Source organism: Bubalus bubalis, chromosome 1 (genome assembly GCF_019923935.1).
Source record: "Bubalus bubalis isolate 160015118507 breed Murrah chromosome 1, NDDB_SH_1, whole genome shotgun sequence".
In the NCBI taxonomy this organism is placed as follows: Eukaryota; Metazoa; Chordata; class Mammalia; order Artiodactyla; family Bovidae; genus Bubalus; species Bubalus bubalis.
In genome coordinates, this window is record NC_059157.1 from 115,950,370 (window position 1) to 116,021,514 (window position 71,145).

At 50.3% G+C, this 71,145-nt stretch overlaps 1 protein-coding gene across 12 annotated transcripts; it reads right to left on the reverse strand.

The window, feature by feature from the left end:
• Window positions 1–31,137: 31,137 nt before the first annotated feature.
• On the reverse strand, window positions 31,138–56,291 carry TNK2 (tyrosine kinase non receptor 2). Of its 12 annotated transcripts, none has more exons than XM_044942872.2 (16): window positions 56,249–56,291; window positions 49,430–49,610; window positions 48,407–48,477; window positions 46,244–46,465; window positions 45,180–45,332; window positions 44,457–44,734; window positions 42,887–43,013; window positions 42,347–42,493; window positions 42,173–42,267; window positions 37,334–37,528; window positions 36,020–36,111; window positions 35,346–35,465; window positions 33,374–34,719; window positions 33,177–33,272; window positions 32,884–33,011; window positions 31,138–31,883 (listed from the first exon to the last, which is right to left on the reverse strand). In XM_044942872.2, exons 2-16 carry the CDS (start codon window positions 49,590–49,592, stop codon window positions 31,877–31,879), a joined length of 3,240 nt encoding a protein of 1,079 aa, XP_044798807.2. In that variant the 5' UTR covers window positions 49,593–49,610; window positions 56,249–56,291; the 3' UTR covers window positions 31,138–31,876. The 12 variants fall into 12 exon arrangements, with proteins under 12 accessions (XP_044798807.2, XP_025141332.3, XP_025141321.3 ...); XM_025285547.3 differs by lacking the exon at window positions 56,249–56,291 and adding an exon at window positions 52,964–53,351 and having other exon boundaries at window positions 46,244–46,414; XM_025285536.3 differs by lacking the exon at window positions 56,249–56,291 and adding an exon at window positions 52,964–53,351.
• Between the last annotated feature and the right edge of the window lie 14,854 nt (window positions 56,292–71,145).

Sequence of the window (71,145 nt, forward strand, 5' to 3'; positions counted from 1 at the left end):
CTTTATTTTTCTGGGCTCCAAAATCACTGCAGATGGTGACTGCAGCCATGAAATTAAAAGACGCTTACTCCTTGGAAGGAAAGTTATGACCAACCTAGATAGCATATTCAAAAGCAGAGACATTACTTTGCCAACAAAGGTTCGTCTAGTCAAGGCTATGGTTTTTCCTGTGGTCATGTATGGATGTGAGAGTTGGACTGGGGAGAAGGCTGAGCACCGAAGAATTGATGCTTTTGAAGTGTGGTGTTGGAGAAGACTCTTGAGAGTCCCTTGGACTGCAAGGAGATCCAACCAGTCCATTCTGAAGGAGCTCAGCCCTGGGGTTTCTTTGGAAGGAATGATGCTAAAGCTGAAACTCCAGTACTTTGGCCACCTCATGCGAAGAGTTGATTCATTGGAAAAGACTCTGATGCTGGGAGGGATTGGGGGCAGGGGGAGAATGGGACGACAGAGGATGAGATGGTTGGATGGCATCACTGACTCGATGGATGTGAGTCTGAGTGAACTCCCGGAGTTGGTGATGGACAGGGAGGCCTGGCATGCTGCAATTCATGGGGTCGCAAAGAGTCGGACACGACTGAGCGAGTGATCTTATTTGATCTGATCTGATAATTGAAAATAATCTGAAGAAAGTATGTATATATAACTGAATCACTTTTCTGCACACCTGAAACTAGCACAACATTGTAAATCAAACATAAGTGAAGTAAATGAAAGTCCATCAGTCATGTCTGACTCTTTGTGACCCCATGGACTATACAGTCCATGGAATTCTCCAGGCCAGAATAATGGAGTGGGTTGCCTTTCCCTTCTCCAGGGGATCTTCCCAACCCAGGGACCTAACCAGGTCTCCTGCATTGCAGGCAGATTCTTTACTAGCTGAGCCATAAGGGAAGCCCTGTAAATCAATCATACTTCAATTAAAATACTCAGAAGGTCTAATTTTATGTATTTAATTTATCCTTCTGAGGATTTCTCAAGTCCCACGGATCAAAGTTGAATTTAGGGCTATAGTAAAAGATTTTCCCAAGATAACTGAGGATTCTCATAGATTTGCTGAAGAATTCAGTATTTCAATTCAAATTTATTAGCTTAGCTTCTCTGATCTTTGTCAATTAGTCCACATCCTTGATGGAGAAGGTCAAGTCCAGAATTGCATGAAAATTGCTAATTGGGAAAGCCCTGAAAAAGCTTTAGAATTCCAGTTATGTCAACCACCAACTCTTCTATATGACCAAGCTTGTACCATAGCCAAAAGGTTACATCTTGACACTCTGAGGGCTTTTCTCTAATTTGAACAAAATTCAGGTATGCATCCAAAAGCCGGCTAAATATGTTCAGGATTACTACAGCAGACTCCAAATTGTTTTTAAACAATATCTGGACTCCCTATAGACACTGAATCCACCAAAGTGGCTTTTAATTTAATGCTTACAAATCATTTAAACATCTTAGTCAAAAGAACCCAATAGAATGGGAAGCAAGATTTACCTCTGACCTTGTCAATCTAAGCTGACTTGAACTTTGTTTATATGACTGTACTGGTTTTGTCTGCTCAGACAAATACAAATCGCTGCTCCAGTTTTCAAAGTTGGTCTCCATTTGTTTTTTAACAGATGCTAACCGAATTCTCCCATCTTTATGTTCTTGCCCATGAATGTCCTGAATTGAAATTCATCTGCTTGAAAAAACTCATGATTGAAAAAACTCACCTTTTTGATCATTTTTATCCTACCTCATTTTACCTTTTTATTTAGATTAACACCATTTACTCAGTGGCCTACGTTAAGTCAGTGCTACGGCCTGAGGAGGGAGCGTCGGGACTGGATCTGTCAATGAGCAGCCAGGGTCATCCTTGCACATACCAGAGGTTATGAGACAGTAGCAACCCCTGTTGTCATCAACGCCTTAGAGGCAGGAGGCTAGACAAAATTAGCCCTGGATTTCGATGACAGGAGCTCTCTGTGGGGGTGCTGCTTTGGTTTGGGGAGGTCGTGGAGATACCGAAACCTGGACAGTCTCACCACTGTGTCACCTTGGGCAGCTGCTACCACCTTGTACCTCAGGTTGCTGGCTGTGAAGCGAGGTTGGACTAGTCAGCTGCTATAGCTCCTTTCGGCTCGGATGCTGTGGGACTCCGCGTCTGCTCCCTGACCCCGGAGCGTGCTGGCATCACAGATGTTTGGAGCTCGGACAGCAGTGACCCCTGTGCCAAGAGGAACAAGGAAGTAAAGGAGTGTTTCCAATTCAGTTTTAATCTGGGCTATTTTGAGAACTGGGTGGGGAATGGGGTGCAGGGTGGGAATGTCACAAGCAGAGAGGAGGTGGCTGTGGGCACAGGCCCCTGGGCCTGGCAGAGGAAATGGAATTGGCAGCATGGTATCCTGGCAGCGGTGGGGGCAAAAGTGGGGGGTTCCCTGGAGAGGGGTCCTGCCAGTCTCCACAGGCCCATAAGAAGCTCCCTCTCCTCTGATAATCAGGTTGGGTCAGAAGAACAGGACCAGGGCCATGGCCTATGAAAGGGAAGATGGAGCGTGGGAGTCTTTGACTGCTCAGTTCTGTTTTTTGGCCATCTCTCAGCACTCCAGTCGGGCCCTCACATGCCCCTTCTCCCTGGTGAGGCTCAGAGCAGGTGCCTCCCTGCAAGAAGGGCCTCTGCACTCTATCCACCCCTGGAGAATGCCATGTGCCTGTGCAGACCCACAGCCATCCCTCAGCCTTCCTGGGCTAGGACACACGTCTCCTCCTGGCTTGTTCTCCTGGCTTGAAACTGAAACTGTTCTGAAGCCCAGTTCACAGCAGTCTGACTCTTCTGCCCTCCTGTTTCCCACACCTCTCCTCTCCCCACTGCCCTGCTGTGTTGAGCACCTACCAAATTTTCTGTGTCTGATCGTGCACCTCCCTGACTCATATCTCCTCTTCTTTGCCATCCTTCCCCTTTTTCTCACTTTTCTCCTTCATATGTCTCAAGTCACTAGCTGGCCTTTTGCCCACTGCTAAGATGGCCCACCCATGTTGATCCCTAGGTTCTCAGCAAATTTAACAGTTATGAAAGATCCACAGTTTCCAAAGTCCATAGCTCTAGAGTGGGAAGGTGCTCCATGGGAGGCTACAAGGAGCCTGCTGGTCACTTTGGCCCGGCCTATCCTCCCAGCCCAGTAGCCAAGGGTGAAGTCTTGTCAGTGTCCCAGCCTCTGGGGAAATGATTCCTGCTAACCACATCCGTTGGAGGACACCTGATATTTAAACCAAAATATCAGTTAGTTAACTGAAAATATAAAACTCCCAATGTGGCTAAATGCTTGATACCTATCGATTTATTCTCCCTGTTCTGATCTGCTCATCTTCAATGGGGGCCGTCCCTTTGCAAGGATTAGAACACTTGGGTCTTATGACAGGGTGTTTCCTTCATAACTTGTGGGTATCTGAAGACTCAAATTAAGTACCTTGGTGAGCCTAGAATCAGAATTAGGGGAGAGGGGAGTGTAAGGTTGCATTTCCCAAAGTAGAACACTCTCACAAAAAAGGACTTGTAAAGAAACTGCATTTGGAGAAAACTGAATACTTCACACCCTTCCTGGAAACTCACAGTGTGTGTTGGCCTATTCAAGGCTGTGAAAAGAACAAGTTTACAATAAATTTTCCAAATTTATTTGACCATGAAACTGTTTCCCCCATACTCCCTATTACTATTTGATGGCTAATGCTGGTGATGGTTTCTAGGAAGTAGAGAACTGTGTTCCTGCCCACAGGGCCTTTCCCTTCCCATCAGGCTGCCCCACCCCAATCAGCTTCTTGAGGTATTTATGGGGGTGCTTCCTTGTTCTCCTTATTGACCAGTTTCTGCTGGTAAATTCTTTCTTTATCTGTGTGGTTTGCATTGTCAAGGCTCTGACAGCCCTTTTATACCCTGATGACAGCTTGGGAAGCCTTTTTGTGTTTAAGGTGACTTCTATATCAGACACAAGGGGTGAAAGTGCTGTTTAGAAGAGCCAGATTGAAAGAATTCAAGAAAAAAAAAAAAAAGAACCATAAACGGCACTGAGTTAATAAGGGAGCAAATGTCCTCGAGGGATTTAGAAACACAGATATGGACCTGGGCTGAGTCTGAGGATGGGGATGCCAAAATCGCCCTGACTTACATAGTGAATAGAATCTGGAGTGTCAGGAGTGATCTTAGAGAGAGGGGTGAAGAGAAGCCTTGGAAAAGGAGAGGAAGCCAGATTTCACAAATAGAAATACAGAATGTCCAGTAAAATTTGAATTTCACATGAACAACAGATAAGTTTTGCTATACCCCACGCGGTACTGGGGACATACTTCTACTGCAGATTATTTGTCATTCATGTGAAATTCAAATTGAACTGAGCATCATGTATTTTATCTGACAACTCTGTGGAGCAAAAAGGGGAGACCTGGATGGTTGTGGGGGGCTGCAGGTCTGCAGCGGGTGACAGGAAGCTGCCTACCTCTCTGTGACAGGCAGCTGTCTGCTGCGCAGTGAGCCCAGCGGCCTGGAGACCACAGTCCGTGTTCCAGGGTCGGGGTGGGGGTGGCTCATGGAGAGTGGGGCACGAGGCCAGGATCAAGGAGAGGAAGGCTTTGTCTCACATTTGGGTTGGCACAGGAACAGAGGAAAAAGCAGAACTGCTTGGGCAGAGTAGAGCCCCAACAGCCACCAGGCAGGAAATTGGAGCAGGGGTCAGAGGGTGGCAGGGCTGGCACAAGAGCATATGCCCTGACCCCCCGCCGCTGAAGGGTTCTCAGTGTCTGGGTGGAACGCCGAACTCGATGCAGGAGGCGTATGTGACGTGATCCAACCTCATCTCTAGACTCCAAGGAGAGGATGGCTCTAGCTGACATTCGGGCACATTTATTCGTATATGTACACATATATTTGTAACTGTATGATCTTACCTATTACACGTACTTGTTATTAGTCTAACTCTCAGAATTCCAGAGATACCTTATTGTTATCCTTAAAAGGAACCTCAAAGACCAGGTATTTCTGCACCCTTGTGGTTGACATGAAGAAACTGAGGCCCAGAGTGTGACCTGGCTTGTCCAGAGTCACACAGCCGACCTAGAGCTAGTGGCCCCTGCAGTAACCACAGCTCTTTCTGCTCTTCTAGGTTCTCTCTCCACATTCATAAGAGTTAACGTCACAGTGCCTCGGTTTCCTCATCTATAAACTGGGGACAGTGATAGTATCTCATGGGATTGTTGTGAGGATTAACTAAAATGATACATAATTAGACGTATCCACCACTGTTACCTGCTTTTATTGTCAACAACACCTATGTTGCTTTAGTCCTGTGAAAAGCTAATGCCATGGCAGGATTAGACATGCAAAAGGCCAATTGGAGGAAACACCTCTGAAGGAAGGGGAGTTAGGGTTAGTGGGAGCCGTGGGAGCAGCTACAGGGCTTGGAGGATGTAGGCAGAGAATGGATGCCTCCTCGAAGGCCCCGAAGAGCACAAGAGGAAGCTGCCCTCAAGTCCTCCCTGGTGGTCCAGCGGTTAAGACTCCTACATCTCACATGCCCCAACTAAAGATCCAGCACAGCCAAATTTATAGATAAATATTTTTAAAAGAGAGAGAGAGAAAGCCTCCCTTAGTTAGGGGTCTGCTCTATGCTCTCCAGGAGAACCTGCTTAACCCTCCCTCATAACAATCCTTGGGAAGGGAATTACTGTCCTATGTCACCCAAGAGGAGACTCAGGCTCAGAGAGGTCTACATGGGCACTTCCCAAAATGGAGTCCACAAGCTCTTCCACCTCACCATGAGGTAAAAACAGGAATTGAGAGGAGGTGTTTGGGAACTTCTATAGGCTTCCCTGGTGGCTCAGATGGTAAAGAATCCGCCTGCAATGCGGGAGACTCAGATTCAGTCCCTAGGTCGGGAAGATCCCCTGGAGAAGGGAACGGCTACCCATCCAGTGTCCTTGCCTGGAGAACTCCATGGACAGAGGAGACTGGATGGCTACAGTCCATGAGGTTGCAAAGAGTCAGACACGACTCAGCGACTAGCATGTCCACTTTTTTCACATTTTGACAGAGAAGCAGTTTGTTTTTAGATTTTTGCTGAGGTATAGTTGATTTACAATGCTGTGTTAGTTTCAAATATACAGCAAAGTGATTCAGTTATACATACATATAATTTTTTTAACATTCTCTTCCATTATAGATTATTACAAGGTGGTGAGTATCTTGTAATTTGTTCCCTGTGCTATACAGTAGGTCCTTGTTGGTTGTCTATTTTATATATAGTAAATGGCTTCCCAGGTGGCACCAATGGTAAAGAACCCACCTGCCAATGCAGGAGACATAAGAGATGTGGGTTCAATCCCTGGGTCGGGAAGATCCTCTGGAGGAGGGCATGGCAACCCACTCCAGTATTCTTGCCTCGAGAATCCTCACAGACAGAGAAGCCTGGCAGACTGCAGTCCATAGGGTCGCAAAGAGTCAGACACAACTGAAGTGACTTAGCATGCATGCATACTATACCCCTAGTACTTATTTGTATTATAACTGGAAGTTTGTGTCTTTCGGCTACCTTCATTCAATTCCCCTTTTCTCCATCCCTACCCCCACCTCTGGTAAACATAAATCTGATCTTTTTTCTATGAGTTTGTTTCTGAAGTATAGTTGACCCACAACACTATGTCAGTTCCTGGTGCGCATGCAGCTCAATATTACCTTAAAATAATCATCACTGTAAATCTAGTTGCCATCTGTCAGCATACAAAGATGCTACATTATTATTGATTATAGTCCCCATACTTCACATTTTCATCCCTGTGACTCACTTATTTTGTAACTAGAAATGTGTGCCCCTTAATCTCCCACACCTATTTCTCTTATCCCCTCTCCACCACCCTCTCCTCTGGCAGCCACCAGTTTGTTCTCTGTATTTATGACTCTGATTCTGTTTAGTTAAGCTCATTTGTTTTGTTTTTAAGAGTCCACATATAAGTGAAATCATAAAATATTTGTCTTTCTCTTTCTGACTTATTTCACTTAGTATATGATACCTTCTAGGTCCATCCATGTTGTCACAAATGACAAGATTTCATTCTTTTTTATGGCAGAGTAACATTCCACCTTGTGTGTGTGTTTGTATTCACCACATCTTCTTTATTGATCCGTCTGTTGAGGGGCACTTCCTCACTTTCTGCATTTCTACAAGATGCTCTAGTTCATCTTTTGTATTTCTTCCCTGACTCCTAGAATTAGTCATTTCTCCAAAGAGCCCAAGCTCCTTTTTGTTGGAAAATGGCATTAGAAACCAAGATCTTGATGCTAGATTTGCCCATTGCTACCACAGCATTTCTCAGCTGAAAGAACAAGGAAATACAGGTATATACTGACCCACATACATACACATATACAAATATTTTGTATAGAATCATTTGTATCTATATGAAGCTAAACATGAACTCATGCTGACGTCTCCGATGCCAATCCATTTCCAGATCAATCTAGCTTCTCCCTCTGCTTACCTGTAACCTCCCATTCCTACCTCTCACCTGGTTGCTGTCATCACTGCTTACTTTATTGCTCAATGCCAGTATGCATCAGAGTTGTTAACCTGTACCCTCATGGGAAACAATTTGGTATACAATTTTTTTTTTTTTAATGTGCTAAACTCGTCTGCAGAGTTCCTCATGCCAGCACCGCTTCCTCCACCTCCTTTAGTGAGACTGTCTCACACATTTGTAATACAGTTAGATTGTTTTGTCACATTCTGCATTCTGCCCTGGGATTCCTAACCTCCTAAATGGCTACTTTTTCATTTGCACACATTACGGTTCACTCTTTGTGCTACAAAATGTGTTCCCATGTGCTGGTGTCATGTAACCAAACCATATCATATGAAACAGTCTCACTGCCCTAAAAAACACCAGGGTTTCAACTTCTCAACTCCTGTCCCTCCTTTCCATTCCCCTTAGCAGTCACTGATCTTTTCACCACCACTCTAATCGTGCCTTTTGCAGAAAGTATTGTATAAAAATATTGATGATGGGGACTTCCCTGGTGGCCCAGTGGTTAAGAATTCACCTCCCGATGCAGGGGATATATCATTTTGTGCGTGCACATGGCCTCGTGTGAAAATAAGAAATCTACATCAAAAGAAGACTAGTGATTAACATGAAAGGTAACCTGACCTTTGTCTCCGTGGGCATAGACTGAGGACCATGAGCGGGGTCCCTAGGATGGGCCAGAAGAAGAGCATCTTGAGGCTGAAATGGCTTCTCTATGGCTCTATGTGTGGGTAATTCCACCTGAGACCTCTTTCCTGAGTTGAACGCTGCAACTGTCTCCTGGGCATTTCCCCCGGATATCTTTCAGACACTCCAAATTCACCTCTCCCAAACCAAGCATTGTATCCCAAACCTGCTCTTTTTCTTTTTCTTATTGAGGTAAAATTAATCATTTTAACCATTTTAAAGTGTGCAATTTGGTGGTTTTAGTAGATTTACCATGTTGTGCAACCATCACCACTAATTCCAAAACATTTTATCAGCTCCCCAAACAACCCTGTACCCCTTAAGAACTTGCTCCCCATTCCTCTCTCCCCCAACCCCAAACAATCATTCATTTCTATGGATTTGCCTATTCTCTGGCCATCTCACATAAATGGAACCACTCAATATGTGGTCTTCTGTATCTGGCTTCTTTCACTTAGCATAAATTTTCAGGGTTCATTCACACTGTAGCATGTATCAGTGCTTCATTTCTTTCTATTGTTGTTCAGTCACTCAGTTGTATCTGACTCTTTGTGACCCCACGGACTGCAGCACGCCAGGCTTCCCTGTTCTTCACTATGTCCTGGTGTTTGCTCAAATGCATGTCTATTGAGTCGATGATGCCATCCAACTGTCTCATTCGCTGTTGTCCCCTTCTCCTCCTGCCCTCAGTCTTTCCCAGCATCAGAGTCTTTTACAATGAGTTGGCTCTTCACATCAGGTGGTTAAAGTATTGGAGCTTCAGCTCCAACATTAGTCCTTCCAATAAATATTCAGGGTTGATTTTCTTTAGGATTGACTGGTTTGAACTCCTTGGTGTCCAAGGGACTCTCAAGAGTCTTCTTCAGCACCACACGTCAAAAGCATCAGTTCTTCATCATTCAGCCTTCTTTATGGTCCAACTCTCACATCCGTACATGTTGTTCAGTCGTTCAGTCATGTCCTACTCTTTGTTACCTCATGGACTGCAGCAGGCCAGGTTTCCTCATTTTTCACCATTTCCCCGAGTTTGCTCAAACTCATACCCATTGAGTTGGTGATGCCATCCAACCATCTCATCCTCTGTCATCCCCTTCTCCTTCTGCCTTCAATCTTGCCTGGAATCAGGATCTTTTCTAATAAGTTCTTTGCATCAGGTGGCCAAAGAATTGGAGCTGCAGCATCAGTTCATCCAATGAATATTGAGGGTTGATTTCCTTTAGGATTTACTGGTTTGATCTCCTTGCAGTCCAAGGGACTCTCAAGAGTCTTCTCCAACACTACAGTTCAAAAGCATCAATTCTTCAGCACTCAGATTTCTTTATAGTCCAACTCTCACATCCATATATGACTACTGGAAAAACCATAGCCTTGACTAGATGGACCTTTATTGGCAAAGTAATGTCTCTGCTTTTTAAATCACTGTTTAGGTTTGTTATAGCTTTTCTTCCAAGGAGCAAGCATCTTTCAATTTCATGGCTGCAGTCATTAACTGCAGTGATTTTGGAGCCTAAGAAAATACAGTCTGTCACTGTTTCCATTGTTTCCCCATCTATTTGCCATGAAGTGATGGACCGGATGCCATGATCTTCATTTTTTGAATGTTGAGTTTTAAGCCAGCTCTTTCATTTTCCTCTTTTACTTTCATCAAGAGGCTCTTTAGTTCTTCTTCAATTTCTGCTGTAAGAGTGGTGTCGTCTGAATATCTGAGGTTATTGATATTTCTCCCAGCAATCTTGATTCCATCTTGTGCTTCATCCAGCCTGGCATTTCGCATGATGTACTCTGCATGTAAGTTAAATAAGCAGGGTAACAATGTACAGCCTTGATAGACTCCTTTCCCAATTTTAAACCAGTCTGTTGTTCCATGTCTGGTTCTAACTGTTCCTTCTTGATGTACAAACAGGTTTCTCAGGAGAAAGGTAAGGTGGTGAGGTATCCCCATCTCGTTGAGAATTTTCCACAGTTTGTTGTGATCCACATAGTCAAAGGCTTTAGCATAGTCAATGAAGCAAAAGAAGATGTTTTTCTGGAATTCTCTTGCTTTTTCTATGATCCAGTGGAATTTGGCAATTTGATGTCAGTTTCTCTGCCTTTTCTAAATCCAGCTTGTACATCTGGAAGTTCTCAATTCACATACTGCTGAAGCCTAGCTTGAAGAATTTTGAGTATTATCTTGCTAGCCTGTGAAATGAATGAGTGTAATTGTGTGGTAGTTTGAACACTCTTTAGCATTGCCCTTCTTTGGGATCGAAATGAAAATTGACCTTTTCCAGTGTGGCCACTGCTGCGTTTTCCAAATTTGCTGATCTATTTAGTGCAGCACTTTAATAGCATCCTCTTTTAGAAATTGAAATGGCTCAGCTGGAATTCCAATTCCATCACCTCAACTAACTTTGTTCATAGTAATGCTTCCTAAGGCCCACTTGACTTCACAATCCAGGATGTCTGACTCTAGATGAGTTACCACACCATTGTAGTTATCCAGGTCATTAAGACCTTTTTTGTATGGTTCTTCTGTGCATTCTTGCCACTTCTTCTTAATCTTTTCTGCTTCTGTTACGTCTTTGCTCTTCCTGCCCTTTATTGTGCCCATCTTTGTATGAAATGTTCCCTTGGTATCTCCAATTTTCTTGAAGAGATCTCTAGTCTTTCCCATTCTATTGTTTGCTCTATTTCTTTGCTTTGATCACTGAGGAAGGCTTTCTTATCTCTCCTTGCTATTCTTTGGAACTCTGCATTCAGTTGTATATGATGCAATTATATACGATGAGACCATTAGAAAGAATGAGATAGCTTCATATGTATTGACTTGGGACAATTTCCACAACGTGGGAAAAAAGTAAGATGTGAAGCAGTGTGCTGGGTGATGCTGTCCAGGAGAAATATAACACAAGCCACACACATAATTTTAATTTCTAATAGCCACATTAAAAGTAAAAAGAAACAGGTGAAATTAATTTTAACAACATAATTTATTTAACCCAATATATATCTAAAGTAATATCATTTCAACATAATGTGAAAAAGTATTAACCAGACAGTTAATGTTTTTTCTCAGACCACCACTCAGTGAAATTCAGGTGTGGGTGCATGCTTAGTCATTAAATCGTATCCAACTCTTTGTGACCCCATGAACTATAGCCTATCATGCTCCTCTGTCCATGGGATTCTCCAGGCAAGAATACTGGAGTGGGTTGCCATGCCCTCCTCCAGGGGCTCTTCCTGACCTAGGAACTTGCATCTATTTCTCCTGCATTGGCAGGCGAGTTCTTTACCACCAGAGCCACCTGGAAAGCCCAAAATCCAGGTGTACTTTATAGTTATTGTATTGATACCTCTCAGTTGTGTCCAGCCAGGCTTCAAGTCTAGTGGCTGCCATATTGGACCATGCGGTGTCCCCTGTGAAGAGTATGTGCATGGCAAGCACACAGCAGGAAATGACTACACAGCACATCCCAGAGAAGCATCCTTCACGTCCTGTCATCTTTCCTCCTTCACTGCTGTGTGGGACACTAGTGACTGATTGACTGGGTTGCCAGATTGGCTGGAGGTCCCTCCTGGCAGTGCCCACTCTAGATCCCTCCCACGCCACTGCTTAGATTTCTCAAAAGAACAGCCATTCTACAAAGATTCTCCTGTCATTTTCAACCAGAGACCATGTCTCTCCTGAGAAGAAAACTAGCTCTTCTCATTCCAACCTCATTCTCACCATCCTTTGCACAGCCCCTCTAGATGAACTTGTCCAAAAATCAATCAAGTGATTGATTGATCAATCAATCAACATTAAAGCAAGTGCTTTCTACATGCCAGCTGCTTGCCAGGGGGACATGAGGCAAAACTGGTTCCTGCCCTCCTGGATCTCCCAGTCTACTGAGAAATCTCTCCCCATCTCTCCTCACCCACTCCTTCCTGCTTCTCCCTGGACCTCAGCTCTCTCTCCTGGCACCCACGGGCAGTGACAAGGGGCCGCCCAAATTGCAAACCACATGCCTTTGGCTTAGCTTCCATTTCGGAGTCCACCTGGCCTTGCTCTTCCTGGGGAGGTTTCTGTGCATTAGTCACTGGGTTCAGAGAGCACAGGATGACAGAGAGGCTGAAGTCATGAGGAGGACAGGAGGAAGTTTGGCACAGCGAGGACTCAGCTCTGGGTCTCACAGTCCCTGGGCTGCTCTGGAATGATCAAGGCCAGGCTGTCCTAGGGTGAACACAGAGGCCCCAGCAGGCCTAGTTGAGGCCAGAGCTGCATATGGGGTCCCATCGTGCACACAGCCAGAGGAGAGAAGGGCTGGCTGCCCTGGGGGGTTCCATCCTGGCTGATGCTCTCCTCCCCTTCAAATCTGTCACAAATCAGCACACTTCCTGCTCAGCAAGATGGCTAAGCCCTCAGACCTGCTTCCTGGGGCCATGCAGGGGCCTCCTCCCTAATCACTTCCCCGCCCCTCTGGCTCCCTAACTCCAGTTTGCCCACCACCAGGCACCCAGTTCTGCTGAGCAGCCCTGCACAGCACACTACCCCAGCCTCCGGAGTGACCACAGTCACACCTGCCCAGACGTTTCTCCTAAACCCACAAACAGTGGGCAAGACCACCATTCTCACTGCACGCCGAACTCAAAGTACACCAAAGTGGGAGGCCGCCAACGCTAACAAGGGAAAGGGTTGCTGGTTTGTGGATGTGCTTTTCTTGCTGGACAGGGGGGCTGTTTCCCTTCATTTCTTCCTCCTCCTCATATGCATTCCTGTCATCTCCTTACCAACACCGGGAAAAGGAAAATCTGCCAGAGTCATGACACTGAGTTGATGGAAACTGAAACTGTTAGTCATGTCCAATTCCTTGCCACCCCATGGGCTGTAGCCCGCCAGCCCCACTGTGAGATTCTCCAGGCAAGAATACTGGAGTGGATTGCCATGCCCTTCTTCAAAAGGATCTTCCCAACCCAGGGATTGAACCCAGGTCTCCTGCATTGCAGGCAGTTTCTTTACCATCTGAGGCTTGATGGAAGAGCCTAGAAAACCCAATGGATTATGTGTGTGTGTGTGTGTGTGTGTGTGTGTGTGTTGTAGGAGGGGTCCTTGGGGGTCAGAGCAGAAAGCCCCCAATGCCCCCAACTCCCAAACAATGACTGAATGTGGTAGGGATGTTAACCCACTCCTGAGAGACACAGGCTGCAGGATTCCTCAATGGCTTTGTCGAACTTTCCAAGGACAAATTGACAGGTGGTAGGTGGGACGGGGTGGGGGGTTGTCCAGGACACCCCATTTCACACTCTCCCTCTCTCCTTCACTCAGGTTCAGACTTGCACGGTGCCCTGGAGACACTCTCAGAGTCTCCAGCTCCTTCATTATTTTCTCTCACACGATCACTTCCCCAAATAAAGACCTTGGGCATTTGATCCCAACCCTTGGTGATGGCTTCTTGGGGGATCTGGGACTAACGCAACGGGGCTGTGCATTTTCTCATACAACCCCAGGTGCAGCTGAACCCAACTCCCTGAAGAAGTCCACCGCGATTCCACCAGCAGGGGGCATAGGCGCACACAGAGCCAGTGTCCCTCCGCCCTCCTCTTCCACCAAGCCCAGGGAGCTCCTGGTTGAGAACTTGATCCCATGCTGGCCCCTCCGTGACTTGTCAGCTCCCACTTGTACCTGCCGAATGGTTGTTCTTCAAAGTCTCACTCAAGGTCAAGTGAAGGGCATGGCATCCCAGCTGGATACTGCAGCGCTCTCTGCTCCTCTGGGACGAAGGCATGGAGGGAGGAGGGACCGGCAGAGACGCTCTGGCACCTCCTGGATCTGGACCTGCTGGTGTCTCTGGGGGTCTGTTTGTGGTGTGTGGGGCAGACAGCCTCATGGGGTGTTACTTGAGGAAGAGGGTCTGGGTCGTGGTTCTGTCTGCACACCCAAGCTTTGAAGGTGTAGAGCAGTTCAAGGGGTCCCCTGGGGAACATGGGCTTTGGCGACAAGCAGACTTGGGTTCAATCTTGCCTTCTCCCCCAGTTACCAGTTGTGTAAACATGGACAAACTGCTTAACGTCTCTGAGCTTGATTTTCTTAGTTTAGGAGAGGGAATAACAACACTGACTTCCTAAGCTTACTGGGAGGGGTGGATGAGTAACACATACATGGCCAAGTCGGGGTTTTCTCTAGGGGACCAGGGGTTCTCAGTAGGGATCGTAATGACCCCTACAGGACAGTTTGGGAAGTGCTGAGGTGTTTTCAGTGGTCACTGTACCAGAGGCCCCTGACGTAGAAGGTAAGGGCCAGGGATCTACCCTACATGGGGCAGTAACACACAGTGAGGAAATGCCCCTGTTTTGTATGTGGTGAAAGAGGGGTTTTTGCATGATATTAAGACATACTGAATTTTCCAGGAATGCAACCACTGGATGAATTGGGGGAATATTATTTCTTTTGTTTGACACTTTACCAAGAATTGCTCACTGATTTAGAAAACCTCACCACTGACAGCACTGCCAATTGGGGTTTTGGGCAGGCATGAGATATTAATACCCATGTGTTAGTGCCCGTTTGTAATCACATCACATGTCTCAATGAGGTATTCTGACTCTGTGCACATACATGCCCTGTGGACCGTGCTCAGCTACAGATTGGGATTCCAGCGGGTCTGAGGCCAGCGTGTCTCATAAGCCCCCAAGAGAGGCCAGCGCTGCAAGGTCCTGGTGCAGTCATGCCTGAACAGTGACATGCTTCATTATAAATCATAAATTCCACTTCCTCCTTTGTATGATGGTCAGGGCATTCATTGTCTTAGGTTAAGGTCCACAGGAAACACCCTGAAAGGAATAGTTCCATGCAGGTGGTTACCTGAGACGTGTTCTTGGAACCCCTGTGAGGGGTGGGAAAGGCAGGCTTGGGAGGAGGGACCTGAGCTGGGAAGACGATCATAGCAGAGGGCTCAGTTGGTCCCTCGGGAAGTTCAAGGTCTGGATGGCCCTTCAGAGAGGTCTCAAATTGACGGAGGGAGCCCAGCTTTCACTCTGACTCTGAAGGATTTGAGCCATTGTCTGTGCATCCTTGCATTCATTCACCCATTCAGGTAGTCATTAAATTCTGAAGTCCCTGAATTCACTCTGGGTAGGGTTCTTTCCCTCTGAGACACCGCCTCTACCAGATCTCCCAGCATCCAGACCCTCACTGACTCGTTCTTGGAAGAGATGGGTAGAGACTGTGTCCAAGGAATCTGCGGGTCAAGGAGGGGAGGGGAGGGGTGGGTCTCAAGCAGGAGGCCCTATGGTCCCTCCACAGTAGCTTTGTCCTAGCCTCCAAGTAGGAGAGAGCGTCCCTCCCAATCCAGCAATCTCTTTTGCACCTGATTCTCCAGTTTATCCAGCCTGAAAAATGAGACACAGCCATTTGCGCCAAAGTGCTTTACATTCTTTTTCTCATCAAGTCCTTACAACCACCTTAACCTTTATGTTTTATGATGCCCATTTTATAGATGAAGAAACAGAGGTTCAGACAGTCTAAATATTTCACCGGAGGTGGCCAGTAGAGGACGGGACTCCGGGTTCCAGAGCTCGTGCCCTTTGCACAGCAGCATGCAGCCTGCCAGAAGCCCCCTAGGAGAGCCAGAAGGACTCTCCAGACTGGAGAAGAAGAGCTCAAGAGAAGACATAGGAAATATCTTCTGGCCCACGTGGAGATTTATCGGAGGATCTAGTACCTGTCCTGTTCTGAGAACAAAGGTGAGCAGACTCAGAGGCATGGCTGAGCATCCCCCAGTGGCAGGGTGACGCTACTGTAATCTAGGGTCCGCACTGGCACACCTCTGAGAGGAAAAAGGTATGCCACTAGCAATACACAGAGGCAATGGGTATAAACGGGGATGTGCCAGAGACCCTGGGATGGCCACCCTGCTCAGTGCAGGCGGAGGGTGGCAGAAGTACTCTCTGAGAGGATTGCCCAGAGTGGCCAGGATGTACAGACTCTCCCCATCAGGTGGGCTGTGGACATCAGGCAAATTTCTGAGCAGTCACATGGTTTATTCAGGTGACTCTGACTCTCATCTTGGCTGCATTCTCAGGACCCAGGTTGGCAGCCAAGGCGGGTATTTATGTAACAGGAAGCTATGTGGGTGCTGGGATCACCAGATCTGAACCTGGATTCCAGTGCCCTTGCTTTCCTGTGGCTTTAGGAAAATTACCTAACCTTTCTGAGACTCAGTTTCCTTGTCTGTAAAATGGGACTAAGAAATTCCAGTTTATGGGGTAACTGTATTATATAAGCTAAGGCCGATGAAAGTGCTTAGTAGGTGCTCGATAAAGATAGTGTTTGCCTTTGAGGTGGGGTTGATATGTGGTGGGACTGGGGTCATCAAGGTCACATTAATTAAGTGTCAGAGCCAAGTTTTCTTGGCCGGGGTAAATGCCTGATTGGCTGGTGGCTTTCTCCTGTGAGCATACACCCAGGAACACTAGCTTGGGAGGCAGATCCCCGCCCTAGGCTGAGGTCTGCTTTTGGAGACTCTGGGAAACAAAGGGTGGCAGGTGGATGGGAAGAAAGCCAGAACCTGAAGTTCCATCAAACCAGCACGGAATTTTTCTTTGGTTTCCCTTTGGCATCTCCAGGCTTGGAGTATGACAGCTGACCGGGAGCTGTGATCAGAAAGAGCTCCCAAGAAGCTCTCTACTACTGGTCGAAGGAGAAGGGGACTCCTGTGGGTTAGAGTGAGTGGAGGACGTGTACGTTTTCTGTGGTTTTTTCACTCTCTTCCACCCCAGTTCCCCAGCAAACCTATAGCAGCAGTGGCAACAGCTGGATAGGTACCTAAAGCTCCAGGGGAGAGAACGCTTCTCTCTGACCAGAGACTCTGGCCTCCAGAGTATGGGGGAACCACACTGCTTTCTCCAGTCCTTCTATATTCTCTGTTTGCATGGTCAGAGGTGGTTGCCATCATGTGAAGTGTTGGGTAGGGCAGGGAAATTAAAGCCCTGGCTTTCTAGCCAGAGAACCTGGAAGGAAGGCCCCTGGGAACCAGAAAGTGCTGAGGAGTTGATGAGGAGGGGAGGCTCCAGAAATCAACCCTATAAAATTGTAGAGGAACTCCTGGGCTCATATTCAAACTACATATGCCTGGATCTTTCCCTAAACAGCACACCAAAGGAAATAAACAGCCTGCCACCCAGGTCCCAAATTGCCCCCGAGGTGATGCTCACATGGTCAGATCTGAGTAGCATTACAAAGCATGAGCAAAGTCTTGAAAATTGAAGTGATGTCGGAACTGCAGCTCACAAGGCAAGTAGGAATTTGTTATTGTATATCAGTTGCCTGCTCAAACAAAACCAACATCCTCCATAAGCATTAAACAAAACTAGAGTCTCACAACATAATATTCAATCAAAACAAAAAGTTCACTGGATGGCCCCAACATGATGAATGGGCTACAGGCAGCCCAAGGGCTCCTTGGTTTAAGAGACTAGGGATGGGTGGAGCAGTAAGGCCAGCACCAAACAAGTGACTTTGGCCCCAGAGCCCTCAGTTCTGTTGCCCTGAGGTCTACATGTGTCTAAATCTGCCCAGTTCTTCCTAGACCAGCCACCCTAGCTCCCCACTCAGAACCTGGCTCTGCTTGCCCTCCCCCTCACTATCATATTTGCTTAACCAACTCCTCAATGAGCCCCCTCCAGTATAAGCTGCCTGTGGGAAGGGACTGGTGGTTTCTCTCTCTCTTTGCAGTGTTCTGCACGCGGCAGGAGGCACAGAAGGAGGACTCACCTCCAACTAAGGCTGGAGAGATGGGGAAGCAAAAGTGGACAAGTAATCAGATCGCACAGCTCGAAGCCCTGAGGTGTGACTCCCTCACAGTAGCTCACTTCCATTTCAAGAGGGGGAAATGGATGCTCTTGAGAGATTAAAAGACAGGGATGAGGCTGCGTGTGAGAAGCAGAGCTGGGATTCAAATTAGGGCTTCTGCTTATAACCTGGGGCCCTTTAGATGGAGAAGATAAGACAGACAAGGGAGAGGAGCACAGACGGCAGCTGTTGGCAGAATTAAAGCATCTGTCTTCTCCTCCCAGGATTGGAACACTGTCTTAACAGAGGCAGGGATAAGGACCCTCTTCCAACCCCTCCTCTACAGACTGTGAAACTCAGGACCAGGGAAGGACTGGGACTTGCCTACGATCATACAACCAGTGGCAGAAACACTTGCTGTCCTGAACTCTCTATATTTCTGGAGAATTCAGTACTATAAGGTTTCTATAAATTTCATTAATGAGTACAGGCCAAGAAAAGAAAGGTGCCTATATTTAGAAAGCGGAGAGTGAAAAAGTTGGCTTAAAGCTCAACATTCAGAAAACGAAGATCATGGCATCTGGTCCCATCACTTCATGGGAAATAGATGGGGAAACAGTGGAAACAGTGTCAGACTTTATTTTTGGGGGCTCCAAAATCACTGCAGATGGTGATTGCAGCCATGAAATTAAAAGACGCTTACTCCTTGGAAGGAAAGTTATGACCAACCTAGACAGCATATTCAAAAGCAGAGACATTACTTTGCCAACAAAGGTCCGTCTAGTCAAGGCTATGGTTTTTCCTGTGGTCGTGTATGGATGTGAGAGTTGGACTGGGAAGAAGGCTGAATGCCGAAGAATTGATGCTTTTGAACTGTGGTGTTGGAGAAGTCCCTTGGACTGCAAGGAGATCCAACCAGTCCATTCTGAAGGAGCTCAGCCCTGGGATTTCTTTGGAAGGAATGATGCTAAAGCTGAAAGTCCAGTACTTTGGCCACCTCATGCAAAGAGTTGACTCATTGGAAAAGACTCTGATGCTGGGAGGGATTGGGGGCAGGAGGAGAAGGGGAGGACAGAGGATGAGATGGCTGGATGGCATCACTGACTCGATGGACATGAGTTTGAGCAAACTCCGGGAGTTGGTGATGGACAGGGAGGCCTGGCGTGCTGCGATTCATGGTGTCGCAGAGTCGGACACGACTGAGCGACTGAACTGAACTGAATAAATAATTTGCTGAAATAACATAATAGGTAATTATTACTTTTTTCCTCATTTTAACTTTATTTTATTTTTAAACTTCACAATATTGTATTGGTTCTGCCATATATCGAAATGAATCTGCCACAGGCATACATGTGTTCCCCATCCTGAACCCTTCTCCCTCCTCCCTCCCCATACCATCTCTCTGGGTTGTCCCAGTGCACCAGCCCCAAGCATCCAGTATCGTGCATCGAATCTGGACTGGCAACTCGTTTTATATATGATATTATACATATTTCAATGCCATTCTCCCAAATCTTCCCACCCTCTCCCTCTCGCACAGAATCCAAAAGACTGTTCTATACATCAGTGTCTCTTTTGCTGTCTCATATACAGGGTTATCGTTACCATCTTTCTAAATTCCATATATATGCGTTAGTATACTGTATTGGTGTTTTTCTTTCTGGCTTACTTCACTCTGTATAATAGGCTCCAGTTTCATCCACCTCATTAGAACTGATTCAAATGTATTCTTTTTAATGGCTGAGTAATACTCCATTGTGTATATGTACCACAGTTTCTTACCCATTCATCTGCTGATGGACATCTAGGTTGCTTCCATGTCCTGGCTATTATAAACAGTGCTGCGATGAACATTGGGGTACATGTGTCTCTTTCCCTTCTGGTTTCCTCAGTGTATATGCCCAGCAGTGGGATTGCTGGATCATAAGGCAGTTCTATTTCCAGTTTTTTAAGGAATCTCCACACTGTTCTCCATAGTGGCTGTACTAGTTTGCATTCCCACCAACAGTGTAAGAGGGTTCCCTTTTCTCCACATCCTCTCCAGCATTTATTACTTGTAGACTTTTGGATCGCAGCCATTCTGACTGGCAATTATTACTTTTTAAAGGAAGGCATCAGATGAAATGCAAAGCACTGGGAGGAGTTGGTTAAATAGTAATAGATTTAGCACAATTAGCTTTGACAGTAATAATTATAGAAGAAAAGTGGGAATTACTTCTATACTCAACCAAAGGGAAATGATTTAAAATATTTGGCACATGTACTCAGTGAAATATGTTTATGAATCTATGATGAAGTGAAGTGAATACAGTAAAAGCCAAAAAAACAAAAACAACACCAAGATGTTTAGTACTGGTTGTATTCAAGTGTCAGGCTACAAATGAGCAGAAGATTCTATTTTCCTAGGTTACAGAAATTCTGTAAAGAAAGCATTCTTTTAGCAAAGGAAGAAAATGTTTTATTTAGGTGAGGAGGAAGCCATTGTTTTGTTTTAGCAGGAGGACAATAGCTGGAACAATAGCTTATCTGACTTTGAGCAACTTCCATGCCTGGTAATCCATTTCTGCTTTGCTCATAATCAGTATCTCTAGCTCCTAGTACAGTGCCTGTTACACAAGAGGAATGCAGGAAATATTAGTTGGTGAGGAAATGACTGGATGGATGGATAGATGGATGAAGGACGTATTTGGAAATATTTAACACTTGAAATTTAACACAATGAAAGCAAATAGGAAATCCAGTTGACAAGCTCTCCTGGAGCACAGAAGGAAGAACAAGATACAGGTCTGCTCTCTGGAACTTAAAACCAAATCACTGAGGGACTTCCCTGGTTGTCCCATGGCTAAGACTATACACTCCCATCACAGGTAGCCTGGTCAGGGAACAATCCTGCAGGCCATAACTAAAGATCATCCAACAGCTAAGACCTGGCACAGTCAAATAAAAATATCAATGATAATAATTTTTTTTAATTTAAAACCTAATCACAGAGACAAAACCATCCCTTGAGGCCCCTTGTCCAGAGTTTCCTCTGGTCTCTCCCCTGCCTCCCCACACCCCTGTCCAGCCACCATTTTCTACCACGAGTGCTTCTGTGATTTCACGTCTTTATTTCTCCTAACTTTCCTCTCCTGTGCTTGGCAACTGCTCATCCTTCAAGGTCCACACATTTCTTCAATTGTTCGATTGTGGTACTAGGGCTCCTGGTCTCTGCCACATCAGAACTCTGGGCTCCATCTCCCCTCATTTACTGTGAGCCCTTAAGAGCCTGGTAACCATTCCAGAGGGCAGCTCACACAGGTGGGACCCCTGCGAATGAACCATAGGGGTGGGGCTGCAGCCATGGGCGTGCAGAAGAGGCAGCCTGGGCTGGAGGAGCGTGGAAGGACTTGGGGGAGGCAGCACGTCTGGAGGGGTGGCTGCCGTCAGCCGGACTACAAGACGTCTGCACACAGGGGCAGTGCCAGCCTTGCAGGGATGGCAAGAGTAACAGGCAAGGGGCTGGCTGCTCCTCCAGAAAGGGAGGATAAAGACCCCCGAGAACAGGAACTGTCAGGACAGAAGGTGCTGGTGTGTGTGTGTGTGTGTAGGGAGAGCCAGGCCCACCTCATATGCTTGGAGACAGGAGAAAGGCAGAAGGCAGGATTCCTAAGGCCAGTGAAACTAAACGGTGGGAGAGGAAGTCAAGCAACAGGGCAGGTCAGACAGCAGAAAACCAACAAACCAGTTAAAAAATGGATCAGCAAGAAGCACATGAAAAGATGCTCAGTGTCACTGATGCAAATCAAAATCACCTAGTCCTCATCAATATGGCTACTATTTTAATAAATAAATAAATTTTGTTATGTGTATTTTACTGCAGTAAAAAAATTGGGGGGCATTCCTTGGCTGTCCAGTGGTTAGGACTCTGCTTTCACTGCCAAGGGCCGGGTTCAATCCCTGGTCAGGGAACTAAGATCCCACAGCCTTGTGGCATGGACAAAAAAAAAAAAAAACCTGGGAAAAACAGTATAACAGAAAGCCATTTTCCAATAGAACAGAAGAAAAAAAAAAAAAAAAGAAAGCCAGCTACAATCCTATCCCTAAGAAATAATCAATTTTAATATTAATTGAATATCAATTGCACATTCTTTTAAGGATGGTTTGATATGCTGTGTTGTATCCTATTCTTTGGAGGAAATAAAATATGATCAACCAATCCCTTATTATTGAATATTTTGATGGTTTCCAATTGTTAACTATTATAAATGATGTTATGATTAAATTCCTTGTATATATTTTTTAAATGAATGGTTTATTCAGAGAAGGGAGGCATTCGAATGGGTGATGGGTCATGCGGAGAGCAGGGCAGGGAGCACAGTCTATGCTGGGAGAGGACCAAGGGCTGGGGAGCCAGCAGGGCCACCCAGCTCTTTGGAGTGAGAGTGGAGCTTGCCTTACTTCAAGCCTTCACACAGCTGAGCATGTCCAAGGATCCCTTGGAAACGTTGCTAGAATGGAGATTTCAATTTAGTAGGTCAGGGTGGGCCCAGGCTCTGCGTTTCTCGCAGGCTCCCAGGTGATGCTGACACTGCTGGACCTCCCTTGTCCCACCCTTGAAGTAGCAAGGATAAGGATACCCTTAGGATAAAGGGCGAACACACAGGGTACAGCCTGTAGTAATGGAGATATTTCCCTCAGCATTCAGTCCAGCAGTTTGTAAAAACACCTGATCTCCATTTCATAAAGACCTGCAAGAGAAGAGGATTCTGGGCACCTGATGCCAGAGCCCAAAAGGGGGAAGCCATGCATCCCAGCGGAGAAGGCAATGGCACCCCACTCCAGTACTCTTGCTCAGAAAATCCCATGGACGGAGGAGACTGTTAGGCTGCAGTCCATGGGGTCGCTAAGAGTTGGACACGACTGAGCGACTTCACTTTCACTTTTCACTTTCACTTTTCACTTTCATGCATTGGAGAAGGAAATGGCAGCCCACTCCAGTGTTCTTGCCTGGAGAATCCCAGGGATGGGGAGCCCGGTGGGCTGCCGTCTATGGGGTCGCACAGAGTTGGACACGACTGAAGTGACTTAGCATAGCATAGCATGCATCCCAGAGGTGGCTGCAGGGACAAAGTCAGAAACCTCCAAGGGGCAGCTGCAGAAAGCTGGACCCATGGGACTGTCCCCACCTGGAAAGTGCATGGATTTCTGTTTAGCTTTTAATCGTGGAACGGTTCATTCACTCTCTTAAGTAGACGAGCCCTCTTATTCCAACACTAAGTTATACAATTATCAAGTCATGGCCCATTTCCTCCAACCATCTGGACCATTCTCAACAGATTACCTCATTCAGAAGTATTTTAAAACAAAGTTCCAAAATAGAAATCCTTTCTTTTAAAGCATATAGGCTTCATTTCTATAATTCAAAAAGATATATGCACTCCTCTGTTCATAGCAGCACTAATAGCCATAGCTAAGACATGGAAACAAACTAAATGTCCATCTACAGATGAATGGATAAAGATGTGATATATATATACACAGTGGAATAAGAAAAGACACACAAAAAAGAGTGAAAATGCCATTTGTAGGAACGTGGAGGCAAGTAGAGGCTATCATACTTAAGTAAGTCAGAAAAAGAAAGACAACCATATGATATCACTTATATGTGGAATCTAAAATCGGACACAAATGAACCTCTCTATGAAACAGAAATAGACTCACAGACTCACAGACTCAGAGAACAGACTTGAGGAGAGGGTCGGGGGAGGAATCAAATGGGAGTTTGAGGTTAGCAGATGCAAACTATTATGTATAAAATGGATAAACAGCAAGGTTCTACTAAACAGCGCAGGAAACTATGTTCAATATCCTGGGATAAACCATACTGAAAAGAATAGGAAAAAGAACGTATATATATATATATATACATATATATATATATATATATATACACACACACACACACACACACACATACATATAGCTGAATCACTTTGCTGTACAGCAGAAATTAAGACAACACTGTAAATCAACTATACTTCAATTTAATAAGAAATGAAAAAACATACATTTTGTTTTAATAAGGGGAACAAATCTTTCTGAAAAGCCATTTAACAATGTCTGTTAAAATAATTTGTTACAAAATAAAAATGTTAGCAAAATAATGTGTTAATAGAGAACTTCTATTTTCCACTTCCACAGAATGCAAAACATGCAGTGTTTAAATATCCTGTGAGAAGATGCATTTAAAGATACAGAAAACTGGTGGTGTCAAATGGCAGGTAAAAAACGTCAGGTACATAAGAATATAAGCCAAATAACCTTATTTTTATAAAACCACAATGCAGACATATATGTGCACAGGAAAAAATATATCAAAATTTCAAGTGGTTCTGGGTAATTTTAATTTTCTCATTGTGCTTTTCGGAATGTTTCAATTCAACCGTAAGTACATATGGCAATCATAAAAACAGTGTTAGAAAATACAATGATGGAAGAGATCATAGGCAAAATATTCTCTGATATAAATCATACCAGTGTTTTCTTAGATCATTCTTCCAGGGCAATAGAAGTAAAACAAAAATAAACAAATGGGACCTAATCAAATCTTCAAGCTTTTGCAAAGGAAAAAGGAAATCATAAACAAACAAAAGGACAACCTACAGAATGGAAGAAAACATTTGCTATCTAACAAGAGCTTAATTTCCAAAATATACAAGCAACTCATTTAACTCAACAACAACAAAAAAACCCAGTTGAAAAATGGGCAGTAGATCTAAATAGACTTTCTCCAAAGGCACATGAAAAGATGCTCATAATCACTATTATTAGGGAAATGCAAATCAAAACTACAGTGAGGTATCACCTCACATCCATAGGAATGGTCATCATTAAGAAGTTTACATATAACTAAATGCAAGAGAGGGTGTAAAGAAAAGCGAACCGTCTTACATGGTTGGTGGGAATTTAAGTTGGTATAGTCACTATGGAGAACAGAATGGCGGTTTCTTAGAAAACTAAAAATAGAATTACCATATGATCCAACAGTACCACTTCTGGGCATATATCTGAGCAAAACTATAATTCAAAAAGATACTTGTACCCTTGTGTTCATAGCAACACTATTCTCAATAGCCAAGACATGGAAACAAGCTAATGTCCATCAACAGAAGATTGGATAATGAAGATGTGGTACATATATACAATGGAATACTGCTCGGCCACAAAAATAGAATGAAATAATGCCATTTGCAGCAACATGGATGCAACTAGAGATTATTATACTAAATGAAATATGTCAGAAAGAGAAAGACAGATACCATATGATATCACTTATATGTGGAATCTAAAATATGACACAAATGAACCTTTCTACAAAACAGAAACAGATTCACAGACATAGAGAAGAGACTTGTGGCTGCCAAGGTGGGGTGGAGGATGGGGGAAGGATGAACTGGGAGTTTGGGGTTAGCAGGTACACACTATTATGATAAACAACAAGGTCCTACTTAACACAGGGAACTCTATTCAATATCCTGCTGCTGCTGCTGCTGCTAAGTCGCTTCAGTCGTGTCCGATTCTGTGCGACCCCATAGATGGCAGCCCACCAGGCTCCCCCATCCCTGGGATTCCCCAGGCAAGAACACTGGAGTGGGTTGCCATTTCCTTCTCCAATGCATGAAAGTAAAAAGTGAAAGTGAAGTCGCTCAGTCATGTCCGACTCCTAGCAACCCCATGGACTGCAGCCCACCAGGTTCTTCCACCCATGGGATTTTCCAGGCAAGAGTACTGGAGTGGGGTGCCATTGCCTTCTCCTATTCAATATCCTGGGATAAATAATAATGGAAAAAATATTTTAAAATATAAATAAAAAAGAATGGATGTACGTGTAAAACTAAGACACTTTGCTGTACAGCAGAAATTAATACAACATTGTAAATCAACTATACTTCAATAAAAAATAAACACAGTGGTGTTGTGGGCTTCCCAAAGGGCACCTGTGTCCTCCCAGGACTTTTTCCTCAGCCCACAGCTTCCTTCCAGTTAGTCCAGAGTTTCCTAGGTTAGGGGTGGGCTCCTTCAAAGCCTCCCACTCAGTTCCTCTGCTTGGCATTAAATCCTAGCCGGCCCCCATTTGGCTCCAGATGATTGGCGAACCTGTTTCTTCCCCAGTATCTTCCCTAGAATGTCCCTTTAAGCACCCATGGGCCTGGGCCTGGAGGTTCTGGACTTGATTTATTGGGCAATGACTTCACACAATCTTATCCCTTCATCTGACATTGGGCCCAAGAGACTGCAGTGTCACATGTTGCCAATAGGTGGTGCTGCCTAACACAAAAGCACTCGTCCAGGCGTTCTGAAGGCGGATTTCAGAGATCATGATGTAAAACTAATAACTGCTTGCGAGGTTGTGCAGACACAGCATTGCTATGTAAAGGCACGAGGACAAATCTACCACTTACCACGACCACTACCATCACTGCACAAGAACAGCCACTTCAATACCAATGCAGGAAGACAAAAATCTCAGGATAAAGACAATCATTGTAATGGAGTACATTTTGAGAAAAAGTTGTTTGGTTCTTATTCTTAACATTGCACCTCAGGCCAGTGAAAACTTGACCCTAGACCAGCACAGGCCCTGCACTGGCCTTCAGAACCCCTGTTCTAGCCAAGGATTTAAGGAATTGGTGGCCTCTTCATTTTCCAGGTTCAATTTTCTGTAAAAATCCATTTGCTTCAAGAACACTTTTGTTCTCCCAGTGTGCATGGTGTCTCACTGCACACTGTGCTCACATGTGCTCCACCCATGGCCGCAGTGAAGCGGCAAGTCACTTTAAAGCAGAGCCATCTCTCTCTTTTTAAAAAATTGTATTGAAATAAAGTACATTTACAATGCTGTATTTAATTTCTGCTGTAGAGCAAAATGACTCAATTATACATACATATATATATAATTTTTAAGCATTTTTGACATGGACTATTTTTAAAGTTTTTATTGAATTTGTTGCAATATTTTTTCTATTGTCTGTTTTGGTTTTATTTCATTTTATTTTTTGGCTTTGAGGCATGTGGGATCTTAGTTCCCCAGACAGGGATCAAGTCCATACCCCCTGCATGGGAAGGTGACATCCTAACCACTGAACCAACAGAGAAGTCCCCATATACATATTCTTTTTCATATTCTTTTCCATTATGGTTTATCATAGGTTATTACAGTTCCCTATAATAACAGGGAACATATACAGTAGGACCTTGTTGGTTATCCCATCTCTCTTAAAGACACAGGCCTGACCGCATTATTCCTCTATGCTATGCTAAGTCACTTCAGTCGTGTCCAACTCTGTGTGACCCCATAGACAGCAGCCCACCAGGCTCCCCCGTCCCTGGGATTCTCCAGGCAAGAACACTGGAGTGGGTTGCCATTTCCTTCTCCAATGCATGAAAGTGAAAAGTGAAAGTGAGGTCGCTCAGTTGTGTCCGACTCTTAGCGACCCCATGGATTGCAGCCTAACAGGCTCCTCCGTTCATGGGATTTTCCAAGCAAGAGTAGTGGAGTGGGGTGCCATTGCCTTCTCCGCATTATTCCTCTGCCACCTCCCTTTGTCTGTTAAGTTAGAGGACTCAGCATTTCACACCAGTGTCTTCATGTTCCAGCCCTAGGATCCACTCACTAGGATCACATAATGAAAGTCACTTCCAACCCACCCCAGAAACTTAACAAAAGGAGGAGTGCTAGCCTTGCCACCTGTTGTCCTCAGGACAAGCCAGTTTGCATCCCCATAGGGTATGAGTGCAGTTTCCCACACCTACAATGCTGTCATGTCCCCTCGCCTATCTGGCATTTATCTATTCTTCCCCATCAAGTCAGCACAATGTCTCTTCCTCCAGGGAGCCACCTCCTCTCTCATTCCAAGGCATCAAGCATGTAAGAGTACGCATCATCTTGCTGCAATGTCACAGGCCCCCTGGGCACAGACTATGTCTCTTCAACTTGTATCCCCTCTTCAAGGCTTGACACAAAGAAGGTGTCCAGTGAATCCTCACTGATTTACTGATGCTCAGTATTGGCAAAAAAAACTTGGGTCAGCTCTTTCAGTATCTTTCCTTAAGATCTTTTCAATAAACCCAAGAGATGCTGGCAGAAGCTGGCAGCCTGACCAGAAACAAGAAAAATGGCAGGAAAACCTAGAATTCAGGGAGCTGTGTCTCTGGCAAGACAAGTACATTGGTTCTCCTGACCCCCTGAGGAAACTCCAGATGCTTTGGTATCCCCCTTATAAAATATAATTCTGAAATGTATTAGCTCTGCCATCATTCACCAAAAAACATTTTTTTTTTAGAAGTTGCTCAGTTGCGTGTAACTCTTTGCAATCCCATGGACTGTAGTTTACCAGGCTCCTCCGTCCATGGAATTTTCCAGGGAAGAGTTACTGGAGTGGGTTGCCATTTCCTTCTCCAAAAAATGACATTTTTTAATGGAGCTAAAAGTGCCCATGATCTGTAACTAGAAGTGACTTGCTAGCAAAAAACAAATTGTTTCCAAATAAGAGGGTAGGTGAAAGAAGAGATTTGTACACTTAAGAGTTGTTCAGTGTATAATGCAAGCTATCAATAGGCAGGAACATGAAGAAACAAAATGTGTTATGATTATAGTTTACTGGGTACTTCTCATGGCCAGTCACCTAGCAAAATGTTTCACCTACATGACCTCATTTAATCCTCACAACTGTTCTATAAAGTGGGAATTACACTCTTCCCCAGTTTACAGACTCAGAAAAGTTGTCATTTTTCCAAGATTCAACAACTGAGAATGAAACCCAGGTCTAGCAGCAAGGCCCAAATACTTTTTCCTTTCCTATGACAACATGCTTTTTCCTGGTGTGCTGCAGTCCGTGGGGTCACAGAGTCGGACATGACTGAGCAACTGAACTGACCTGATAATATATTTGATTAATTTCTTTAAATTGCAGCTAAATATAATTTAATTCCTGCCTTTGTGAATCGCATACTCAGAATATATTTGCATCCGAAGGCTACAGATCTCCTAGGGGGCCTACCCCACAGCCAACCTGGAGCCCCAGACACTAAGGAGAACAACTCAGGCACATCTTGAATTGCCTTTGTTTTTAATAAACCCAAGCCATCAACTTACTTTATGACTTACCTCTTTTCCTTAAGTTCAGATGATAATATGATAAAGCTCAAAAGGCTAAATTTCTTCTTTCACCAAATTCCTTAAAACCAGTAAGAAAGAGATTAATAATCTAATTTTTAATGGGTCAAAGCCATTACTAAGTAGCTCATAGAAAAGAGATATAAATGGCCCAACTTAGAGGAGTGCATTGTAAAACACCATTTTCCATGTGTCAGACTGTCTAAATGTCAGAAAGCTCTGCAGCACAAGGAAAGCTCTCACACGCTGGTGACGGTGGCGCTGGGAGACCCTCCTCTGTGGGAGAAGCTGGCAGGGTCCCTCAGGAGCTGCGCACACGCTGGCTCAGGAACACCACTTCTGGGAACTCATCCTTCAGATTGCCTTGCAAGTGACGAATACCCCACACTCGCCATTTATTGCTGCAATGGCTGTAACTGAAGAGGACTGGGAACGACCAAATAACTCACCATCCAAAGGGGCCTGGTTAAACAGAGAAGGGTTCAGCCATATCCACGCAACTCTAGACAAGACTGGGGAAGCTCTCTCAGTATGGCTAAGGAGCTCTTCACAACACTTTAAGCGAAAAAAAACAAGAAACACACAGAAAACTGAGGATAAACGCAGCCTCTGAAGAGGGGAGGTGGAAGCTGGGGTGGGAAATCTCACTGTATACTCCTTAGTAGCTTCTGCATTTTGAACCAAGTGATTATTAGCTATCCAGAAAAAGAAAATTAAAATGCTTATACATATTGAGGCCTTCCATGTTAAAACAAACAAACAAAAGGGCTTCCCAGATAGTGCTGGTGGTAAAGAACCCGCCTGCCAATGTAGGAGATACAAGAGACATGAGTTTGATCCCTGGCTCAGGAAGATCCCCTGGAGAAAAGGACATGGCAACCCACTCCAATATTCTTTTTTTTTTTCAGTATTCTTGTCCAGAGAATCCCACGGATAGAGGAGCTTGGTGGGCTATAGTCCATAGGATTGCAAAGAGTCAGACATGACTGAAGTGACTTCAGTCAGTTCAGTCGCTCAGTTGTGTCCGACTCTTTGCAACCCCATGAATCGCAGCACACCAGGCCTCCCTGTCCATCACCATCTCCCGGAGTTCACTCAAACTCATGTCCATCGACTCAGAGATGCCATCCAGCCATCTCATCCTCTGTCGTCCCCTTCTCCTCCTACCCCCAATCCCTCCCAGCATCAGAGTCTTTTCCAATGAGTCAACTCTTCGCGTGAGGTGGCCAAAGTACTGGAGTTTCAGCTTTAGCATCAGTCCTTCCAAAGAACACCCAGGGCTGATCTCCTTTAGAATGGACTGGTTAGATCTCCTTGCAGTCCAAGGGACTCTCAAGAGTCTTCTCCAACACCACACTTCAAAAGCATCAATTCTTCAGCACTCAGCTTTCTTCACAGTCCAACTCTCACATCCATACATGACCACTGGAAAAACCATAGCCTTGACTAGACGGAACTTTGTTGGCAAAGTAATGTCTCTGTTTTTCAATATGCTGTCTAGGTTGGTCATAACTTTTCTTCCAAGGAGTAAGCGTCTTTTAATTTCATGGCTGCAGTCACCATCTGCAGTGATTTTGGAGACCCCAAAAATAAAGTCTGACACTGTTTCCACTGTTTCCCCATCTATTTGCCATGAAGTGATGGGACCAGATGCCATGATCTTAGTTTTCTGAATGTTGAGCTTAGCACGTGCTAAAAAAATTTCTGGCTTGGGTCCAGCTAATTGAGTTACTGTACTCTGTCCTACTGTCCTACAGTATATCCTGCCTCACAGAACTCCAGAGATAAAACTTAAGGGACACTGAATTAGGTGGGTTCTGTCCTCAGCCAGCCTAGGAAAGGGAGAGACTCCTTAGGGTCAAAGAGGCCTGTACTTCCTCTTCATCATCAACAGATGGCGCTACAGGGCCTGCTGCCTGGGAGAGATGGCAGTAGCTTGGGGAGCCCTGGAACCTCAGGCAGCTGACAAAAGAAACAGGCAGACACAAATAAGTAACATAAAATAGAAACTAACTTTATTTCTCTGGAAGAAGCAGATATTCATAGCTGGGGCAGCAACTTTGGCGACAGAGACTGGTGGGAAAACACGGAACAGCACAGGGGAAGAGCTGGGTCAAAGAGGAAGCACTGGTGTCCCTCCAGGGCAGCTGCCCCCTTGGTCTCCTTCCAATCCTGGGCCCTGGGGCCCTGGTCCCTGCCAGAGAACGAACTGGCACCCTAGCTCTGCTACCTGAGCCACCTCAGGCTATTTTCAGGCACAAGATCCTAAGACCGGCCAAGTCCCATAATACGTCCATGGTGAGGCCACATTCTGTTCGACAGGGCTCCCTGGAAAGGGCCTAGCCCTGTGAAGGGCCCCCACCCACTCCCTGGTCCACCTCTCTGTATGGCCAACACATCCTCCCTGCCCAAGGTCAAGTCTGGCTTTCCCGCCGGCAAGGCCTGGCCTCACCCTTTAGCCACAGGCTCCACCAGGGACTAAAGCCCAGAGGCAGGTCCCTCCTGCACCTTGGCTGGGGCACCACAGGCTCTGGAGCTGCAGGGTCAGCACTGGGGGAGCGAGGGACAGGCAGGGCGGGGGTCCCAGCTTCCTGCTGCCGTGGCCTCGCTCTGCCACTGGGAGCTGTGGATGCAGCAGGTCCTCCAGGCCTGGCAGGGAGTCTCCCCGCCCTCCTCAGATGGACAAGCTTAAGTGATTCCTTCAGGGCAGATCCTCTGGCTTTTCAGGCATCTCAACGCCTAAAGGATGGGAAACAATCAGAAAGCCCTCCCGTCAGAAGGGGTCAGTCCAAGAGGATGGAAGGTCCAGGGTGAGCAGGTACGAGAAGGCCTCTTGGTGCCGGCCAAAGGGGTTGAAAATGGGTGGTTCTAGGCAATAATTTTGGAATTTATCATCCTGGATGCCTTCTTTAACTGTGTATCAATAACTGATGCAAATGAGTAAGAATGACCACAAGGTAACGGTTAACATTCAGGGACAGCCTCCTGTGGGCCAGACACTTGCTGTGTGGTATGACAGAGGCATCCCTCATTAATTCTTCTAACCATTTCTATGAGGTTGGAACTAACACTGATACACATGTTACAGATGAGCACCCTGAGAGATCAGGAAAGGAGCATAAGCTGACACCATATGTGAGCAGGGCGTTGGGCTCCAATCAATCAGGCTGTCCTGCCAGGGGACTCTTGACACCCCACACCCTGCCAGCACCTCCCAGGGAAGTTCACTTTTGACTCAGTAAAACTTTCATTGGTATTTACACTTTACATCAAGTTTGCTATTAATATACATCTATATATTTTGTCAGATTACATATAAAGTTTTTACAGAAAAAGTAATGGATTTTTTTTTATTAGACATTCCTTTAAAAAGGCATTAAAACTTTAGGTGTTATTTTAAACACAAATAGGAAATGAGGAGGTGAGAAGTATTTGTTTAAATTATTGGATCCTAAACTGCTGCTCGCTAGAGCCTGCTTAGGAAGCAAGCTCCCTGCAACCAGAGTGGCTCCGATTCCTCTTACGCATTAGTTCATCTGAACAAAGAAGCTATGAAGTCAAGACAAACATGCTTAGGAGAAACTGTTTTCCTCGAGAACTGCCTGTCTTGTGGGATTGGGACCCCCTCCCTCCTCCTGGCCTGGAGCCCTGTGTCTGGCCGTGCAATGTTGGCTACTCCCAGGGAGGCTGCTCCAGGAAGCCCGGGGACAGGAAGACGGCAGATGCAGGGTTTGCTCACTTGTGGTGGGCAGGGCCGCAGGAGCCCAGTAGGTGGCAGCCGGCCTGTTCCAGGTTCCAGTCGAACATCTCCAGCACGTTGTGGCACTCGCCTCGTGGCCGCAGACCCAGACCAAAGAGCTGCTCCACCTGGGGAGCAGAGGGTGGTGCCATGGGACACACTGGGGTGGAGGGGCGCGGGACCAGGGCGGGGCAGAGGAAGGGGGTGGGGGTAGGGAGGGAGAGAGTGGGAGCAGAGCCGCAGAACAGTCTTCAGGGTCCCTGAAAGCCAGAGTGGGCAGGCGGTGGTGGTACCTTCAGATACTGGGCAGCCCTCTGCACGCTCCAGCTGTGGCTCTGCAGGGCCGCCTGGCACTCCTCTGTGGTCACCCCATGCACCATGGCCTGCAGCTGGGCACACCACCCCCACCCGTCAGCACCACTCAGGCCCCTTCCTCTGGGTCCCTTGGGCCCCCGCCCCTTCTCACCCTGCAGCCAGGCCCACTACTCACCATCTGGATCTTGTCTGCAGGCCGCCCAGCCTCTGGCCCGTCCCCGGGGTAGCCCCTCTGTGGCAGCCGAGCAGTGGCCCTCAGGGCGGATGGCCGGGCCCCTGGGTTGCTGTTGTTGCTGGAGAAGTTGGCCTTGGGGTCTGGGGCAGCCTGGGGCATTGGTCGAACAGTGGCAGTGGGGGCGGCTGGGGCTGGGGTGCTGGGAGGGGGCAGCAGCAGGGGCACGGGCATGGGGTCTGGCTCTTTGGGGCTCTGGGCCTCATGCAGGAAGCGCTGGTAGCGCTCCAGGTAGGGCGGGCGCTCGGGCAGCAGGTAGTAGTGGGTGCTGCTGACCTTCTTCCCATCTCGGACGATGGGCAAGATACAGGGGCCGGCCCGCGGGCCAGGCGCCTGGATCACCTGGGGTGTGGCATACTTGGGGTCTGAGGCAAAGCTCTGGGTGGTGGGCATGGTCTTCCCAGGTGAGCTGGAGAGCCGGGGAGGCAGTGGGGAGCTGCCAGGTGGCACCAGGGGGCTGGGAGTCCTGGAGCCTTGTGGAGACAGGGGCTCCCGGGGAGGCACCCGGGGAGGGGAGGCAGGTCCGGGCCACCGGCCCATCTCCTCCTCACCTGGGGGGGCCGGAGACAGCTCACCACGCGAGCGCGTGGGCCTCGGGGGGATGGGCACCCGGGGGGGCACCTGGGGCTTGTCATCACCCCCAGGGCTGGGTGAGGGGACCAGAGAGCCAGGCGGGACCTGCAGCTGCCGCATGCATTCCTGCTGCAGCGCCTGGAAGATCTCTGCGGTTTGGGCCGAGTTGGGTGGCTTGCCCCCACCCTGGGGTGGGAGGAACAGGTTGTCTTCCAGCGGGGGGAGGAGCCTCGCCGGCTCAGGCACAAAGGCGTAGTTGGTCTCGCCCTGGCTGGGCTCAGCAGAGACCCCGGCGCCCACGAGGGTGCTGTTGATGGAGCAGACCTCGAAGTCATCCTCATCCTGGGCCACGTCATCGTAGGCGGGAGGCGGGGGCAGCGGGCGCGCATCCCAGTCCACCACAGGCGTGGGATGCAGGGGCCGGGGCAGGGCCCGTGTAGGGCTCTGTGGCGGGGTCTTGTCCAGCAAGGAACAGGCGTCCATGGCCAGCTGTGCCAGTGATGGGGCACAGGGCCTTGGGGCCGGCACAACAGGCTCTTCGCCGAAATCGATGAGCGTGACCTCGCCACCACCGCGGCCGGCCTTGGTGCCTGGCACCCGGGCTGAGGGCTTCGCGAGCCACAGCCCACGGGGCAGTCCTGGCTTTCGCAGGCCCAGCCTCTTGAAGTCGCTGGACAGGGGGTCTTGGTCCTCACTCACGGGGTCGTAGGTTGGTTCTGTGATGGAAGGGAGAACCCCAACAGGGAGGCAGCGTCAGGCAGGTGGATGGGGAAGACAGTCAAGTATCTCTACCAGCTCCCAATTCCCCAGAAGGGCAGCCCTCAGCCACCAGACCCTTTCCAAACAGGAGGGGAGAACCTGCTCTGGGGGCTAGCAGCCCTCCACAGGGGCCAGTGAGCCCCTGCCTCCATTGCAGCTAGAGCAAGCAATACCCCACATCCGCCCACTTCTGATACCCTCTCCATTGACACAAGACCCCAAATCCCTGTGGGCCCTGGTTAGCAATCCCTACTCCGGTACCGCACACCATTAGTGCAGGCAGGGGCTATGGGCCATCTCCCACCGTCAAGGGCAACAGGGGCCATCCTTAGAGAGGACAGGGCTCCCGACAAACTGGCACAAAAGCCCAGACACAGCTTCTGCAGGTCCCGCAGGAAGTGAGGCAGGGCTGCACAACGGTGGGCAGAGGTGGGGTGGGCACCAGGATCACACTCTTATTCCAGAAGCCCGGGCTTTGGGGGGTTAGGGGGAAAGGCAGGCATGCTGGGCCAGGTCAGCCGCAGAAGCTCACAGCACACGCCCACCTCCCCTCCACCCCAGCCAGCCGGCCAGGGCTCTGTACCTTCCAGAAGGAGAGGAGTGAGAGGAGAGAGGGGGCGGGGGCGGGGGCCAAGGCACCGGGAGCAGCCCCACTTACTCTGAGTGAAGATGGCAGGCTGAGGAGGGCGAGGTGGAGGCTCCCCTGCAAGAAAGGCCATGCGGAGAGTAGAGGGGCAGAGCAGGAGAGGACAAGGGAGGGGAGACAGAGCGGGAGGGGAGGGCAGAGTGCGGGGGGAGAGAGAGAGAGAGAGAAAGTGAATAGGGGGAGTGAACACACACACCCAGCAGCGATGGGAAGCAATGGGGCGGCAGGATGGGAAAACTGTGTTCCGGGCCCACGGGCCCAGGATCCGGGAGATGGATGAGGCTCCCAGCCAAGATGGAGCCTGGGGGGTGGCTTTGGCTCAGGAGAGGAGAGCAGGATTAGGGGGCAGTGAGGAGAGCCAGGATCTGAGCATGGCGGGGAGGAGGAGGGGGAGGAGGAAAGCAGAGAGGGCAGGCCAGCACTGGCCAGACTGACAATGCCCACCTCGGCGGATACCACTGCCTCTCACTGCCCGCCCCGCACCCCGCCGGAGCCAGGGACACAGCTGTCCCCTGTGGCCCTGACCCAACTGGCTCAGGGTGGCCCGAGGAGGCAGCACCTCTTGCTCGGTAGCTGATGAGCTAGGGGACTGAGGGTTTGGGGACCCTTACTTTTCACCCTGCCCAGATGCTGGGTGGGCCTGGATGTGCTTAGTTCCACGCTCAGCAGGTCAGGAGGGTCCATGGGGTTTCCCAGATACAGTCTGTGGGGAGAAAAGTGGGTCAGAGATGGGTGCAGGTAGGGTGGTGGCAGAGAGGGCACCCTGGGGGAGTTGCTGGGCCTGTGCCTAGGCCTCAGGCAGAGGACAGAAGAGTCCTGTCCAAGCCCCTGACGGACGTGGGTCTGGAGCACAGGACTTCTGGCTCCCAGGCGCTCCCTTCCAAAGATCCAGCAGTGACCAGGGGAGGGTGCCATGGAGAGGGGGCAGAGGAAGAACTCCTGAGTATAGGCTGAAAAGCCTAGGCTTGTATGGGCTCCAAGTACTCCCTGAAAGGGTAGAGCTGGCCCTCTGCAACCCCCGCGGCACCCCCACCCCCGCTCAGCAGCCACCTGCTGCCACTCTCTTCTCTGCTGCCAGGCCACACGGCCATGGCCGCCTCCTGCAGGGGTCTGCAACTCCAGCTCTCTCAGGCCCTCCCCAGCTCTGGTGAGGCGAGAGCCCTGGCACCCTCCCAGGGCTCAGTGTCCTGGTGTGCAGAGCAGGGGGTGAAGGGCAGGCTGAACCTCGCCCCTTGGGACAAGGCCTGTCAGAAGGTGGAGAAGAAAGCACTGCTCAGAAGCCCAGTGGGGCTGGCACAGAGGCTTGGAGGCCCAGCAGGAGGAGCTCCAGGTGGCTCCCTGGGGCAGGGCCCTCAGGAAGTGACTAATCCTCCTGTGTGTCTTCCCCAGATGCCCCTAGATGACCTCAGCCTTTCACTTCAAGGAAGCTGAACCCCCTCCCAGGTACAGAGTAAGCAGGGTGGGGTGGGGTGGGGAGGGGCAGAGGGCTCCGAGCTGCTGCCTAAATGCCCTCTGGAGTGTCCCTGCAGGGAGTTTTTCTGCACCTTGCCTCTCAGGCCTGAGCCAGCAGCTCCCATCTCTAGGACATGGGTGCTTCCAGCAGAAGAAGGGAAACTGCCACCAAGTACTGGGGATCAGGAGATGCTTCCTACTAACTGCTTCCAAAGGCTACTTCCAAGTCCATTTTCCTAAGGTCAGTTTTCAGGGAGAACTTAAGAGGTGCAGGCCCTAGAGGCCCTTCCACCAAAGGAAGACTTGGTCCAACCTTTGAAGCTGCAACCTCAGTCCTGCCGGCAAGGAAAGGCCTAGGACAGGAGACCCTTGCCCAGGGCTGTAATGGGGACCTTGGAGGCCTGGAGAGCCTGAGTGCCCAGAGAAGGGCTGCTGGCCCTGGAGCCCCCATGTGGGGCCCCACCAGTACTCACTCGTCAATCTTGTCAGGGAAGCCCCAGCAGTGGCGGGGGTCGCTGTCGCCATGCCCTGTGTGGATGAAGCTATTCTGCAGCGGCTGGCTGATGTCCTGGGCCGACAGGCCAGCCACGGAGGTCACCACGTTGCGAGGGAAGGGCCCCACGCACAGCGTCCGTGTGTTCTGCCCACGCCACCAGTAATTCTCAGCCCTGCCCAACAGAGGTGATGTGGTAAACACCAGGGTGTGGTGGAAGGTCCCAAGGACGGGACCCTTTTCATACCAAGCTCTCTGCACCGTGGTATCTGACCACCTCAGCGGAAAAGAGCACCAGGGCGAGGGCCCCAGGATCAGAGCAGCCCACCAGCAGCCCCCCAGGATCCGCCACTCACCCAGTACAGGGCCTGGCGTTAGCACAGAGCCTTACCCTAAGCGACTCAGATGGGTCAGACAGCTTTTCCTCCAGTTTAGAAATAAAGAAACGTTCAAACAAGTGACACAACTTGCCTACAGTTACCAAACAGAGTGCAGCAGATCCAGGATTCAAACCCAGTTGTCAGTCTGTGAAGCCAGCACTCTTTTCACCATACCACCTCACCTCCCTTCTCCCCTGGCAAGGCCTAAGCCCCTGTCCTCCCCTGGCCACCCAATTTCACTCTTCAACCTGGTTCCAGGAGCTCTAAGCTGCAGGGGCCCAAAGGAGCACCACAGCCTTAGCGCTGGGCTTGGGGCCAAGCCCTCCAACCACATCCCTCTTGCAGGCAGGTAGTCCTTCAGAAGTTTGGAAGCACCTGGGGCAACCCAAGGTTTACGTATCTCCAGCGCCTTCCACCACCTCCTGCCAGGACCGTGGGACCCCCGCTCTCGCCCCCACCCACCTCCTTGCCTTAAACAAGGGGTCCAGGAGGGACTCCAGCCTCCCATTGTGGCTGGACTGTGGGACCACCAGCCCCTCACTCTGACCTCAGACAGACTGTTGGCACAGCCTAGGTCTGGGCCTGGGGTCGGGGGTGGAAGCCGGGCCAGGTGGGCAGGAAAGAACAAAGTGCCCTCTTGGATGCTTCGAAAGCCAAAGAGTCAACAGCCCTGAGGCTCCTGCACCTGCTGCTGAGATCGCTCACACTGGGAACAGGCCCAGATTTTGGGCAATGGCAGAGGTGGTGAGGGCCTCCTGCAGCTGTAGGGGGGTCCATATGGCACCAAGCTGCGTCCCTTCACTGTCAGCCCCCCACCCATACAATACCTGTCCACACCAGGGGCATAGAGCAAGGTTTCCTCCCATCTGCAGCCAGATCGGAGGGTTGGGGGAGGTGGAAGCAGGAAGGAGGCAGTGAGGCCCATGAGCACAGCGATCCTGGGGGAGCTAGGAGGTGCAAGGGGAGGGCTGAGGGCCCAGCCTCCTTGCCAACAAGGCTGCTTGCCCAGCCACCACAGACACAGCAACCCTGTGATTACCGCCCTGCCTCTCGGGGGTGAGGGCAGGAAGGGAAGGAAGAAGAGAGGACAACACCCGGGAAGGGACAAAGCCCATCCAAAAATAGCAGGGCCATTCCAAGGAGAGGAGCACATCCCCTCCCCACCCCACCTCCAGGCTGGCTGAGGCCAAAGAGTTATAGAAGGGACGGCCTGGCACCCAGCCCCCAATGCTGCCCTCCCCCCAGCACCCACAGGCCCCCAGGTCTCATGGGCCCCTCCGCGGAACAGCAGCTGGATGCTGGATTCTGCTCTGCACACCTCTCCAGAGATGCTCACTAACTGAGCTGGAGAAGCAGTGCAGAGTGGAACAGACTCACACCAGAATCACGACCACCCAGGGGGGCAGGTGGTCACTCCCTCCACTCCTTTCCTTTTGCTAACACAGCCCCTCACCTGGAAGCCTCCTCTGGACCCACTTCTGAGAGGGGAGAGCAGAACTAAGCCTACCTTCCTTTTTACCTGTATGGCCAAGGCAAGAGCCAGGCCTAGAAGAAAGGGATCCTTTGTCACTGCTGGGAGTCCTGACACCAAGTCTCAAAAAAGGCTTTGCTACAGGTGGGGGCTGTGGGGAGTGCAGAGTATGTGTAGGAAACATACTTGGGAACCACATCCTAAGCACGGAAGCAGCATCCTCCCAGGGAGAGTCAAATATAACTCCCGAGGTGGCCAATGCTACGTCCCACTGCCCCCAGTCCCCTCCCCCGCCCTCCAAGGCTCAGTGGGATGGAGACACCATCAGCCCAGGAGAACCAGGTCAGCCTTTCCCACCCAGATTGCTCTGGCCACACCTCCCTTCAGCCCAGAGTCTCCATGGCAACGGGAGGGCACAGTCCCTGAAGCAAACCAGCATCTCCAGCAGGATGGCCTCACAGCATCCTGGGACAGGCGAGATGTGAAACAGCAGCCAGGAACCGGGGTCTGGGTTAGGAACCACTGAAGGCTGCCCCAGTCCTACTGGGGACCAGTCCCTGGAAACCTCAGTCCCAGCCTAGGTAGCCTAGAAATGGCTGACAAACGTGGCTTAAACAGTGCTCCAAACACCACCTGAGTGCTTCTCTCCGGGTGTCCCCAGCAGCCCCTGGCCTTGAGGGACAACACAGCCTTCGCTTCCTCCTCCCTCGCCTACCAGAGGAAGCAGAGGCTCCAGGCACCAGCCAGGCCAAGGACCAGCACAATGGATTTCAAAACCTCTGTTCCCCCACATCTCTGTTTCCCTTCTCTGGCTGGCGGAGACAGAACATCAGAGTTCTGTCAGCCATCCTAGCCTCCAAAGACCCACTGGAGAAGAGCGGTCTTCACTCGTTCCTCTCGGTCTAGACAGAGCCTCATGAACTGGGCTCACAGAACACCTGGTGTCCTCTCTCTGTCCATTGCCTGATACCTCAAGAAGCACTGAGTCTAAAGAACTTGTCAGAGTCAGGGGCAAGGGTGCTCCCAGACTGTGGCTAGGAGACAGTTTCGGCAAGAAGGAATCCAAGTCTAACAGAAGAGCACAGATGTGAGAATGCTGAGAGCCAGGCTGCTGGAGGAGGAGGACGGAGAAACAGACTGAGACCCACACGCACAAACCCAGACCCAAAGGGACACCCACAGACAGCCCATACACCCGGAGACATGGAGACAGAGCCAGGCAAGCCAACGCACTCAGGACCCGAGGACCCAAAGGGACACGCACAAACAGGCAGCCCATCCACCCAGAGACATGGAGACAGAGCCAGGCAAACACACGCACTCGGGACCCAAAGAAAGCTCAAGCCCTGGCGCTGCCGACACAAGGCCCACTCCCCAGGCCTCGCCGGCTGCCGTGCCTCCTGCCCTCACCTCCCACCTCCTGAGCGGCTCCAGGGACCAACGGCAGGCGCTGTGGTCCAAGTCGGACTGCTGGCCCCGGAGGAAGAGCCCAATGAGTCCACACTGGCAGGCGGCGGCAGCGGAGCCAGCAGCCCGGGACGGAAGGGCGGGGTGGGGGCGGGGCCTGCCCACTGGGGCCTCCCAGGAGGAGCGGCTCCCCTGAGCCTCCTGTCCCCCGCCTCGCTCCGGGGGTGACCCTGGGTGCCAGCTCCAGAGACACACGCCCCAGAGACACACCAAGCCCCTGAGTCACCTCCTGGGGAACACTGGGCCCTGGCACATGGGCCCTCACTGAGAGCAAGGGCCTGGGGGAAGTAAAGGCCTGGGGTCTACAGGGCAGAGGAGAGTGCGGGCCCAGAGTTCTGGCATCTGGAGGAAGGAAGGGCTGCAGGCTCAGGCTCTGGCCCAAGGTCCTGCCTGCACCTCCAGGAGGGCCCTCACCCTCATCTTCCTATTTCCAGAACCTTCCCCAGACGGCCAAGCCGGAATGCTGGCCTGGAGGGAAGATGCTGGGGGCCACAGGGGTGCAGGTCACACTCCTCCACAGACAGCCTGGGCTCTGGGGCCTGTGTCATCAGTCTGACTCAGACCCAGAAGCTCTCCCTTCTCAACACCCATGAGGAACAAAATTTCTCCAAAGGCCCCAAACCCCAAACCTGAAGTCCAGGTAGAAAGGGCTCTGTGGGAAGCCCCTGCCCCCATCCCTGCCCAGCTCTGAGTCAGAGGAGCTGGGGCGTGGGGTGTGGGGTCCAGGGGATTTCCTCGCCTGCTCCTCCGCACTCAGCCCCCACCCCAAAGGCACCTCTAGCCGGCCCCACCTCTATCAGTTCCTCAGACATCCCAGGGATCAGATAACAGAGGGTGGGGTGAGTGGTGGGTGGGGCCTCCTCCAAGGCAGGCCCACTTGAACTGCGGGGGCTGCAAGTAGAAGACGTGACTCAGGGGATGCTGCCTGCGGGCAGACATGTGCTGCCAGGTGTGTGTGTGGGGGGGGGGGGGAGGAAAGAGACCCTGCGAGGGCACCTAGGGACAAAAGGCCCAGCAGAGGATGGAGAGGAGCCCTCGGAGGGAGCTATGGGTTCAGTGGAGGGCAGAGGCTGCCAGGAAAAGGCGGGGCTGCTCTGGGCTACTGCAGGGTGCCCAGGTGAGAGTCCAGAGTCCTTATCCTGGCAGAAGGGGAAGAGGAGGTGGGGGAGGGTAAAAGGAGCCCCCAAGTCCCCAGTTGGGCCCTAGGCCCTGATGCTCCTTCCTACCCACAGTGGCAGCATGGCCCTGACTCACAGAGCCGCAGCTGAAGCCTAGTGGGCAAAGGGTGAAGGAGACTCCAGGACGGGAAAGCCCTTTGTATGCCTCGGCACCTGCATCCTTCACTCCTCACACTCAGGAGGGGACCCAAGCCTGCCCTCCATCTCGCTGCAGGAGCCGGGGTGTTGCCACAAGAGCCTGAGGGGCAGAGGAGCTCTCGGGCCCCAGACGCCTCCTGGCTGAGTCCTTCAAGGCAGTGGGATGCAGACCCCACGCTCCCTACCTCCCCTCGATGACGGTGATGACATCGTTCATCTGGATGTGCAGCTTGTCAGGTTCTTCGAAGTCCTGAAGGGCCCGCATGTCGGTGGGCTGAGCCTGGGGGAGACACCGGTCACTGCCCGCCCCTGGCTGACCTCTGCTTAGATACCCCCGCGCTCGTGGGCACCTGCCTCACCTCCAGCAGGAAGTCCCGCAGGGCCACAAAGGTGGGTCTGTCCTCAGGCTTGTGAGCCCAGCACTGGACCATGACATTGTAGATGTCCTGGGGGCAGTCCTCGGGCCTGGGTAGACGCTCCCCCTCCTTGTCAATCTTATGCAGGATCTGGGGGTGGCGGGGCAGTTTAAGGACAAGCAGAGCACCTGGCTCTTCACCCCCATCTTCCCTGTCCCCCAGTCATGGAACCACTGGAACCACAGTCTGCCATGCCTACACCATGAAGAAGACCTGCCTGATCCCCAGGCCTCAGACCCTGACCCCCAGGTCTGCGGCCTCCAAAGAGAGGGCCGTGGCACAGGAGGACCGCGAGCAAGCCAGGCTGGTCCATTCCTCACCACTGGGGCCATGCTCCCCGCTCAGCTCTCTGAGGGGAGACACAGGGCACTGGACACATTGATTCCAACAGGTGAGAGCCAGTTCCAACTGGGCCAGGCAGAGAGCCAAGGATCAAATCAACCCCCGGCCACCCGGTGGGGAGCACCACCCCAGCCCCCTCACCTGACTGCCATTGAGGCCAATCCAGGGCTCCTGGCCATAGGTGAACATCTCCCACAGCGTGACCCCAAACATCCAGGTGTCGCTGGCGTGGGAGAAGGTGCGTGTCTTCAGGCTCTCTGGGGCACACCTGGCAGAGGCAGGGGTCAAACAGAAGGTCCCTCAGAGAACCCTTGCCCCTGCAGCAGTCCCAGTGGACCCCAAATGCTCCTGCACAAGCATTCTGTTGCTCTGAGAGCCCAGGTACACAGCAGGCACTGGGGGCACAGTGTGAAGTGGACAGGGCAGGCCTTCTAGACTACGGGGTGCACAGTCGTGGACCCAACCATCTCTGCTCAGGTCTTTCGTCCACACGCAGCCTGGAGCAGGAAGAGGGGGGCATTCCCACAGGGAAGCAGGGCAAGGAGGAGGGTCAGAGGCTCCAGGAGGGGCAAAAGGGGGGCAGGGATAAGATCCCAGGCTGTTTTCTAATTGTGGTGGGAGGATGACAATTTCCAGATTTGGGGCAGGATCCTAGGATTTAGGCCATTTCAGCAGGAAGGTGTGGGTGGGAAATCTGGACAGGGCCTGAAGAAGAACCAAAAAGGGTGGGAAGAGGCACAGTGGTGTCCCCAGACGTCCCCACATGCCCTCCGGGGCGAGGAAGAAACATGCCACTGCAGTGAAGCCAGCAAGGGGTAAGCACTCCAGGGTGGACTGCGGTGCCAGAAGTGAGGAGGAAGTGCCCTCGGGGGAGAATCAGAGATGTCTTGTGGGACTGAAGAGCTGGCCCAGCCATTCAAAGAGGGGGTGGGGGGTTGGGGGTGGGAGGGAGGAACACAGGTAAAATCATGTTCCCTAAGACCCACATTCCTCATCTATGAAATGGTAATAACAATAGTCTGCTCGCTTCATAGCGTTGTTTTAAGAGGGCTGCATAACAAAGTGACCTTATAACTTACCAGGGTGCCTGACTATGAAAAGAGGTGTTATTAATCACTCGAGGACATTAGGCAGGATCCAGGATGTGTGATCATCCTCGATATAAGGTCAGTAATTAATTACGGTGATGGTATATCCTGGATTAGAAGGGTTTTCTGGCAAGCAGAACTGGACCGACTCCTCCCACCCCAAAGCAAGGAGACCACGCTCCTCCAGGCGCCTCTGATATCAGAGGCCCATGACGGTCTCAGCGCAGGATAAGCTCACGCAGGGGCCAGGGCAGGGCCAGATACCAGCCCAGTGTGCAGGTGAACATTTCTCATCAGTGTACAAGGCCCTGCCTGGAACACACCAGCCAGTCTCTGCCTGGCTGACTTCTGTTATTTCAGGAGCTTAATACTGGGTCTTCCCCAAAGCCTTCCCGCATCCCCACAGCACTTAGCCCTGTGTGTTCCAGCACCTGCTATGGGGGCCCTCAAGCATTTCTGGATGGATAAGTGAACGGATGGGCACACGAGAAAGGAAGCCAGGCCCAGAAGACACAATGCCTAGTGGAGGTACAGAAGGCCCTGGAAGCGCCGAGGCCTGGGTGTGTAGGGACTAGGGCGGGGTGGGGTCCAGGGCCTGGGAGCCAGCAGCGCCTGCCCCTCACCAGGCAAAGGGCACCTTGCGATGTTCCTGCATGACGTAGTGGTCGTCATTCTGGGGCAGTGCTCGCATCAGCCCGAAGTCCCCTATCTTGACCAGGTCACGGGTGGCCAACAGCAGATTTCGGGCGGCCAGGTCCCGGTGGATGAAACGCTTGGCTTCCAGGTAGCCCATGCCCTCAGCCACCTGCACAGCGTAGCGGCTCAGGGTGCCCAGCAGGAAGTGGCCCTGGTGCTTGCGCAGCCGGTCCAACAATGATCCCAGAGGTGCCAGCTCTGTCACCTGAGGCCACGGGGGAGGAGGGAAGGAGGCATAAGCGTGGCTGAGCCCTGCCCCTCCCCTCAAGGCCTGCCACTGCCATGCTCCTTCCTGACCTGTCCTCCAGGGCCCTCGCCCTCCAGGGAACGTGGGAAACTGAGGCCCAGAGAAGCCACCCAAAGGGGCCCAGTTTTTAGCAATGCCAAAAACTAAACTCTGGGGCCAGGCCCGCCCATAGGTGCAACTCTGCCAGAGAACACAAGCACAATCCGGAGAGGGAAGAGAGGTCTGGCTGCACAGTCAGCAGGGCAGGCCTGGGAACCCCTCTGCCACATGGGGGTGGGGGGACCAAAGCAGGACCTTCGTCGGGAAGGAGTGACCACAGCACTAGCAGGAGGTGAGGGGTCCTGGGGGCCCAAGACCACAGGCCCCTCCCTGGCCCCAGCCCCCTTCTGCCCACGGTATGCACCATCTTCATGGGCGGTGTGAGCACCACCCCGTAGAGGCGAATGAGGTTTCGGTGGTCAAGCGAGTGCATGGCATTGACCTCCCGGATGAAGTCGTCCATGGCCTCCGGCTGGCTCAGCACGTCAGGCTTCAGGCACTTCACAGCCACGTTCACCTAGCCAGAGCAAGGGATTGCAGGGAGTCAGGACAGACCCCAGTCCCAACCCACTGGGCCAGCTTGCTCCTCCTCCCGCCTCAGGTCTGCTCATCTGGGTGAGCCCGTCCCAGGCGCCTGTGGCCTGGCAGGGGGAGGGCAGCTGGCTGAAGGCCATGAGCTGGGCCTCCCCTTCATGAGGGCACGCCCAGGTTAAGTGGCAATGATAAGGAAAGAGATGACTGGTATGATGATAGAATATTTAAAATATTATAATAAAAAGATGTTTTTGGTGTGGAAAGTAAATGCTTTAAATATAATGCCATAAAACTAAGCTATGGTGACAGGAGTCAGACCAGTGGCTTTCTCTTGAAGGAAGAGGACGTCCAGTGGAAGAGGCGCAGGAGCCTCCTGGGGTGAGAGAGATGTCCCATACCATGATCTGGGCAATGGTCACACAGGCTCGTGCATATGTGAAAATTCACTGAGCTGTACTCTCGAAAACTGTGTGCTTTACTGCACACGTACTATCTATCCCTCTGGGGAAATTTTTAAAGATACAATACTAAGACAAAAGGGCAAGAGTTAAAAAGCTGTGTTTGAAATCTGTATCTTGAAGAAATTCAGTAAAATGCCTGAGGGGGGGAAACAGGTGGAAACACTAACTCGGCTTCCTCTGAGTGGTGGGAAACAGATATTTTTTAATTTTAATTTTTAAAAGAGTTTCCAAACTTTTATGGTAAGTAAAACAGTTTTATAACTGAAAAAGAAACCCTTGTGTCCAGTTAACCCTGAGCATGGACTCCAGGGCGAGCCACTCTGGATCTGTGCCCAGCCCCCTTCACATCCGAGCGGAGGGGACCGATCCACCTTGGAGGGCAGAGCAGGGCCTCTGCCCCTCCACCACACCCCCGAGGACCCAGGGAGCTCACCGTCTTCCCCGAGGGGGCGTCCCACTCGCCCCTGCGCACCACGCCAAAGGAGCCATCTCCCAGCTTCTCGAAGAGATGCAGGTCCTTCTCCCCAATGAGGCAGGTAAGGCTCTGCAGGGACCCCTCCCCAGCAGAGCCCCCCGGGGTGGGCGAGGTCTTCCGGAAGGTGCTCTGCGAGTGATGAGGGGGGAACTCAGCCTCCAGCCGCTTTCCACTGAACACCTGTTTGAAGGCAGTCGGGGGCCAGATGGAACCCTGAGGTCCCAGGGCCAGTCATTCCGTCCTGCCCCACTTGGTCCTCGGTGAGGCCTCCACACAGGTACTGGCTTTGCCAAACTTCCAGGAGACAGCCTGGCTGGAGGCCCATGTCCCCTCCTGACCACACCACCAAATGGGAGCCACAGTCTCAGTGTGGCCTCAGGATATGTGCCAGAAATGGACTATAGGAGTGTAGCCCGTGGCTGCTGTGGGGTCAGGGACAGCTCAAAGCCACTCCAGGCACCCCCCTCCACCCCACCTGTCCCTCTCTGCACCCCTGCCCAGCACAGACTCCAGCCCCTCACCCAAGCAGATGGGCTTTAGCCTCAGGGGCCTTCACAAACACCTCCCATCCATTTTTAGCCCTGGCCCCTTCTCTGGGTTGCCCATTTGGCGCTGTCTGTCTCCACCCTCCCCAGGGAGTCGGCTGCCCTTCATCCTGCCAGGAGAGAGGATAATTTGAGCCTGAGGTTGGACCGTGAGAGTGTGTGTGTGTGTGTCTGTGTGTGTGTGTGTGTGTGTGTGTGTAATGGGGTGGGGGTGGGGGAATGGGGAGAGGGGGTGAAGATGAAGCAAGGCCTTGCTGGGGAAGGGCCTGGGAAGACAGCTGGGCTTCTGGAGAGAGGCCCAGAGCTGAGAGCTCAGAAAGAAGGAAGGTTGGAGGGACTCTGTAGCTTGAGCTTGGGAGGGAAGGGGCCAAAGGTCAGGGAACAAGAGGGAAGCCCTGAGGGTCAGAGCAGCTCTGACAGTTTGACATGGCCACCCTACCAGGGCATGCAAAGCCCTTGAGGTAGCACAGTCTGCTCAGCTGGGCACCTGCCCCCAAGGCTGGCAGAGTCTTGTCTGTACAGGGTGAAGGGGTCTCCAATCTGAGGGCCTCTTCTGACCACTGCTCCATCTTTCCTCCCAGCAACTGGAATCTCTTCCATTTCCAAGCCACGTTCAGCTGACAAGGCCCTTCACAGCCTTTTTCTCAAGGGATCCTCCCCAAGGCTCTGAGGTGAGCTGGGCAGTGCGGCTGGCACTGCTTTACTGACCACATATCTCAAATCTGGAGAGGTCAACTGACTGGCCCAGAGACCTCCAGTCAGTCGGAGGTAGATCCAAGACCCCTGAGTCCTGCACACTGCACAACTCTTCTCTCCTGCCTTCACCCACCCCAACACACTCATCCTTCCTGAAAACCTGGGCAAGGGACCAGGACAGTGTCCCCAGAAAAGGCTACAGGATCCCAAGAGACAGCCCCTTTGCCAGATCACAGCCAGGAAATCTCTGCTGCCCAATCCCAGGTCCAGCTGTTTGGTACTGCCCACCCCCCACCCAACCCTGAGGCCAGAAGTGGGGCGGGAAGGCCCGGCTGGTTCATTTCCTCTCGCATTGTCTTCCAGACAATGGGCAAAGTTCCACTGAGTCAGACCTGGGACTCACCACTCCACAGACCCAAATTAGAGAAAGGGGGTGGGGGAGGCCTTGGGGAAGGAAGCTGTCAGGGAGGCCAGTAGACCAGAGGAACCCTCCACGGACTAGGAAGGTGGGGGAGGAGGGAAGCAAAGCCATCCTGGGTCCAGACAGTCCCACCGCCCCATACTGGACACCAGCCCCAACACTCAGAGCAAGGGCTCAAGTTACAGAGCACTTGTCAACAAGCGCCTGCTCCATGCCCGGCACCACCACCCAGCGGGAGGGGACGTGGAGCCAAGGCCACACACAGGCCACTCAGCACCGTCTCCAGCGGAGACAGACACTTAGCCGGGCAGCTCTACAAGTACCCTGCCTGATAAGACCCCAGAGGAGGAGGCCTGTACAAAGTGTGAGATTATGCCGCAGGGAGGGGGGAAGGCTCCCAGGTGACGTCAGAGGCGCCCCGATGAAACCCCACTCCCACCTCCTTCCTTGTCCACCCACCTTGCTCATCCAGGACTTGCGTTTGCACATGGCCTTCCTCCTCTTCACGGCCTCCCACAGCCGCCGCTGGCCTGCGGGGCAGGAGGAAGGGGAACCCATGTTGTTAAGGCGCTCACCTCCCCACAGAGGCTGCTTCCTACGTCCTCCTGGGGGGAGGCCACCACTAGACAGTGTGCAGCGCAGCAACGCCAAGGAACAAGCCATCCCCACCAACCAGGGGCCGGCCGCCATTAACCAGATGGGCGCTGCGTCCCACTTTCAGGCAATTCTTCTCCGAGTGGACGGAGGTGTTTAACCACCAAAACTGAACAGCAGTACTCTTATGTCAACTCTCAAGAAAAAATAGTTAAGTCAAGGTGATGGACAGAATTTCTTCAACTTTGAGTTTTTCTCCCATAAGGCTGTATTATGTTACTGACATTAACTGTCAGTTCTCTAGGCTACAAGCAGCGTAAATCAGTATCTAAATTTTCACATTATCACTTATTTAGCTATTTTAGGCTGAATGCACTAAAAAGTTGCTAACGTTCTACAAGGAACACCATGACTTCTAGAAGCTACAGTCAGTACTTTTAGGATAAACTCATGGGGGGAGGGGACGTTAGCCTATAGAACACATCTTTGTAGGAGAGACGAGAGAAAGGGACAGATCAGGAGAAAGGCAGCAACCCATCTGAGGGTTTTTATCTTTCCTTCTCCACAGACCTCCAGACACTAGCCCTCCAGGTGTTCGGCACAGGCTCAAGTCTACATTTACAAACGAGGAGGAGATGGAAGAAATACAGCCTACATATGTCTGCACAAACAAAACTCAGTGTGTAGTTAATCCTGAGTAGTTGGAAATTTAAGTCAGACTCCTCCAACTGCAATTCACCTTCACCACTGCACACTCATTGTGCACAGCATTAAGCCCCACCTGTGGAGATGGGGGGGGGGGGGGCGGATCTTGGACCGGCAGTTCTGAGGACAGACAAGGTAACTGGTCTGTGGGGTGACGATGGGCAAGGCCACACCCCCACCTACCGGGCCGGCCCATGCCGATCTTCTCCAGGTCCTCATTCTTGACATACTCAAAGTGGGACAGGCGGGTGACGTTGAGGTCGTCGCGGAGGCGCAGGAAGTACTGCTGGAGCTGCACCTCGGACAGCAGCTCTAGCAGCCAGCCCGTGCCCTCCTCCGGCTGCATGCTGCTGCTCCCCAGCCTCTGTGGGAACAGAAGAGCTGCTCAGGGACTGCAGAAGGAAGGGAGGCAACACGCGGCCCTGCTACTGCCCTGGGCTCACCCACATCCTACTGTGTGCTGCAGGCAAGAACTCAAACCCCCGTCCTGCTCCCCCAAACAGCTGCACGTCGTAAGAGCCTGCAGCCGTGTCCTGCTTCCTATGGCAACAGGGGTAGAGTCAGGGTACCTGGGACATGGCCCAGGCCCTGCAGTCAGGGTCTTACTCCCTAAATCTGTCACCTGTGGTCGAGTGACCTGAGATCAAACTCTGTCCTCTGGTTCCCCACTGGCTCTTCGACTCTCCTGGCATCACAAACTCTATAAAAATCTGATGAAAATATCGATTGTGTCTCCAGGAAAATACATACATTCTTATTCATAATGTTACCTAAAAAAGTTGGGGGGGTGCAGTGTCCCTTGAGACCCATCCATGAGCTCTGCAGATCTGAGGGACCCCACAGGGACTAGATGAACTCCAGCATGTTCCTCCCAATGCCTGACACTGTAGGAGCCTCTCCTCTGGTCCAAAAACCATTCCCCAGGTACCACGCAGAACCACAGGAGCTTGGAGGGAAAGAGGGGTGGAGGCCAGGGCGGGCTCGTAGCCGCAGCCCAGGGAGGCGGTGTGGCTCAGCTACAGTCAACAGTTGTCCCAACAGGCTGTGGTCTAGTGGTGTCGAAGCTTTTCAATTTTTAAAAGAAATACCGGAAATCGGAATCTGTGTGTAAAATCTCACCATTAAAGAAAGTTTGAGGGACTCTGCCAGTGGTCCAGTGGTTAAGAATCCACCTTCCAAGGCAGGGGACTTGGGGTCGAACCCTGATCAGGGAACGAAGATCCCACATGCCACGGGGCAGCTAAGTCATAACTAGAGAGAAGCCTGTGCACTGCAACAAAAATCCCACGTGCAGCAACTAAGACTCGACACAGCCAAATAAATATCTTTAAAAAAATGTTTGAAAAGGTAATATAGGCACATGTGAAATACCAAAAGGCACACTGAAGCCATAATAAAGTCTCATCCCTGCCTGCTGCACGGCCACCTCACCCCCTTCCCCAAAGTCAGCTGCGTTAATGACTTTTACCCATTCTTCCAGACTTGTTTTCCCCCCACACACATACTCACCCATTACCCACACCATTCTGCTCCTTGTTTACACTTGACATTAGATCTTTCTCCTGACTTTTGAACTATGTCAACTAATTCAAGTTTGAAATATACACACCAAGTACGTGTGTACACTGTGCTGGCCAAACAAAACTACGTGCAGGTCACAGTCAGGCACGGGGCCACCAGGGAGTGGGCTCCTACCTACACTCCCTGGGGCCCAGAGAATGAGGCCAATGGCACCCTCGAAGCTAGGCAGCTTGGCTCATCCGACACCAAACCCTTCCTGGTCTGAGTAAGACCCCCTCGGAGCTGAGGGCTTGGCCCACCCCTGACCTGTGTTCAATCCCCGCTGAAGACAGGGACCAGGGAAAAGGCCAGCTGCTCCAAGAACCCCTCCTCCCCACTGGGAGGCAGGCTTGTCCCCCCAGCTCTCCTCCCAGGTCGCTCTGGGAGAGCAGGCGCTCACAGCCCGGGCCCAGGGCGAGCCTCCTGCCCCCACAGTTCCCAGCGGAGCTGCCAGCCCAGTGCCAGAAGCTCAGACTTTCCCAGGCAGCCCTGGGCAGTACAAAGAGCCACGGACAGAAACGAGACGCCCTCAGTTCAAACCCTGGCTCCTCCACCGAGGCGGCGGCCCAGAAGAGGGTTTCCAAACTTTAAGCCCTAACCGTTCACCCGCATGGTTCTCAGGAGGCCTGGGTAGCCCCCTAGAGAACATGTGTGGCTGTCAATATGTTGGGGACTGCTAGTGGCAGTGAGTGGGTGCTGGGATTCTCATACTGTCCCAAATCCCATACAACTTAATTTATGCAGGTGAAAAATTTATTTATAATCATCTGAACAGAGAATCAGATTCCATTTTATACACAGACAAGAAAGTATTTTTGCAATTTTAATATAGACTGAATTTTCCTAGAATGGAACTGCTGTGTAAACTGAGGAGAAACTGGCCTTTTGCTTTGTTTGGAGCTGAGAAGTTGTCCACCATTCAGAAAGAGGTCACTGCAGACAGCCCATCCTTACTATTTCAAATGTCTCCTCTTGGTCAGCACTTGCCTGACAACATCTTTGCCTCCACGCTGGCTCTACCTGAGGTCTTAGGATCTGACTGCTTCATAATTGAAGCAGTAACTGATTTCCTTTCCATTTTCCTTTATATTACAGGAGGCATTATGTTGACTGACTACACACATAGGCATGTGCGCGTATACACAGAATAAACAGGTTGTATTTCTATTAATTTTATTTAAGAAAAATAAAAATAACACTTCAACTACAGTTAACCAGATGCTGGGGACAGTTCTAAGCACTTGGCTGATTAACTCACTTATCCTCATACAAAGCCATCCATTACAAACAAGGGGCTATGGACTGAAGAGAGCAGGGCACCACCTCTTTCCAGAAGAAAGCCCCAAAGGACCCCTGTGAAAATCACTAACCCAGGCAGTGTCTCTCTATGGAGTGACCAGACGGGGCCAGCTCGTGCCTCCATCATCACTACCTGGTCCCTGGAGCAGAGTGATCCCACCCCCTACACGGCTCAGCCTAAGATGAGGCTGGCCACCAGAGCAGGTGGTCTGAAGACCCCCACTGCATCCTCCCCTGTCCCCAAGTCCCAGTGCTCCAGGCCCCTCAACCCTATGCTCCTGGAGGCAGGAGGCAGCCACTCCTGAGAACAGCTCAAAGAACTGCCCTGTGTGGTCAGGGCTGGGGGAGACCCAGGGGCACCTCCCCTGAAGAAGTCTCTGAGAAAGCACAGTCTGGCCTGTTCCTTTTTCCTGCTAACAAATCTCCCTGCTCCCCATCCCTGGGAACAGGGCTGCTCGGCGTGGGGGGGCATGTGTGGGAAGATGGGAGAGAACACTGGGATCCCGGGGAAAAGAAGAAGGCAGCCAGGGTCCCAGCCCTGTCTCTACCACCCAGTCCAGGGTGACTCTGGACAAGTCCGCTCCCCCACACCCCGCCACCAGCCCATGTCTCTGCTTCCCCCAGCACAGCCCAGTCTACACACCTGTGTCTGACACGTGTAGCTCTCGTGGCTGGCACACACACTTCCCACACGCTTTGCCGACACACTCATCACCAAGAACACAGCCGCCGGGGCAGAGAGGCCCTGAGCCCCTGTCGAGCCCGCCCCGTCCTGCTCGCTGGCCCTCAGCGCAGGGCTGGCTCTGACAAGCTGATTCAGTCCCGGCTTTCCACTCCCGCCCCCAGCCCCCCACTCACTGTGTACAGTCTCCGCCGGAGTCTGGCTAGAAGAGGGAACGAGAGCTCGAGGCCCGGGAACCGACGAGCTGCTGGCATCTCCACGGAGAAGGACCCACCCTGACCAGGTCACTGGGGCTCTGGCCCGAGAAGTGGGGGGGATGGGGGGCAGTGGTCTCAGCTCCTGAACTGCAGGTACTGCCCAGAAGGGAGGTTAGCCAGAGGTCTGCCCCAGAGGCCCCCAGAGTCCACACCAGGAGCGGTGAATACAGCAGAAAAATAGGGTGATCCCCTTTGCTCTACTCTACAGCTGTTTCCACAGCTGGCCAGCCTGGCAGGAACGAGCTAGTTCTTCTCTAGGGTGGCTGTAGCCTGGGTCCTCTGTCCTGTCTCTCTGTCTTCTCTCCAGTGCAGTGGTCACAGCTCAGCCCTACTCCCGGGCTCCCCCACCCGACTGCCCGCCCTCCCTCCGCCTCCCTCCCTCCCCAGCTGAGCAGCTCTGACACAGGCTGAAAAAGGACCTTTCTGAATCACTGCCAAGAAGGCGGCGGGAATGGGGGGACTCTTCCTCCCAGCCACCCGCGCTGCCCCCCCTACCTCCACATACACAAGGCCCCCTGTCTCTGGCTTCCACCCCAGCCCCCATAGTCGCAGAAAACTCCTGGGATTTTAGGGTGGGGGCCATGTCAATCGAGTAGCAATATACAAAGAGGCCCCCATATGTGCTTGTGTGGGGGCTCTGAGGGCTAGTGAGGGGGCCTGGACACCAGAAAGTCAATCCTGGACCTTGCATGCAGACCCTTCAGAGACCCTCCCCCATCTCCCAGCCGCAGCCTTGGCTGGGCGTCTCCTGGCTCAGGCCCTAATGTGGCCCTGTTACCCTGGTGCCCGACGGAAATAAGAGTCTGGCAGCCTGCCAGAGTGGGGCAGTCCAGCCAAGGGTGGGTGGGGGGGACGGTGAGGAATCTCCACCCCCTCCCCTGGGGTTCCCTTGTCTGCTACGCACATCACCCAGGATGCCTCCTCCCCAGACCAGCTGGCCAAGATCCAAAGTCCCCTCAAAACAAACAAATAAGCCCCTAAACCCTGTGATGGCTCCACCCCCAAAACTATAGGATTCCAGGCTATAAGATATCTCCTGAACAGCACCTACATACAGGGACAGGAGCCCCAGCTAGAGGGAAGTGCACCACTCCATCAACCCCCCTGGGCCCACCATGTTTCTAGAGCTGACAATTGATCCCTCTGGCCCTCCTCAAGGGTGCCAGCTGCTCTTACACCCCCCTCACTACAGCCCCCAGACACACCTGACAGCTGCAGGAAGTTCTCTCAGGCTCCCTCAGCCCCCACCCTCAGCCATGCCCAGGGAGCCCCTGTTTCTTGCACACTGCTCTCTTGTCCCTCTCCAGCTGGCTACCAGCTCTGGGAGCCCCAGCTGGCTGGTGGAATAGGCAGCTGGGGTGAGAGTTTTGGGGAGTCAGCATCCCAGGCTCTTTCTAGGGCCTCTCTCTCAGTGCTTAAGGGACAGACATTTCCTGATCTGACCCAAGGCGGGGGGGGGGGGGGGGGGGGGGGAGGGGGCATGGGACACCCCCAGGCAATCAGTCCCTCTTTCCCAGCCCCCTCTCATCCCCCACTACCCAATACTTATGATGCCAGCCAGGTGCAGCCTCTCCTGGGTCCCAGTGAATCACCAGTCTTAGAATGGAATCACAGCTAACGGAGAAGAGGAGGTCAGGTCGCAGTCACACTAGAGTTAACTTTCCCCTAAACTCTGGCACACAATGCCCACAGCACAGAGAAGCCTATTACCTACCTCCCACCAAGCACCACTCTGAAGGAAACCCAGGCACCTGACTTAAAGGGGACAATAAAGCAGGATCACTCCCTCTGTTGAAAGTTGGGGGAACTACTGGATTGGAAGGGCCGAATTGAAAATTACAACCGCCCAGAAAGATGTGTCCCAAACTCACTGGAACCCCAGACCTGATTCTCCCCTTGCACGTCAGGTAAGAACAAGCCTCAACAGCTTGCTCAGCAATCCAGCTGTAGGAGGCTGTGAAGAAAAGCAAAGCGTGGTCAGGGGTCAGAGCTCAGACCAGCTCTGGACCCCTTTCTCCCCAGCCTTGGAAAACAGCACCCTTCTTTCCCCAGCTTTGTCCTGTCAGTGACTGCCCTCTACTGGCCAAAAGAGAAAGTGCTTGATCTCCAAGGGTAAGGGAGGCAGACCCATAAACACCCTGATCATATTTTCCAAAGCAAACAAGGACATTTGGCTTAATATGCAGATTCATAAAGCCAGTAAGAGGGAATGTCCAGGCACACGGACTCTGTGTCCGTGAAAGACTAAATCCATATCCTAGCAGTGCTTCCAGTGCTCCCATGTAGCACTAAGGCAAGCCCAAAGGGCAGCTTAATTGGGTCCTAAGGACTCAGAGACGCTGAAGCAGATGTCAGCAACAGTAATTCACCACCACTGACTTTCCCCATCCTACCCCACACACAAACACACCACCATTCTTCACCCAGCCTCCTAGCCTCCAGGATCTGTCCTGGGGCCCAGAAGCATAGATACCCCTCACTCCTGACAGGCTGTCCTCAGCTCACCAGCAGACCTCGGGGTCCCGGCTATCCGGCTGCCCCTTTACCTGCGGTTCCTCCTTGGCCCCAGTCAGGCGCTGATATGCAGATCTCTCCCCCACGAAATCCAAACTCCCGGCTTTAGGGCCAGAGAGGGGAGCAGAGCCCTCCCGCAGCCCCCCGCCGCTCCAGCGCACCGGCAGCGTCACTGCCCTGCGTCCTGAGGGGCCAGGCCTCCGACATCCTCCAGAAGGAGGGCAGGGGCCGTTATAGCGCCTCGGCCAGGGGAAGGCCGGGTCCTCTGCCCCACATGCGCCCCACATCTGCCACCTGCAGCCCGAGCAGAGCAGGTTGGTTGCGGCCCCTCCCGCTGTGCCTGCGGCTGCCCTTCCCCCAATCCCATGCCTAGCCTCCATTCCAAGGAGCCACCTCTCCGCAGAGCAGCGCCACCAGCTGCCCTCCCGCCCCGACCCAGAGAGCCAGGTGTGGGTCCGCACCTTTACTGACCACAGACCCACAGCTCCCCTCAGCCCCTGGCCGCCTCCAGGACCTCAGAGCCACCAATCAGGTCCTGGGAATTCAAGGGCCCCCATACTCCATGATAAGGAGGGGGATCCATCCAAGAGCCCCTATCCTGACTCAACCCGAGACCCCTCCCTCTAGACCTTGGGGCCTGAAACCTCTCCTTCCAGCCCAGCTTCTACCTGGCTGCAAGAATGCGCCCACCTGGCAGGCTCCGCAGTGCCGCTCCGCACTCCGCACTCCGCGCTAACCTGCCCAGCCCACTCCTCGCCGGCTATGGAAGCCACGCCCCCGGCATCGGCACAGGGAAGGAGACCGCAGGCCACCGCAGCCCCCGCCTCCGTCTCTCGGCCTTGACTTCTCCCTGCCACCGTCCCTCCCCCATCCCACCCCAAGACTGTGCTGGCCCAGTGCCAGGCAGCTCAGAGCCTTCAGGGCCGGGGAGAGTACTGGGGCTGACCTCTCTGGCCTCAGAAGAGTGCAAGTACCCACACTCCCTGCTGGAGGAGCTGCTCCAACATGAGTCCAATGGGCAGTCTCCCCAGTGCCGTGATGAGGACACTGCCAATGGAAGAAGGCCCACTGCAGAGGCTCTTCCTCTCCCTCTAGCCCGGAGGGCCCCGAGGTGCCACATGCACACCCTCTCATTACGATGGCATGTGAAGCATCCACTGACTCCTCAGCACCAGCTATTTAGGGATGAGCTCAAGGCACCCTCACCCCTTTGGGGTTTGGGGCAGAGGAGGAAGGAAACCCTGAGACATCAACACACACCACTTCAAGACTGAGGAAGGAGACCCCAAGTGGGCACCAAGTGAGTTCCCATAAGGCTCACTGTCTTCAAAAGCTCCTTCTCCACCTTGAAGCACGTTGGTACAGGGGATGACCCTGCCAGGGTGTGTGTTGTTAGTCACTCAGTCGTGTCCGACTCTTTACGACCCCATGGATGGTAGCCCACCAGGCTCCTCTGTCCATGAGATTCTCCAAGCAAGAATACTGAAGTGGGTTGCCATTCCCTTCTCCAGGGGATCTTTCTGACCCAGAGATTGAATGGGGGTCTCCTGCATTGCAGGCAGATTCGTTACCGCTGAGCCACCAGGGAAGTGACCCTACCAGGCAGGGTGCTTATTCTAGGCAGAAGCTCCTCTGCTCCTACTGCAGGTCTCCAGAGCTCCAGAAGGCAGAAACTGGTTTTGGGAACAGCAGCAGGAACCCAAACTCAGGAGACTGTGGAGACAGAGAGGTTGAAAAAGATGCCCATGCATCCTTTCTCCAGGTTGGATAAAGGGTCCGATCTAAACCATTCCCCCTTCCTGCTTTCTCCCTGCCTCCTCCCTTCCTAAATCTCTTGCCTCCTACTGCCATCCTGTTACAAGACATCCACAAGATCCAAACTGCCTCTCGGGTTTGGGGAATCTACCCCACAGGTACACCCCGTGATCAACAACTTGGCCCCTTATCTCCAAAGGGAGCCGATAATGGGAACCAGCCTGCCTCTGCTGTCCCCTCCCCTCCCCCAGGCTCTCCTACAGCATCAGTGGAGTGACAAATCCACACTGAGGAGCAGACATGACATGTAATTTCCGGCCAGAGGATTTTTCCAAAACAATCTACCGTATTCTCGGGAATATATGCCAACCCCACCTCCAGGCCAGCCCTCTCCCACCTCTGCCTTCCCTCTTCTCCAGGCCCTGGAGGGAAGATAACATATAGGAGAGGAGAAAGAGTGTGTGTGTGTGGGGAGGGGGGGAGGCGGGGGGCGGGGGGTAGGTTATGGCTCTTCTTCCGACCTAAGGATTATCTTGCCTCCACATGCTAGCCCCACCAAACCCAGTCAACTTCAACTCACCCCTCTGTGTGCAGGGCCTAAGCTTCTGGACCAGGGCCAGGTTGGTTCCCCGTGGGACTTCATCCCAGAGGAACTGCATCAGGAAACCTCACTCCTTCAGGTCATCCCAGGTCTGAAATCACACTGGTCTGGGAGGAGGCTGGCCACAGGCCAAGGGAGAGAAGAGGGTGATTCAGACACACACCATGGCTGTCCACACCCTCTCCATCTCCAGGACACAGTGACCCACTCCCTTCCAGGGGAGCTTGGCAGCTGAGGTCCTGGGACAGACAGTCAAGGCTGAGGCATATTTGCCAGCACTGCTGGGCGCACAGGCCTTGAGTCTAACTAACCCTAAAGGTTCTCCACCCTTCTCCTTAACTGCTGGTATTTCTTAAGACTTTGAAACTCTCCCTTCCTTCTCTCTGGACCTGGGGGGTGGCGGTGGGGGGTCACCTCCTCTCCTCCCAGGGCTCCGATTAGCCCCATGTGCATTCCTGAGCTCCTGAAGCTCTAAACCTGTGTTTCCAGACATGTCCAGCTGGCTCCGCCAGGGGGATACAGGGGTACCACACGTGTCCACACTGAGCTCAGCCTCCCCGACCTTAAACCAAGCGTGTGCTCCTGTCTCTGGACTGAAAATGTCATAAGCCAACGCCAGCCACCTAGGCTGGAAACCTCACCCTGGGCTCCCCGACCATAACTCCCTACTCACTCCCCCATGGGGCAGACCATAAAAATCTGCTCTCTGCCTCCTCATTCTCCCTCCCATCAATCTCACTGCGACAAGAGTCAGAAAGAACCTGAGCTGAAATCTTGGTTGTATCACTCTCTAATCATTTGGGCGAATGACAACCTCTAAGCCTCAATTTCCTTATCTGTAAAATGGAGATAAATAGTGCCTCCTGGATCAAGTGCAAACTCAGTGAGGTCACGAGTAGCACACCTGGCACAGCATCCGGTACACAGTCCCTACTGTTACACTCATCTGAACACAGGTCTCAAGTTCCTTTCCTGCTTGCATCCTTCTGTAACTCCTCACTGAGCCAACTACAAGGCCCTTCACAATCCACCTCTCATATATTTGTCCACCTCCACCTCTTTTATCATTTCCTTCAAATGTCTCCATGTTCCAACCAAATCAAATAGCCTTTCCTGGAGCTTAATGTCTTTGTGCTATGCTTTGTGATTTACTGTCTACATCATGAACTCCTACACAACCCTCAAGACCCAGCTAAAACATCACCTCCTTTGCGAATTCCTATTTTGTATTCCCAAATGGTTAATTTTTTTTTTTACAATGCTTCCTGTTATCTTGTTAAAGTATATTTGAAACCAAAGTGGCATATCACATAATAGCACATGTGGAAAATAGTCAAGAGGATGAAAAAAATGTTTAATTATCCATCATATTCTGATCCTTGAAGGGTCACTGTTTCTGTACCACTCTGTATTAATATAAAATTCTATTGAGGGAGCCCTACATATGTACCTCTCTTGTGGTTTGTACATTGTAAAATAACCATCTGTTTATATCTGTCACCCTGAAGAAGAATCTGGCAAGGCACAGGTGGTCAAGAGAGTTCGCTGAAAAGGACCTCAAGCCTTTGTGATGGACCTGTCTATATTTCAGTGAGCTGGTGCCACCTACGTCCAGTGAATATCAGGAATAAACCTGGTTGCCCTCATTGGCTCTGGCTTTGTTCCGCTTCCCCCCCTCCCCCGGCCCCAACCCCTACCCTCTGTCATTATTTCTAATCTAGAAAAGCAGGTACCTTTGTGTGGGTTACCAATCTCATTACAGTTACCCCTGTCCCAGAACTACTAAGCTACTTTGCTCCCACAAAGCTATTTCAGCCCCGGGGGACAGCACAGCAGTCCCTCAAGACAGAGGGGGAGTTATGACTGAAGGATGCCTTCTCATCAGACTGGATGGAGATGCTGAGAGAGGGAGAGCTGGGGTACAGGATGCCACAGGGTTGACTGATGGGAAGGAGGTCGGTTTGTCAGGCATCCCAGCCTCAAAGAGAGAGAAAGGACAGGGACAAGGCAGTGAGAGGGTGGGAAGGCAGGGTGCGGAAGCCAGGACAGACACACCAGGTCCAGGGACCCTCCTATGCCTCATCTCCTTTGACTCCAATAGAGAAGGAAGTGTTTTTCCAACTTCCAGAAAGCAAAGGGAAGAAGCTGACTAAACAGCACAACACAGATCCAGGCTGAGCCCAACACCTCCCCATACCTATCAATTTGCTCTTGAACGTATTTTGTAGCTGTTTCACGCTCCACCAGTTGAAGGCTGGTGTGCCAACCCTGACGCCCGGAGAGAGGACACAGAGAGTCCTGACACATTCCTGAGGCATCCCTCCCCCGCATAGAAACACCACCCGCGTGTGTCAGTGGGTAAATTCCAGCAGCTGTCTGGGTCTCTTGTACACACGTACCACACACGCCTGAGTGCCAGGGCTGGGATGCAGGGCACTGCAGTGAGCTGCCTCTCAGCACCCTCTGGCCCAAGCATCATCACGGCACCAAGGCCCAGAAGTACAGGCTCCTGGGAAGAGATGAAGGATGGAGTCCAGCTCGCAGCAGCCAGCCACTCCCAGAGCTCTTCAGGGCTGGTCCCGCTCAGGCCTCACCCCACCCCCACCCCCTCAGCAAGAGCCTAGAGCTGAAGGGGCCTATTGTTGGGGCCTGGAGGTGGGGTGGGGAATGAAGCCAGAGCTGTGAACTGGAGAGCATTTACTCTGAGAGCGGGACTGCTCATCCCCCTGGGACCATGTCCACACCAGAACCCCAGGAGCTAGGAATATCCAGCGCAGGGTGGACTGCTGAACTGGGAGAGGAGGAGTCCGAAGGTGGGAGTGAGAGAAATGTCAGGGACTACAAAATATTTTAAGGTACCTTACATCCCACTCATTTCAGCCATAAAGAAACTGAGACCCTGAAAGGGAAGGACCACGCCAGGTCTCAGGCGCCTTAGAAGCTGTCACAGGGAATGGATCCCTACGAGTCAGGGGAGATCAACAGTTCAGAGCAACGGTGATTCCCTTCTAGCCATGAAGGGGTAGCCTTGCCAAGGTCAGGGGCCTGGGAGGAGAACCTGCCTCAGTGGGAGTCACAGCATCCAGGCAACAGGCAGAAACAGGAAGAACCAGGAGTTCTCACCTCCAGCAGAAGCCTGTGGCTCCCAGAACCTAGAGGTGCCGAAGGAGGGCCCAGACCAAACTTCTCAACACCCGCCTCCTTCAGTCACTCACCACATACCCACTATGTGCTCACCCTGTGCTAGGTTTGGGGGAGTACGACAGAGAAGTCACAACCCAGGTCCTCAAAAAGACACTGTGTGCAAGTTCTTCACTAAAAGCTTTTATTTTTTATTGCCTGAATAACCTTCCCCCTTACTACCCTACGTTATCCCATTTTACAGATGAGGAAACTGAGGCTCTGGAGACATGACCAGGGTCATGCAGGGAGTAACAGCTGAACCAGAATTCAGTCCATATACAACCGGACACGAAACAGCTTGGTTGGAGGGTTGGGGCTCATGGAGGGCAGGACTGGAATTTTATTTGTTTATATTTAACTGAATGAATTCATGGATCCTGGGAGGAAGTTTAAAGAGGGGACACAGGTTTCAGGAAAAGACACATGCACGTAATTCCACTTCTTCCCCAAACCCTCCTGAGGTGGCAACTGTCAAAAGATGAACTTTCTGAATGGCACAAGTCCCTAAGGACAGGAAGAAGAGCAGAGGAGAAAAACCACAACAAAGCTTTAGAAGCCAGAAAGCAGATGGGCCAGTGGCTACGGAGAGCAGACCTGAGAAAATCCCCAGTCTCAGGGTGAAAAGTGCCTGACTGCCCCCCACAGAATCCTCAGAAGACCTGGGAACTAGCAGCCCCAGAAACCTCTAGAAGAAGAACAGGAGACAGAGAGAAGTGCTAAAAATACACAGGATTAGTTAAAAGCTGTTTAAGAAGCAGTAAGACCCCTCTGGACTCCCTCCCCAATACAAAGCCACTGGGTGGCTGCCCTGGTACCACCCAGCAAAGTCGGGACTTTCCTTCAGAGGTAAACTGCCGGTCTCTGACTGACACAGCAGGCTTGGCTGAGAACCGGGTGCCGTGGCCCTAAAAAGGAAGGCACACATAGACATGGCGATTCTAGTTCCCCTTCTGCATTCCCTCCAGCAACGTGGAGCCAGGCCTCCATCTCCTAGCAGAAGACAGGGGTATCCTTTCCGGGGACTCTGAACAGGCAAGAAAGATACAAAGAAACCAACCCTGGGAGTCCCCCTCAAACTGTCCAGCCAGGTCACCATACGAAGAGGCTCGGTCAACAAGACCACCCAGTGCTTGCAGTCAAGAGCAGATGACAAAAAAATTTTCAGACACTCAAGCAAAGCCTCTAACATGGAAGAAAGTAAAACACAGAAAAAAAGAACTGAGAAGAAACAAGACTACACAAGAGAAGAAAGTTTCTGACAGAAAATGCTCATTAATATCCTGAGACAGACAAGATGTTTCATCTTGTCTTCTTATACAAAACAAGAAGAGGATATATATATATATATATTTTTTTTTTTTTTAAACAAGGGGAATAAAAAATTACAAACAGGCAGGAGACATAAAAAATTCAACAGACCCATCACCACCTCTCCCAGCAGTCTTGCCCTGGCAGTAGGTGCTTATAAATTTGTTCAACAGATCTATTTGCAAATCTATTTGTTGAATAAATAATTGAGGTACTATTTCAAACTTTAATGCCCATACAGATCACCTGAGGATTCTTGTTAAAATGCAGATTCAGATTCCACAGATATGGGGTAGGGCCTAAGTTCTGCATTTCTAACAAGCTCCCAGTTATAATGTGTTGGTCCTTAGTCTACACTCTGAGAAGCAAGGGTCTCTGCTAAACTCTGGAGCAGTGGTTCTCTGTACTAGCTGTGTATTAAAAAAGTCACCTGGTGGGTAGGAATGTGTCAATGCATGGGTCCCACCCACTGAGATTCTAAACTTGGTCTAAGTGAGATTTAGGCAGCATATCGTTAAGTCTCTTCAGATGAATCCAGACTGGGGTTAAGAACTGCTGCTCTGGAGAAAGCCTGTAATTGTGCTAATCATTGGTCCTGGCCAGAACAGTCGTGTTTTCAAATATTCTCCGACACTGACCCTGACCACTCTCAGAAGGCTCTTCTCATCATGGCCATGAGCACCAGTTTATGGGACTACTTACTATACAGATGATAATTCTTAACACTAAATCCTATTAATGTCAGGGGATGGAAAAATCATTCTACTAAATTTCTAAGAAATTCATTCTGAAAATTCCTTCTTCAGATTCACACACTTCTCTTAATTTTTCTAATTTAAAAAAACCTGAGTCTTAAAATGTTAGCAAATTAAGTCCTTAAAAAAAAAAAAAGAAAGAAAGGTGTTTTTTGTTTTTTAGTGAAATATGGATACTTCCCTAGCCAAAAATCCTAACCCATTCTTCCAATATGTCTATTAAAACTTAAGGTGAATTTAGTAGTTTTCTGTCTATCTCATCCATGCCATGGGATAAAAGAACATCAACAGACATTTTCTGCTATCAAAATTGCTAAAATCACAACAGAAGGGATGGAGGGAAAAGTACAGGGAATTGCCACAATGGAGAGCAAAAGTCCACACCAAAGCTACATAATTAAAGAATATTGGAGATGAAGAAAAGACGCTATAAACTTCTGGGCAAGGGGACAAAACAAGGATTGGGAATGACTTTAGACATTAATGTTAACTCTGGAACTTAACAGCAATGCTTTTAAGATTCCAAAGCAACTGCCAGCCTGAAAGTGAAAGTCGCTCGGTCGTGTCCAACTCTTTGCGACCCCATGGACTGTATGCGACCCCATGGACTATACAGTCCATGGAATTCTTCAGGCCAGAATATTGGAGTGGGTAGCCTTTCCCTTCTCCAGGGGATCTTCCCAACCCAGGGATTGAACCCAGGTCTCCCAAATTGCAGGCGGATTCTTTACCAGCTGAGCACAAGGGAAACCCAAGAATACTGGAGTGGGTAGCCTATCCCTTCTTCAGCAGATCTTCCCAACCCAGGAATCGAACCGGGGTCCCCTGCATTGCAGGCAGATTCTTTACCAACTAAGCTATCAGGGAAGCCCATTTTCAGCCTAGATCTCTATATTCAGTAATTAAGTGACTTGAGTATCAGACTGGCAAGGTCTCAGAATAATCTACCACTCTTTCACCCTCCTCTTGGGAAGCTATTGAACGATGTGCTATCCCAAACTAGAGGATAAACGGAACAAAGGGGAAGATAGGAAATGGGAAATGCAACACGGGAAGGCAGTGATGGAAATGCCCAGGATACTGAAAGGGAGAGCCCAGGAGGACAGCTAAGCATCAGTGATACAGAGCAATTAATCCATGCCATCAGAGCACAAGGTCTGAAAGAGCCTTCTTCAGAAAGGTGAATCTGATAGAATTCTTAACAGAATTGACATCCTGAGAAATTCAGACAGCTAGTGTGGGGTCTAACTGAAAGGTACATAGAAAACTAAGCAAACAAGAAAAGTCAACTCCAGGAAAAACAAAAAAGTGTGCAGGAAAGGAAAAGTCACGGTTTACTACATCATACCATAAACAATGAATAGCAGACTGACGAAAAAATGAGATACATCCAGAGTGGATGGACTGGAAGATGGGAAGAGTAAAGGGTGGTAGTGAGAGAATTAAAGTAAAATCCCCATCTCTGGCCAAGACAGAACAATATAGATCAGACTTATCCTCCTGACAGAAACAACAGAAAAATGGACAAAATACACAAAATGGTTTTGAAGACACCGTATATCAAGATACAAAGACCAGTGATACCTAGGAGACAGGAAACAGAGGAAGTCAGGCCTATAGTTGAGTTTCCAGGTTACAGAACAGGGAACTAAAAGCCCACAGATTCAAGAAGCTCAATGACTCAAACACAAGACACAAGAAGAAAACTATATCATTGCACATCATAACCAAATTGCTCAAAGTCAGTGATAACATCTCAAAAAGTAGTTGGGAAAGGCAAGGGAGACATGCTACATATAGGGAACAGAGATGACAACAAATTTCTTGCAGAAAACAACGGAAATGAGAGGACAGAGGCACTATATCATTAAAACTAGTGATTTACAATTCTATTCCACTGAAAATATCTTTTTAAAATAAAGACTAAATAAACTGTTTAAACATATAAAAGCTGAAAGAATTCAATACCAGCAGACCTGCACTACAATAAATGTTAAAAGAAATCCTTCAGACAGAAGAAAAATAATACCATATAGAAACGTGTGTGTGAGTGAAAGTTGCTCAGTCGTCCAACTCTGCGCAACCCCATGGACTGTTGCCCACCAGACTCCTCTATCCATGGGATTTCCCAGGCAAGAATACTGGATTGGGTTGCCACTTCCTTCTCCAGTATAGAAACATAGATTTATGCAAAGAAATGAATAGCACTGGAAATGGCAACTACATGGTTAAATAGTTAACATATTTTTCTTACTGTTCAAAATACTTTAAAAGATAAATTAACTGTTTAAACAAAAATCTTACCATTGCTGCGTGGGGGTTGTCACATGCATAAATAAAATTTCTGATAATAATTGCATAAAGGAAAGAAAAAGTGAAAATGTACTATTTTATGGTTCTTACGTCACTTGAAGGCAGACTATAATACATTAAAGATGTATATCATGAATCCTGCAGACATTACAAGGAAAGAAAACTATCCTCAAAAATAGATGCAAAAAATCTTAACAAATTTTTTAGAAAACAGAATTCAACAATAGAAAGAATAATCATCATGACCCAATGGAGCTTGTCTCAGGAATGCAAGGTTGATCTAGCATTTGAAAAAATTAATGCATGACAATTCCACACATTAACTAAAAAAGAAAATCCTATGATCATTTTGAGAAACACAGAAAAAGACATTTGACAAAATCCAACATCCATTTCTATGGATTTTCTATTAAAAATCCCAGTAAAATAAGAATAGAAGGGAGCTTCTTCAAACTGATAAAGATCATACATGAAAAAAAACCATTCATAATGGTGCAATACTGAACACTTTCCCCTGAAGATCAGGAACAATATATCTAATCTTCCACTTAATATTATGCCAGAGGATTAGCCAGTGCAATTGGGCAAGAAAAAGAAATAACAGACATAAAGATCAGAAAGGAAGACGTAAAACTGCCTGTGCTAGCAGATGACATGACGGTCTATGTATAAAATCCAGTGGAAGCCACAAAAAAGCTACTAGAACAAGTCTGTTCAGCAAGGGGGGAGGATATGAGTATATAATACTCAGAAGTAAAACATTGGAAATTGAAATTTAACAAACAACACCATCTTACACCAACACTGTTGGCAATAGCAAAAGGTCATAGCAATCACTGATGAATAAATGAAATGTAATATAGTCATACGATGGATGACTATTCAGCCTTAAAAGAAAAAAATTCTGACACATGCTACAACATGGATTAACCTTGAATATATTATGATAAGCCAAAAAAGCCAGTCACAAAAGGACAAACACTGTATGAGGTATTTAGAGCAGTCAAATTCATAGAGACAGAAAGTAGAATGCGACTGCCAGGGGCTGAGGTAGAAGGAGGAATACAGAAGTTGATTAATAGGTACAGAGTTTCAGTTCTGCAAGATAAAAAAACAAGTTCTGGAGATGGATGACAGCAATGGTCGCACAACATAACTATACCTAACCTGGAGAATGCCAGCGACGGAGAAGCCCGGCGGGCTGCAGTCCATGGGGTCGCAGAGTCGGACATGACTGAAGCGACTTAGCAGCAGCAGCAACCCTACTAACTACACACTTCAAAATGGTTAACGTGGTAAGTTTTCTGTTGTGTATATTTTACCACAGTTAAGGTAGATAAATTTTTAAACAAAATGCTGAATTCCATTAAAAATGCCATTTATAACAACATCAAAAATTTGCAATACTTAAGGATACATCTGACAAAAGATTTAAAAGGTTTGTATACTGTAAATTACAAAACATTGGTGAAACTTAAAAATATAAATAAATACAGAGGTGCACATTGTGCATGGGTCAGGTTCAATATTCTAAGATATCAATTCTCCCCAAATTGGTCTATAGAGTCAATGCAATTCCAGCAGGCTATTTTGTAGAAATTAACAAATGGCTCTAAAATACAAATGTGCAACAAACCCAGAATAACTACAGCACTTCTGAAAAGGAAGAACAAAGTTCAAGATCTTTCCGTGATTTCAAGACTTACAATAAAATCTAGTGATCAAGATAATGTGGTCCTGGGATAAAGACAGAAAAGTTAGATCAATGGAACAAAACAAAATTCACAATCAGATCTACACATATACAACTGATTTTCAATAAAGGTACAAAGACAACTCCATGGAGAAACAAGTCTATTCAAAAAATTCTGGTGAACAACTGGACCTCCACATGCAAAAAACTGAACACCCTGCACCATATACTAACCCAAGAATTAAACCCAAATAGACCATAGACCTAAATGTAAAATCCATAACTATAAAAGTTATAGGAGGAAACCATCATGCTTTCGGTCAGGCAGAGAGTTCTTAAGACACCAAAAGCGAAATCCATAAGAGAACACATTGGTAAATTGAAGTTCATTAAAATCTAAAACTTTGGCTCTTTGAAAGACACAGTTAGGAGAATCAAAATGCAAACCAAAGCCTGGAAGAAAATATTTTCAAATCATATGTCCCATAAAAGGCTTGAACCCAGAATACAAAAGAACGCCCAAAACTTAGAATGGAAAAAAAAAACCCACACAATTAAAAAATGGGTAAACAATTTGAACAGACACATCACCAAAGATAAACAGATGGCAAATAAGCACATGAAAAGATGCTCAACATTAGTCATTACATAAACGCAAATTAAAACCAAAACGAGATACCATTACAGACCTATTAGGGTGTCTAAATTTAAAGAGACTGACAAATGCTGACAAAGTAGCAAACTAGAACTTTCATACACAGTTGGTGGGGATGTAAACTGGTACAACCACTGTGGAAAGCAGTCTAGCACTTTGTTAAAAAATGAAATGTACATCTACCATATGCTCCAACTATTCCAGTCCTAAGGATCTCTCCAAGAGAAATAAAAATATATGTCCATACAAATAATTATGCAAATGTTCTTAATAGTTTTACTATAATAACCAAAAACTGAAAACAACCCATCAGGAGGTTAATGGATAAAGAGACTGTGGTATGCACATACAAAGGAATACTACTCAGCAATAAAAAGGAATAAGCAATTGATACACACAAGAACATGGATTAATCTCAAAATAATTATGCTGACTTAAAGAAAGCCAAGCCAAAACAAACAAGCAAAAATACTGTATGATTCCATTTCCTTAAATTTAGGTAATGTGAACTAATGTGTAGTGACAGAAAGCAGACCACTGTTACCTAGGGAAGGGGGATGGCAAAGGAGGGACAGGATGAATGAATTACAAAGGGGCACAAAAGAACTTTTGGGGGGGAGTTTGAAAATAATGGGTATGTTCGTTATCTTGATTGTGGTGGTAGTTTTCCAGGTATATACAAATGTTAAAACTTATTAAATTATGTTTTAAATATGTTCCAATAAATATGTTCTAATATGTTCCTCAATTAAGCTGTGAATAAAAACAAAAAAGCACTTCATCTTCCAGAATAAAACACAGGGCAGGGGAATAATCATGGACTTCAGGGACACAGGAAAAGGTCTGGGAGCACCAACCCCTCCTACCTAATGTCCACTCCCATGGCTCCTAGGAAGGTGGACGCTAGGCTGGCAAAGGGTCTGAGCCCTCTGCACCGAGGACGCTGTCGGGAAAACAGCAGCCCACCTCACAGAGGAGGAAACTGAAGCCCAGAGACATTATCTTGCCTCAGAGGGTTACACAGCTAGTAAATGGTTTAAACCCAGACCTGCCAAAGTCCTCTTTCTCTTCATCTACCACAAATTCAAGAATCAACCTGAAAAAGGGTAAAGGTGTGCACTTGTGTGTCTGTGTTCAGAACAATTCTCTCCACTGAAACCAGAGAGCCAGAACCAGTCTGGCCATCCTAAGAGCCAGACTCCTTGGACACAGAAGCTGAACTTCCGGTGCCTGAGTGTTTGTGGTGGCAGGATGACAGGCAGGCGTGGGATGAAGCTGACAGTCAAGTCTGGGTTTGCATGGGGAGTAGGCTAACCGGCTCCTCCAGCGGAGTCCCAGCAGCTGCCTGCCGAGGATGCCACCACCACTCTCCATGCCTGACAGAAAAGGACCATCTCCACCCAGTCCGGTTGGGACAGGGGTTCTGGGGGCCATCTGACTCAGAGCCACTCCCTGGGCTGGGGCAGAGATGGGTCTTGGCGAGGGTCCTGAGACAGGCAGCAATTTGCACCCACCTCCGCCTGAGGGCTAGAGAAGCAAGAACCCACACAGTGCCAGGTAAGAAATGAACATCCCTAAGAGGACGAGGCCCACAGATGAACCACCAAGTCCTTATGGGGCAGGAATGAACAGCCTGGCACCCAGACTGTGAAGGAGTCAAAAGGGAGCCAAATTTAGCCCCCACCTCTCCAAGACCTACCTCCAAGCTGGGCTGGAAGCTGGCCCTGGCTGGTACAGAACTCATGATGCCACAGCTCAGCTGCTCATCTGTCCACCTCCTTGGGGCGGGGCAGAGGTCTGGGCCACACAGGATGCCCCGAGACCAACAATGCAGATACCCCTCCTCTCCCTCATTTTCAGACTGGGGTCCTGAGAGCCCACACGGAGACAGGGCCTCACCAGTGGCTCTCCACCCTCCTGCCCACTATTTATCCTTGGCTCTGGGCCCTCACTATTAATCAAATGTGACAAGAAGGTGTGGCGGGAGCAGGTCAGGCTCGTGCCCAAGTCACTGATTGCACACTCATCTCAGCTCATGTGGCTACAGTTACAAGATAAGGTCCTGTCCTTGCAATGCTGCCCCTTCCCTTTTTTGGAATGTGATTTGAGGATGTGAGGCAGCCTGTGCTGACTGCACCACCCCAGCTAGGGCATGAAGCACCTCCACGGTAGTTGGCTTGGGGGGGGGGGGGGGGGTGCTGATTACTTCCTCTGCAACCTCACCCTAGGGCTACCCCTCTCTTCCTTCTGCCCAGGCCTGGCAGTCACCCAGACAGTCTCACCGCCAGTCTAGACTCTAAGGAAATGTCCCATCACTCCAGTTGGCACAAACAGTGCTGGGGGGAGGGGCCCTGCCTTGCCGTTGAAAACTGCACTGCTTGGGTCCTCTCCAGGTTTAAGTACGGGGAAGGAAAAAAAAGGCAGTTCGGAGACCACGCTCTCCTGAGGTAACTACAGCCCCCTCCTTCCAAACACATCAATTCCAATTGACAACAGAGCTGGGCTTCCTTACCTGCTGCCTTCCACTGGCTCACTGCAGACACTGCTTCTATGATGTCCCAGCCGAGGTGGCAGAAAAGGACCCAGCAGGGCACTGCTTGCTACCGGGCAGTGGTTTCCAACGCCCCCAGGTTCGCGGTGCTCTTCTGCTCCCCTCTCCCCAAACCCCTACATTCTGCGGTCACCTCGACCCGGCCCGGCCCGGCCCGGCCCTGGTGCCGAGCGGCCGGCCCGTGGGTTACCACCTCCTCCTTCGCCTGCGCCTCCGGATCCTGTGCCCCTCAGGGGGACCCTCCGCCTCCTGGGACCCCTTCCCGTCCAGGTATGTTTCCTGGACAGCCCGCACCACCTGTCCCTCCTGTACCCCAGGCAGCCAATTCGCTTCCTGCACCCCCAGACGTCCCTCCCCCTCAGGCCCCCGGGGCCCCACTGGCCGGGCCCTCCCCAGCAGTTCGAGTCTCTTACGACGGGCCGGGACCGCTCCCAGGACCACCGCCTCCCGTCTGAGGTGCCCGCAGCTCTCCCAGTACTGCTCCCCGGAACTTTCGAGCTCGTCTCTGCGCTCCCAAGAGCCCTCCCCGAACTCGGACAGCTGCTCGGGCTGCTGCAGCAGCCGACGTGGGCTCCCCTCCCCCCGTTCCTGCACCCCGGTGCGGGCCTCCCCCCGCTCCTGCACTGCGGGGCTGCCTTCCCCTTTCTCCTGGTGCTGCTTGCGGGGCCCCAGCCCCTCCTCCTGCACCACCGGCCAGCCTGCGGAGCCAGTCCACGCCGGCGGGCGCCTCCAGTCCGCGCCGTCCGGCGGCCCCCACACCACCCCCAGACTGG

Coding starts and splice junctions, on each gene's coding strand:
- TNK2 (XM_025285536.3), bottom strand. CDS start 53,041: ATGCCAGCAGCTCGTCGGTTCCCGGGCCTCGAGCTCTCGTTCCCTCTT. Junction 34,720..35,345: donor CACTCCTCTCCTTCTGGAAG/GTACAGAGCCCT, acceptor CTTCCATCACAG/AACCAACCTACGACCCCGTG. Junction 33,012..33,176: donor GGGCTGCCCAGTATCTGAAG/GTACCACCACCG, acceptor TCTGCTCCCCAG/GTGGAGCAGCTCTTTGGTCT.